At 36.2% G+C, this 71,073-nt stretch overlaps 6 protein-coding genes across 8 annotated transcripts; 2 read left to right on the top strand and 4 right to left on the bottom strand.

Annotated features, from left to right (window-relative positions):
• Positions 1-18,916: 18,916 nt before the first annotated feature.
• LOC130950665 (glycine-rich RNA-binding protein RZ1B-like) lies at positions 18,917-23,995 on the bottom strand. 2 transcript variants are annotated; one of them, XM_057879222.1, is made up of 4 exons: positions 23,816-23,995; positions 23,559-23,721; positions 19,773-20,260; positions 18,917-19,531 (listed from the first exon to the last, which is right to left on the bottom strand). In XM_057879222.1, exons 2-4 carry the CDS (start codon positions 23,667-23,669, stop codon positions 19,294-19,296), a joined length of 837 nt encoding a protein of 278 aa, XP_057735205.1. In that variant the 5' UTR covers positions 23,670-23,721; positions 23,816-23,995; the 3' UTR covers positions 18,917-19,293. The 2 variants fall into 2 exon arrangements, with proteins under 2 accessions (XP_057735205.1, XP_057735206.1); XM_057879223.1 differs by lacking the exon at positions 23,816-23,995 and adding an exon at positions 21,115-22,262.
• Positions 23,996-25,541: 1,546 nt separating this feature from the next.
• Positions 25,542-30,053, bottom strand: LOC130950427 (protein SEEDLING PLASTID DEVELOPMENT 1). Its single transcript, XM_057878913.1, has 9 exons — positions 29,363-30,053; positions 28,608-28,822; positions 28,112-28,262; positions 27,828-28,019; positions 27,525-27,687; positions 27,052-27,386; positions 26,737-26,913; positions 26,424-26,582; positions 25,542-26,118 (listed from the first exon to the last, which is right to left on the bottom strand). Exons 1-9 carry the CDS (start codon positions 29,858-29,860, stop codon positions 25,816-25,818), a joined length of 2,193 nt encoding a protein of 730 aa, XP_057734896.1. The 5' UTR covers positions 29,861-30,053; the 3' UTR covers positions 25,542-25,815.
• Positions 30,054-31,239: 1,186 nt separating this feature from the next.
• LOC130950266 (uncharacterized) lies at positions 31,240-35,309 on the bottom strand. Its single transcript, XM_057878783.1, has 6 exons — positions 33,561-35,309; positions 32,869-33,463; positions 32,341-32,786; positions 32,172-32,234; positions 31,961-32,075; positions 31,240-31,867 (listed from the first exon to the last, which is right to left on the bottom strand). Exons 1-5 carry the CDS (start codon positions 35,307-35,309, stop codon positions 32,040-32,042), a joined length of 2,889 nt encoding a protein of 962 aa, XP_057734766.1. The 3' UTR covers positions 31,240-31,867; positions 31,961-32,039.
• Positions 35,310-37,386: 2,077 nt separating this feature from the next.
• On the top strand, positions 37,387-39,233 carry LOC130950726 (ATP-dependent Clp protease adapter protein CLPS1, chloroplastic). The gene is made up of 3 exons (XM_057879288.1): positions 37,387-37,554; positions 38,178-38,328; positions 38,742-39,233. The coding sequence occupies exons 1-3, from the start codon at positions 37,491-37,493 to the stop codon at positions 39,001-39,003; spliced, it is 477 nt and encodes a 158-aa protein (XP_057735271.1). The 5' UTR covers positions 37,387-37,490; the 3' UTR covers positions 39,004-39,233.
• Positions 39,234-39,473: 240 nt separating this feature from the next.
• Positions 39,474-43,693, bottom strand: LOC130950725 (GDT1-like protein 4). Of its 2 annotated transcripts, XM_057879287.1 has the most exons (13): positions 43,444-43,693; positions 43,252-43,320; positions 42,020-42,079; positions 41,883-41,930; positions 41,573-41,661; positions 41,422-41,458; positions 41,288-41,335; positions 41,026-41,094; positions 40,892-40,936; positions 40,737-40,798; positions 40,432-40,504; positions 40,208-40,292; positions 39,474-39,767 (listed from the first exon to the last, which is right to left on the bottom strand). In XM_057879287.1, the coding sequence occupies exons 1-12, from the start codon at positions 43,459-43,461 to the stop codon at positions 40,224-40,226; spliced, it is 687 nt and encodes a 228-aa protein (XP_057735270.1). In that variant the 5' UTR covers positions 43,462-43,693; the 3' UTR covers positions 39,474-39,767; positions 40,208-40,223. The 2 variants fall into 2 exon arrangements, with proteins under 2 accessions (XP_057735270.1, XP_057735269.1); XM_057879286.1 differs by lacking the exon at positions 39,474-39,767 and having other exon boundaries at positions 39,980-40,292.
• Positions 43,694-62,346: 18,653 nt separating this feature from the next.
• LOC130950265 (protein ASPARTIC PROTEASE IN GUARD CELL 1-like) lies at positions 62,347-63,750 on the top strand. The gene has a single exon (XM_057878782.1). It carries the CDS (start codon positions 62,347-62,349, stop codon positions 63,748-63,750), a length of 1,404 nt encoding a protein of 467 aa, XP_057734765.1.
• The last annotated feature ends 7,323 nt before the right edge of the window (positions 63,751-71,073 follow it).

The following is a 71,073-nucleotide window of genomic DNA, read 5'->3' as shown; positions in this document are numbered from 1 at the left end:
GACGTTATAATAACCAGTAAACAATAATAGATATAGTTCTACTTATTGATTCACTCTTTTATTTATTAAATATATATAAAAACAATAAAATTTGAATTAGATGAATGATAAATAGTTGATATTTTAATTAAAAGATATTGGATTGAAATCATAAAATAACAATTTTTTATAAATTATATATAATAAATAATATTTTTAAAAAAAAATTGGACATTAACCCTTAGCTTTCAATATTTTCATTATAAATAATATAATATAGAAGTATATATAAAAAGGTGAAAATGATATATTATTACGTTACATTTAACTTATAATGGAATCATTTTTGCGAAAACTTTAATTTAATTAATTGACATGATTATTATGCTTTGACAATATAATAAAATGAAAAATACATTTAATTTGACACCCAACTTTCAAATTTTTTAAACGAGGTAACACTATGAAAATTGGTATATTTATAAATTATTGTTCCATGACAACGATTTAATAATAACAAATTGGCATATTATTGTGACTTCAGAGTTGACGAGCGATTAATATTTTATGTGTTTGTATTTTAGGGTTGTTGACTTCTTTCCTTTGGAGGGGAAGAGGTTAATCGGAAAAAGATCTTCTCCAGTTTTTTTAACAATTGATAGAATTCAGTGTAATCTACCACCTTTAATTCTATGAATGGGACCAGAAATAAATAAAAGAAAGAGCACAATGAATAATTAGATTGAACACTGGATACCATCCAATTTTTTTTCTGCCTTTTCTCATTGAAACATACTATAATTAATTATTTATTTAAAAATTTCCGTAGTGAAATTGAGATGGATGCATACATATTATTAAAAAAAGGAACATGATTGATATAAATTTCAGAGAGAGATAAGAATAGAGCAACGATGGTAATTAAAGATTTCTGGTTAACACGTAGGTTACAGATTAGATACTTGAGCATTGAGCTTAGCATTGAGCTTAGTAGTTATTTAAAGTTCATATACAATAAGCAACCTAAAAAAAATAAAAATTCTAGCCGTATATTAAAATTAATTACTAAAATAAATTAGTATATATAAATATATATGTTATTTAAATTATTTTTAATATATATTTTATATTAATAATTAATTTAATATACATAGTTAAAAAGAATATGTTATTAAAATATAAAAATATTATTTGTATATAAAAAATTTAATTATTAAATTAATTATTATATATTTATATATTAATAATTAATTTTGATGACTAATATTAATATATATCTGGTCACCAAAAAAAATATTAATATATATCTAATATATTTAATTAAAATATATAATAAATTTAATTTTTGTTTTTATTTTAAACTCTTGTGCAACGCAATATGTTAGCACCTAGCAATCAAGACTTCAGTGACACAGTTGAAATTAATTAACAAATGCAACGAGGTAAGGCAAGACTATGCTGATTAAAAAATTCTAAAGATTGATATTATGATCTCACTCCTCTAGAAATTTGACTTGCCTATTATATGTGCAATAATACTCTTTAGTAAATACATAGTCTAGTAAGAAGAATGGCGTCATCGATGCACTTTATTAACATTAGCAATTCAATTATTGTGTAGAACGGAAGATTAAATATATTTATCCTGTTTAAATATAGTAAGACTTATTAGAACACACGAATGAATATCTAAATTTATCTTGTTTAATTTAATATTCATAATTTTATATATGTAATAGTATCTATAATTGTATACTTATTAATCTAAAATTATATATTTATTTTAGTAATAATTAAAAATATAAAATTCGAAAATATTAAATTATTTTATACTGATTTTTATTGTCTCAAATATTTTTGTAAAGATAATGCTTGCTCCTGCCCTGTTATATATAAAAAAATTGGTTAATGTTGCCTGATAGTCTGTTCAAACTTAGCTCATCATCAGCAGAAATTTATGAATATCTGAAGCTGACTAATAAATGTGAACACAGTATTATTTTATTGAATATTTTTTTAAGAAAAAAATAATTAGTGTCTATCTGATTTGCGACTGATACATTTTTCTCCCGCACATGAATAGTTTCTTATTATTTTAACGATTAAGTACTATTTTAATTTTTAAATTATAAGTCGAATTTTTTTTTTATTTTTTTATATATAAAATTATCTGTAAATGTCAGTTTAATTTTAAAATTGTCATTTAAACTAAAATATTCTTTTTTAAAATATTCAATTTTATTTCCTTTTTTTTTATCACAACAACAATAGAATTAAAAATAAAAATAATGTAATAAACAAAAGAAACAGAAACAGAAAAATTAACAATATAATTAACAAATCAACAAATATAAAAAAAATTAAAAATAGAAGAATTAATAATGTAATAGAAGTAGAAACTAATATTAAAAAATCAACAAATTTACATTTTAAATATACAAAAATCAACAAAATTTAAAAAAAAAAAATTGCAATTAAAACCCTATGGAACAACAACGAATACGCGAGGAGCAACGGCCAATGGTGCGAATCAGCGGCGAGCGGCGTGAAACAACAGCGAGCGAGAAAAAAGAGCAGAAACGGCAATGCGACGCGTAATACCCTATCTTTCGTCGATCTGCTGGCATCGACATCGAACACTACCGTAGGAGAAAAAACGGCGTCACAGCGCACGTGCGTCTTTCTTCGCTAATATCGGCGTGTCTTCCTTTTTTTTTCTTTTTTTTTTCTTTTTCTCTTTTAACTTCAAACACTTTTTTTTATAATTTTTTTATTAAAAATAATTCAATTTAAAATTTTAAAATTTAAATAAAAAATAATTTTAAAATCAAAGTTAAATTTTATAGATAACCTTTGAACCCAAAAAAAAAGGTTATAAACCTCATGGAGTAAAATCGTCTTTAATTTTTATTTTAATATTAATTTTTCAGATGAGACAAAAAAATGTTGCTAATATAACTAACTTTTTCAATGACGTGGCACATAACTGACTATAACTTCTTATCATATAAAAGGACATACGAAAATTATGCAGAAATTATATACATACGAAATATAGGGAGAAGGTACTTGAATTTTCATTCCATTTCTTCAAACAATAAAATAAAACTGCGAGAACACGTATTATATCCAAATGGAGTCAATTTCCACGCAAATGATGTATTAGACCATTATCTTATTGGATTCTCTTAAAACTCACGAAATTAAACGTGGAATGATACGTGAAAATAAAAAGTTTACACAATTATCTTTGTATAAAGTTAATAATAAAAAATTATTAAAAAATAATTTAATTAAATTTATTAATAATTTTTGAAAATTAACTTCACCTATATGCACGGATCTTTTGCAGCTCCTATCAAAGCTGATTTAAGTTGTTGACTATTCCTGTCAAAGCCTTTGATTTGCGAAATTTCAAAGTTATTACTAGCAATAATGGAAATTTGAAATTTATTAGTCAATCTGTTTAAGTTTTAAGTACCATATCTGCACGAAAATTATGCGTGCAAACTGCAAACAACTTAGAAATTTTTTTTTAATTATTATTAGGAACCGACTCTTCTAAAATTATTAAATGTATTAAACAAATGTCTTAAATAAGATATTTAATATAAGTAATCTTTTAGTAATAATAGAACATACAATCAAATTCTTAAAAAAATTTAATATGAATTTATACATTAAAAAAAATACTAAATAAGTTTTAGAATGATTGAGATATTGGATTTAATATAGGTCTTTAAAAAATTGATATATTAGACACAATTCATTATTTTGTCAGAAATTTATAAATTAACAGTTACAATTTTTTCTGACTCATTCGGTAAATTTTCCCCCAGATATCTATAAATTGCAAATTTTTTTTAAAGACTTATTTGGTGCTTTGATTTTCGCAAGCGCTTATTTTTTTTAATTTATTTCAAAAAATCTTTTTATTATTCTAGTTTTTTTTATTAAATTGCTGAAATGTTTAAATTTATAATGCATTGCCAATATATTTATTTAAAAAATGTTTCAAGCATTCCCGCTATTGGTAAGTTTAGCAAGTATGATTAGGATACATTTTGTTAGCTAAACTTTGTTTAATTTTTATTGAAAAATGTTAGAGAAGAGTCATATTTTTTTTTAACATTAGTCAATATTTTTATATTATTAGAATTTTAAATTTTAAATATTTTGAATTTAAAATTTAATACTTACAATTTAGAATTTAAATTTTAACTAATACTGTAGTTTTTTAATATTGTATATAAAAAATTAAAAATACATCTGTTAACTAAATATTAACTTAAAATAAAAAAGTTTGTTAGTATTATTTTTGTTTAAGGCCCAACCGTCCAATTTGCTAAGAAATGCACGTGAATCTTAGGCTTGGGAAATATGTCAATGTATTTTTTGTTACAAAGCTTTGTTGTCGTTTTATATATCTAGTTGACTAGTTGATTTAATATATATATATATATATATATATATATATATATATATATATATATATATATATATATATAATACTGTCCTTAATTTGTTGATTAATCAATGTGTGTGTGAATAGGTGTATGAAGAATTGATGACCACTTGCGCAGCCGTGGGTGCATGCGTCCCATGAATAGTCTGAGTTACTACGATATGTGTTGTGTCAGACTTGTATTCGAATTTTCTGAGAAAAATCGTAGCCCTAGTCGATGGAGTTTTCTTTATTTTATAAAAGTTGGATGTTTCTGCTCATATCATATCATTATCCAAGTTCGTTAATTACTTGATTGATGAACTAATAAATTCTTAAATTAGTTGCCATTATGACGTAATGTTATATGAAGTTGTTTGTAGGCAAGTAGAATAAGATTTAGCTATGTATGTTGTGATTCAATCTAATTGTAAATTTTAATAGTATAATAATAAAAAATTAAAATTTTTTTGTATTTGTTTTATATACCGTACAGTATCTTCCAATCTGATAGGTTAAAAATTAATTAGTTCTGTCTAGAGGCGTCAAGGGGGTTGAATTTCTAAAATAGACGACAACATTTTACTGATGTCTTGAATTAAGTTTTTGTTGCGATATGCTATGTTTTCTCTCCCCCTCCATTGCTAGTAGATTGATGGGTCGCACGCCCGACACATATTTTTATCTTGTCGTATGTATCCATAACTAAAAATAGCTCATTGATCGAGAACTCTTGCATCGAAGATGAACGGGACTAAGCAATTCGTCGAAGTTGTGGGATGTCAAAATGAATTGGCAGGAGAGTGTTCGGCATGACTTTCTTGAATGAAGTCTATCCAAATCGAATTAGCACTTTTCAAATTAAGTTAGGTCTCTCTTTACTTATTAAGGATCTGTCGCTAGTCAATAACTTGTTGCATGCACAAAACATGATTCAAATTCTGATACTTATTCAAGCATGGATGAGCTAATTATCCAACTAACTCAAGTTGAATTTTTATTTATTTATTAATTATTAATATACAAAAAATGTATGTAAACAGAATTATCTTTTTAATAATTTGTCGCAATTTTTTTTAGATTTAGCTAATATGTGCCTTAGAAATACATGATAAGCTTATCATTAATAAAAATTAAAAATATTTTTATTTAATAAATATAAAATAAATATATTAAAAACTTAAATCTTTTATATTTTTAATAATTTTTTATTTATATTTTAGCATATATTTTTAAAACACAAAATAAATAAACTCAATTTATTTGATGATATTTTTAAAATGTGGTATATATATATATATATATATATATATAAAGTTTCAATAAAATAATATATTAAATTGACTTCAAACCAATCACCACATGCTGCTTAATAAGATATGTAATAATGCAGTTAGCTTATCTTCCTGAACAGCTATATATTTGCTATTTAATCTTATTAATTATATAAGGTGTTATGCATATAATAATTCATTAGTTAACGATAAATTTTTAAATAAAATTCAAATTCGTGACAGATTAGTTTTTAATTTGTTCAGCCGAATGATATCGCGAATAATAAAAAAAATTATATAATTATAACTGAAACGAATAAAAGAAAGGTAAGCAAACTATAAACGTAAAACAACAAATCCTAATACTTAATTAACAATTATATATAAATGAAGGAAGAATCAACTGATGAAGCCCCATTATTGTTGACAATCATTCGATTTTTGTTGTGAAATAAAATAATAATATAATTTTTAGTTGTTGGTTTAAAATTGAAAATGGCTAGCTGGTAGTGTATGTGCGAATGGGTGGCATCAACTTGCTGGTAGCTCCTCCCACATTTGTGGCCGCAAAATTTGCTCAAACATATATATGAATATTATAATAAAATAAAGTTTTATTTGATAAATTATAGGGCAAAAAAAGGTAGTGTATGTTTAAAAGTTGAATTATTAGGACTGCACATTCACGGCAACACTATATTGATAAATGAGAATTGAGAGGGACTATAATCCTCATATATATGCACCACATACATTTTTTTTAATTTATCACGATATCTTTTAATATGATAAATTAAAGATTAATCTAATATAAATTTAAATTTTATTTAAAAATTTGTCAATAATCAATAATTAAGTTGTTATATATATAAAATATAATTTAAAATTTTAATATTTATTTAAATTCTATCACATGAAGCGTAAGAATTTGATTAGCATGTCAAAGATTTAGGTATATGAACAATACATGCACGCATGCTATAACTTCATTGTCATTTCTCCATCCATCCATGTCATTTCCTCATTCAGACCCGGATCTCTATTGGTCAATGGCGCCATTTCCACGGCATAAGAATAAAAGAAAATAATTGTATTGTATATGGTGTATATGGATATATATATTAATTCATTAAATTCACCTAAATCTTACTACTTTCTCCAATCTCTATGCATGGAAATATTTTGTGGAATATATATAACAATTATTAGAATATATAATATTCAAAAGGGTTGAAAAATCATATTAAGGACGGGTGGGCATGACTTTTGAAGCTAAATTGCGCATATATATCTTGCATTCACATTGATAGCTGAGCTGCCTGTATATATCTGCTATTACTTATATAAAATTCAAAATCATTTAATTTTCTGCCAATGTCATACAAAAGGTCGCTTGGAAATCTTGTAATTAGACTAGAGTTTCTAGATGTGGTCGGTCCTTTTTAAATTACTTTAGTAGTTAGCAAGTTGAACATGGATATTCTCTAATAATTTATGGGAATGAATATTTAAAAATGAATGAATATTTTATGGGAATGAATATTCTCTAATTATTTTATTTTTGTTCTTGTAAAAATACTCCTTTCGAGCTATGTGTTGGCTTTGCGTTAATCTTGGTGCGTTCAGCAGATTCTCGTAAACTCGGATTCAAACGTGGTATCTGTAAAAGAGACTCCGATGCTCAAATTAGTAAAAAGTTACTTGATAAAACGAGTATATAATCTGTGAGTTGCTTGATTGATGATCCTTTTGCTCTGGTCCTATATGCTCGTTTTATAACCTAGTTGGTATTAAATGGGTCATCGACTTTAGTCGAGATCTTTGTGACCGATCTCGTGACGAGATTGTGGGTGGTATTCTGTTAGGATTGAGTTGTTTTTATTATTTAGGAAATGAGTCGTGTCGAGGTATAAGTCATTTTTTTCGAGATTTTAGGGGTACAGTACACAGTCCTTAAGCTTGACTTGAAAAACGTAGTTTAGCAAGTTGAGCTTTAGGTTATGTCGTTTAGGTTGCCCAATGGCTACAAAGAGGTGGAATTTAATGCCTTACTTTGTTAACTGGACCATAATTTATTGCTTAGGTAAATTGAATTTTGAACCGTTTTTGTTGGGTATGTGGACAGTTTTTATCTTCCCACTAACTTAGTGGGTTGCAACAAAAATAAAAATTTATTACCATTTTTCGTATTGGGAAGAAACGTCGCACACAGGAAACCATTCTGCTGCTTAAGTGGGAAGGATATGTCTTCACAAGGTTTGTCTTCTTTCCTTGCTGTTTTGTTTGTTATCTTTTAGTTCTCTTCGAGAAAAAATGGTTAGAGAAAGGAACAAGTAAAGGTTGTTGAGGTTAATAAAGAGAATCTTTACTATTGGGTTCATGGTGACGTTAGAACTCGTGCGTCATCGTTTAGTGACACGGCGTCATTTCGCGAGCTTCAAGCTTTGAAACTTGCTAAGAACGGCTTAGGTGTTCGTGTCGAACTCCTCCCCTGTTCTAGAGAGGAGGGAGTCTGCGAAAGGAGGGGGGATTGGGGATATTTCTACATGTATACCCCTTGTTTTACTGAGTTGCATGTCACTTTCTTTTTTTCTGATTTTGAATGTCAAGTCCTAACTCAACTTAACTGTGCATCTTCGCAATTGCATCCTAATTCTTGAGCGTTCTTGCGTGCTTATGAATGTTTGATGGGATTTTTGGAATATCCCCCTTCTTTGGGTATCTTCTTTTCTTTGTTTCAGTCTAAGGGAGTGCGAAAAGGCCTTTGGATTTTCTTTAGTAGTTATCCTTTATGCTCCCCTTTTCTCATGTATAAATCTTCTTTTAAGAATTTTAAATATTTGTTTGTGAAAGTTCATTCTTTGGAAACCGAATACCCTTCCTATTTGGATGATGAGTTGATAGAGAAATTTCCCTTGTATTGGTGTTCAGAGCCGATGCAAATTCTCGAGACCAATGAGAGAAGTGAGGAAGAAGACCTTGTTCTAGATGTTCTTATAGAGAGTTTTTCTGCTGGTGAATGCTTGTCTATATCTGAATTGTTGCATTTTGATAAGAAAAATGATAAAGAAGGGCTAAGATCGTATATAGGTAATCCTTGGATTCGCTGTTCTAAGTCTTATATTATTTCTGACTTTTGATGTTTTGTGGTTTGTATTTTGTAGGTGGTCGAGTACCTAATTTGAGCACTTTCCAGCTTCAATCCTTCTTAAGTCGGAAGAAGGAGAAGGTTGGCAGTGGCTCTGGAATAGTGAAAGAAGCTAGTGGTGATGTTGCTCAGTCTGTTGCTCAGCAATCTGTATCTCTGAAGAGAAAAAGGGATGGCTCGGACAAATCTCTGGAGGTCATTTTCGAAGAAGGCAAGAAAGTTGTGATTGGTGAAAAGTCAGTTTTTGAAAAGCAGAAAAAACTATATGGTTTTATTGAAGGAGTTAACCCCCAATCCCTTTGGAGCGAGGAATTTTCCATTGGTGAGCTTGCTGACCGAGTTTCTCAGTATCCTGGGGATATGCGACTTACTCGTCGGACTGGTATGGAAGGAATTGGAAAATTTATTCAGGTCAGTGGGTTTTTGTTTTCGTATGTTTATCCTTTGATTTTTACCTATTACTGATAAGTTTTTTTTTTGTGTAAATTGTTGCTTCGTGAAAGAGTATTACCGTCGGTTAAGAATTTTTTCTTAGTAAAAGAGGAAATAACTTCGTTGCAAGTATAGTTCCAAATCGACAAGTAATACTCAAATCAAAGTTTAATTTTAGTTGTCACAAGTCCAACCCAATAAAGATAACTGAGAGTATTAGTCCTGGGTCGTTCTCCCTAGAAATTACAATCGAGTGCTCAATTATTGGTTATGAGATTCAAGGGAGGTTGGGTTGATAAAACAAGAAACTAAAAAGGGCAACAAAAGTAAAGCAAGCAACTAAAGAAAGAAATTACTAAAGAGAGGCATTCATGGCAAGGATTGAGAGTATAGGCTTTCTATCCTAGTCATTAATTATCATACAATAATTAACAAGAGCTAATCCTATTTAGTCATCTCCAACATTGGAAGAAGATGCAATGTTATCTTCACATGAGAGAAAGTCAAATAAAGCTAGTTAATCTCAATCCAAAAGTCCTGATCAACTCACTAATTGAATTAGTAAGAGATTAGAGTCAATGAAAACAATATTAACTAACAACTCTAGATCATCAACATGAGTTGGGTATCAATGACTCAAGATTGTCTAATTTCTCTTTCCAAGCCAAGAATGCTCAAAAAGTTACTCTAACATCAAACCAAGCATTTTGTCAAACACTTGGTAGACATAAAATGAAAGCATCATAAAATTGCAAGAATAATAAATCTACAACTACCCAAAGAAAGAAAATGACAATAAAAGCTCAATTAAACAACAATGACATGAAAATATAAAATTGCATTAACGAAAATCCAAAACCAACAAGAGTTCATCCATGTAAAAAGAGGCATAAAAGGGAAAATTAACAAGAGAACTAAGGAGAACAAAGATGTAAGAATAAGAAATTGTAAAGAAAACAAGATGAAAACAAGAATTAAACCGTAGATCTAAGAGAAATTAACCTAATTCTAACATAATTCTAGAGAGAAGAGGGAGCTTCTCTCTCTAGAAACTACCTAAAGCATGGTCCTAAGCTAATTTAATTGCTCCCCCTTGATCCATCTTGAGTTCTGCATCAAATGATCTCAGAAATGAGTTGGATTTGGGCCTGAAAAGCTCAGAAATTGCCCCCTAGCAAATTCACTTTAATGAGGTCACGTGATCAGTGTCACGCGTGTGACTGGACGACGCGTGCGCGTCGCTGGAAAATTTTCTCCTCACCCGAACGCGTGGGTAACGCGTGCGCGTGGCTTGAATATCCTCTTCACGCATACGCGTGACCTTCAATTTTCCAAATGCTCATTTCTTCATGAATTCTCCACTTTTCATGCTCTCCTCTTCACCTCTTCCATCCAATACTTGCCTTATGAATCTAAAATCACTCAACAAACATATCAAGGCATCGAATGAAATTAAAGTGAATTAAAATTGGCAAATTAAAGGCTTAAAAAGTATGTTTTCACTCTTAAGCACAAATTTAGGGAGAATTACAAAACCATGCTATTTCATTGAATAAATGTGAGATAAGTTGATAAAATTCCCTAAATAACATGTTGAGTTAAGAAATTAACTAAATAAATTAAATGATGACAAACATTATTTTTGGACAAAATAAATAATTAGTGTTGATTAATTATAATTACATGTTACTAATTATTTATAAATTATTGCAGGCCAAAATTTGAATTACAGCCCAAATGGAATGAAAAATAAAATAACCAAGCTGGTGGACTGAAAAGCAAAAACAGAAGCCCAAAAGAAACAAAGTCAAAGAAATCAAAACGGGCCAAGCAAATCATATTCATACCCAAGCCCGAATTGAGTTCAGCAAGTTTTTTTTTCCCTCTCACTTGCTTTCACAAACTCAATGTTACTTTTTCTCTGACCATGTCAAATCACAGAAGCAAGAGAAAGTGCTTAGCTACTAAGCTATTCAAAGAAGATGAAAGAAAGAGAAGGTCAGGCAAGAAAGGCTGAGGTTAAATCAACAAGTTCAAGCCAAATCCGGTTTTAGGTAAAAGTAATCCATTTCTGTTTGCGTGCTTCATATCTTCTTTTCTACCTCCCAACACTCTGCAAGTCCAAAAATGGCACACAAGGAAAAGTTGTTTTCTGCCCTAATCTGCTATGTATCCACGGTCTCAAACATGTCTTGGAGACTAAGTTGGTTTTCAATGGCTAAGATCAAGTTGACCATGAAGAAGTTTTCTATGGTTACTGCTTTGTGGCTCTCGGTCAAGTTGAGGAAGTCAGAGGTAAAGTTTCTACTTTGGGGATTAAGGTGAAAAAGTAAATCTGTGGGTTGGTGAAGCTCAAGGCTCAAGGAGTTGACCTAGGAAGAAGAACCAAGCAACATGCAAGGAGATAAGAAGAAGCTTGCTGATTACTCAGAAAAGAAGGAGAGAAAACCAGAGTTTGTGTGTTGAGTTCTGTAAAGTTCCTCTACTTGGATAATGCTCTCTTTCAAAGAAGCATTCGGCCAACACTGAAGAACTGTATCTGAGGTTTGCAAATCTGGTTTTGCACATAGCAAAGAGGCTGCTGATGAAGTCAATCTCCTTCATGTTTTACTGTTTGTAATGTACTTTTCCAAGTTTATCTCTCTGTAATTTCTTGAGAGAAAAGGCATTGTGAGAAAGTTCAAGTAAAAGCCATGAGTGGAAAAAGGCAGAGTGATACACTTGAGAGAAAAGCCTAGAGTTACTTTCTGATTTCTTTAGGTTGATTAAGTGTCTTGTATCTTGTACCTTTCGGTATCCCTACCTTAGTTGGGTTAGCACTAAAATGAATAGTTAGGTGTTAGCATAGCCAATGTCAAGTTAGGTTAGAATTTGAGAGTGAAATTGGTGTATGTAATACTGTTAACTATAGTGAAATTCTTCCATAGTTGTGGAGGAGACTGGATGTAGGTTGCATAGCACAAGGCAACCGAACCAGAATACATGCTGGTGTTCACTTTTCTCTTCTTTGCTGAGTTATGTTTTCTGATTTTCATGAGACAAAAATAAATTGTCTCATAAATTTCCGCTGCTGAGTTCAAACAGAATCAGAATTGTATTTTTGTTTAAAAGGGTTATAACAGCAACTTAAAAGGAAGGCATAGATTCAACCCCCCTTCTCTAAGCCTACCACAACCTTCATAACATAAGATAAACCACAAAATTGGAGTTTATCACCTCGTGTCTTCTGTGTGTCGGTCATGCGACCGAGCTGCTAGGTGCGGAGCAGCAGGTTGCTATGGATAGGGCATTTTTCTTAGAGCGTTCTCTGAAGGAGAGGGATGACATTATTGTTGACGTAATCGCAAAAATGAAAAATGGAGAGGAAGAAATTCTGAAGTTGCAGGATCAGATTCGCCTTTTGCAAGCCCAGATAAAAGAAAATGATAAGACGAAAGGATAAATGACGTCTCGGATTCATGAACTAGAGGAGGAAGGGCTTGAAATGTTTGCCGCAGGGTTCGACCGTGCTGTCAGCCAGGTGCAACTATTTTCTCCTAATTTTGATGTGGGGAAGCTTGATGTTACGACAATAGTTATCAATGGAGAGCTCGTCGAAGTTGAACCTGGCGAGGAGCATGCTGAGAGCGTTCCTCCTCCTTTCTAAGATATTTGGTTTTTTTTGTATTTGTAATTGTTCAGAACTATTTTGTGCTCTCCAATTTGTTCAGAGTACATTGGACTTGTTTGATCCAACTTTTTCATGTCGATTTTAACTTATGAACTGCTCATGGATGGATGTTTTGATTCCAACTTCTATTTTGCTGGTTAGATAGTGATAGTTGATAGATATATCTGTGTGGATAATCTGATAGGGATCTAAAAGTAGGGTTATGTGTATTTGAAAAAGAGACCTTTTTTGTTTGGGATGCCAAGTATTGTCGATGTTCACAGGTCGAGATATGTGACTTCTTTTTTGTTTGACTTTTGTTGGATACCAATTTTTAAATCAGTCCTTCAGAGCTTTTTGTCCGAAGTATAGAGTCGGTTTCATTATTGTTAATATTTCGAATATTCGTTGCCTATATATGAATGCAATTTCCAACTTCGTTTTGTTGGTTTGTTGTTATCTATTTGATAACTATGAAGTATGGATAATTGGGTGGAGAGTGATAAATTTATTTCTTTACGAAAACGATCCTTTTGGAAAGGTGTGAACTGGTTGGCCTCGTTAAAACTTGTCCAAGTAAAATTCTCCTTACAGATAAAAATCTCGTGATCAGGAAATAGAGTACCTGGCCATTTCATGTTTACAATAGAGATTCAACTATAATAGATCTTTAAAGATAAAATGTTCCAAGTGTTGGGGAGAGATGTTCCTTCTATTGTTTCAATAGAGTATGCCCTTTTTTCACTTTGGAGATGCGAAATGGGCCTTCCCAATTAGCAGCTAGTTTCTCGTGTTCTGGCAGCTTCTAAACTTCTTCAATTTGTCGTAGCACTAAGTCTCCTTCCTTAAGGGTCCTTGGTTGTACTTTCTTGTTGTATTATTTTTGCATAGTTGCTTGCATGGCTCGTTGTCTGAGCTCCGTTAAGCAACGATCTTCTTCTATTAGATCTAGCCCAGCTGATCTGGCTTCTGTGTTGGACTGTTCATCAAAGTACTTGGTCCGGGTGGACCCTTGGCTGAGTTCAATTGGGATCATGCATTCTGTGCCATAGACTAGTTAGAATGGGCTTTCTTTTGTTGAGGACTATGGTGTGGTGTTATAGCTCTACAGTACTTCTGGTATTGGTATGTTCCTATTTTGTTCGGTGGCTTTATTAACTTGCTATGTAGTATCTCTTTAATGATGTCCCTTTTGGTGTTGAACCTGGTATACGAATCAAATTTTGGAGTTAGTTTAAAAGGTTTTTTAGAGTCCTTATTTTGGGACCTGTAAGACTTGTCTTCTTCCTTCCGAGATGGTGGTTTCTCTGTCCTCCGAGCTTCTCGTAACTCCTTTATTTCGATTTGTCCAGTCGCTTTGTCTCGGAACTCCTTCAAGGTCTTTGGTTTCGCGACAGCTATAGCTTCCTGAAACTTTCCAAGTCGGAGGCCACTCTTGATGGTGTGCAACTGCACTTCTGGATTGAGGTCAGGGATCCCCATGGCTGCTGCTGTGAAGTGCGTCATGTAATCCTTCAGGTTCTCGTGCTATCCTTTCATTATCGTCCTGAGGTAGTCTGAATCTCGCACGTAGATTTTGGATGTTGCAAAGTGATTTATGAACATCTTGGCAAATTCATCGAAGCTGGATATAGAACCTGCAGGTAAGTTAGAAAACTATAATAAAGCAGCTCCATCTAAAAAGGTCGGAAAAGATCGGCACAAGATGGGATCGGAGTCACTGTTAAGAAATATCATAGATTCGAATTTTGTAACGTGAACTTTAGAATCTCGGATCCCTTTGTACGGTGTTAGGGTCATTGGGAGTGTAAAATTTTTAGACATTTTAAAATTTATTATTTCTTTTGACAAAGGGCCATTTCGCCATCTTTCAGTATTGAGAGGTATATCTCCTGTCTTCGCATTTGACTCCGACTGTTGTTCTTCATGGGGATCGGTGTTGACTTTCTTATGGTCATTCTTCCCCTCGTCTTTGTTCTAAATACTTGCTAACATGTCGGCCATTCGCTGATTGTCCGATCCGCTAGTAAAACAGCATTAGCGGCCAAGAGCTCAGCGTTCGTTGGGTTTGCTTGAGGAGTGACAAAGTGGTCCATCATGTCTTGATTTCTGCAAAGAAAAAGAAAAGAACAGCCTAAGATAATGGCATTAGGTTTGAAAAGACCGTGGAAGAGGCGTGGACCCAGGGTAGGCACCAAATGTTCTTGCAAGGATACTCCTTTCGAGCTATGTGTCGGCTTCGTGTTAATCTTGGTGCGTTCGGCAGCTCGAACTGAACCAGGAATACCCTCGTGAACTCGGATCCGAGCATGGTACCTTTAAAAGAGACTCTGACGCTCAAGTCAGTAAAAAGTCACCTGATAAAACGAGTATATAATCTGTGAGTTGCTTGATTGATGATCCCTTTTGCTCTGGTCCTATGCTCGGTTTTGTAGCCTAGTTGGTATTGAATAGGTCATCGGCTTTAGCCGAGATTTCGTGACCGATCTTGTGGCGAGATTGTGGGTGGTATTCCGTTAGGATTGAGTCATTTTTGTTATTTAGAAAATGAGTCGTGTCAAGGTATAAGTCAGTTTTTCCGAGGTTCTAGAGGTACAGTACAATTTTAATTTTAAAAATTTTTAAATATCTTATTTTAGTTTTATAAAATTTTAAACGAATTTAATACTATTCTGTAATTAAATTTGATATGAACAATTAACGTATTAATTAATAATAACATTATATTTCAACATGTCAATAAAATCGATTCACCAATAATAATAAATATAAAAAATTTTCTTTTAATATAAAACATTTACGATTGATTGATAGTATTTAGAGTTTATTTATAATTAATGTTAAAAAAAAGAATTAAAAATATCCAACTTACTACATTAACTATTCGTGTCAAATTTAATAGTAGAACAATATTAAATTTATTTAAAATTTTTTAAAATAAAAATAAGTGTTTGCAATGTCAAAGATTAAATTAAAATTTAATCTAAATATTAACGATTAAAATAATATTTTATTTTTTAAATATTTTTTATAATAATATTGTTAAGCGTAATTTTTTATTATATGTTATTTTTATATATATATTTTTTTGTTTCTATAATATATGATAAGAGATTATATTTTATAATATTAATTTAAAAAATTGAAAAAAATTATTCTATTAATTTACCAACTCAATTATATATATCACCTATCGTAAGAAAACGAGCTTTAGTCAAAGTCCACCAAAATAGTCACGATGATGTTTTTCCGAAGAATGAGAGACCACAGTCACTTCTCATTTGGTCACAGTTTTAATTTATTAACACAATTTTGAGAATTATCGGTATTACTCTCTTCTTCTTTGTGAAAATTGAGTGAGTAACATCGCACATCACATAGGTAACTAATAATAACTTTTGGAGATATAAAATAAAATATAGTTAAACCTATAAGTTAAGGATCGTTTTCTGTACATTTTATTAATATTGATCTTGCATTTTGCTTCCACTCACTCTTCTTCACTCTGCTTCCCTTAGTTATTATCTTGGTTAAAATATATAAAAGAGAAGAGGCATAAGAATAAGTCAATAAGATAGTGGAGAGAATCCAGTGAAGCAAATTAGTCAACGATACTGCAGATCATCTTTTCCATTCATTATTCAACAAAGGCTGGCTGCAAGTCGCAGATCAAACTTCAAAGTCATACTAATAAATTCAGGTATAGTTAATTTTGTGAAAAATTAATAATTGAGAATAGTTATATAAAAATTTAGTTAAATGAATTAAATTATTTAATATCTTTTAATTATTGTAAAATTGATTAAATCTAAGTTTTTATTTACTAATAATTTGTCACGTCATCATAGACTTTTGTAACTACTTGATCTTATTTAGCATGTGTAGATTAGTAGTGTTCATAGGTCGGGTAAAATCGAGTTTGATGTGATTTAGATTTGACCCGAAATATATACCAGACCTATTTGTTAGACCTGGATTCGGTCCTAAATCCGATAAAACCTACACACTTTCGGGTCGCGATTATATCGGGTAAAAACCGAGCCGTTAACATTACCTTCTTGTAAATTAGCATGTGAAAAATATCCAAATTTCTAAAACTCTAACAATTATTTAACACGGTAAAATTCACTTAAAAAAATATAATAAGAACCAACCATTCTCTAAAATTAAAGCACAACCATAATTAATACTAATATTGTTTAATAACACCAAATATTTAAATCAATACAAATAACACAATATTATGCATTAGTCTAAAATCTTATGCATTTTAAACATAAAACATTAACTTATAGTCTTATAATGACTGATAACACAAAATATTAAGGTTTACAATACTTAAATTTCACATAAGAATAGCTATCATCCATCACTAATAATATAAAATATTAATTGTGTATGATAAGCGGGTCACCGGACCGAGTTTTGACGACCCGAGCAATTTTTCGAACCCAATCCAAAATAATTAGGTCTATTTTTGAGATTCTTACTCAGTTTTAGACCCAATAAAATCACACTAAATTAGCTCATAAAAAAATCTGATATCGGGTCGAATCTTTAGGCCGGGCCGGACCATGAACGTGTGGACTATACCGACAAACCATAGGCTTTTTTATTTTCCTTCATATCTCTATATTATTTGTTCTACAATGTGTAACGAGATTTTTGCTTTTGTCTTTAGTAGTAAGAGAAAAAAAAAATTGCATGATGAGTTTGAAATATTTTCGTAGGATGTACAACCGTTAATCTTAAGATAACGTTCGCTTTCTATCTTAAAAAAAAAATGCATGATGAGTTTTTCAATTGTATCAACATTGTTATCTCCTATACCGCGAAGGCTAACCTGTTTTAAAAAAATAAAAAAGCGTTTCAAAAATTAATTTGTTATTAAAAAAATAATAAATAAAATATTTTAAAATTTAAATTTAAATAATTAATATAAAATATAATAAATTAAAATTAAAATTTATTTAATTAACGAAAAATATAACACTCCTCATCGAATAATGGATAGTAAAACGGGTCTTTCTTGTCATATTCATTCTTTTTTGAAAGTATGAGGATTGACATAAAAGTAGTCCTAACCGCATATTTCTCTTCATTCACATTTTCTAGAAGCATGCAATTAATTATTTTAGAATGATTTCAAGACCATTGTGTATGTAAAAGAGGAGTAAAATTTTAATAATTCTCTTAAACATGATCTTAATACTAATCAATTCTTTATCTATTTAGTAATTAAAACAATATGTTGGAAGAATTATTTATTAAAAGAATGTTATATATATTTTAAAAGGAAAACTATCAAAAATGTACTCAAATAATTTAAAAATATGACAAAAATATCCAATATTAAATATGTATTTTTTAAAAAATACTTTTAAAATTGAATTTTGATACAGTTTTTTGCAGAGTAAAATTAAAAAAATAAGATATTTTTATTCTTTAAATTTAGTAATTTTTTGTTAACTATATTTTTTTTTGTAATTTAAAAAAAAAATCACAAAAAATATATACTTAACAAAAAACACTAAATTTTAAGAATAAAAATATTTCATTTTTTAAAATCATATTTACAAAAAACAGCATCAAAATTCAATCTCTAAAATATTTTTTGAGAATACATATTTAATATTGAATATTTGTATCGCATTTTAAAATTATTTGAGAATATTTTTGTTAATAACAAAATTTGAGTGTATTTTGTTAATGACAATTATTGGAATGTATTTTTGGTAGTTTACTCTATTTTAAAAATAACAGCCAGTCTTTTATCCAGCTTTGATCAATTTAAAGTTTAAACAGAATGAAGAACTGTTTTACAAAATAAACACGATACTAATTTATAAATTTTCGTTGGCTTTCACTATGTCTATTAAAAAAAGAGAAAAAATAATAAGTGATGGCGTATTAATAGCAACCATGTTCCAGCTTAATGAGACGTACATTTTAGTTTGAGTGGTACAAACATACATTTATAAACACAAGTGTTAAATTTCAATGAAACAAGATGATAAGGTTGGCCTTCTTGATTAGCAGTTAACAAGTCTACTTCATAAGCAATACCACAATAATTTAGCAGCCACAACGCACCAACACCAATAATTTGGAAAGATGTAAAACCACCGTTCATGCTTGGTTGCATTTGAAAAGAAACCGAAGAGTCAGGCACATGAGGGGAATATCTGAATAGGGATCTGCAGGTTCTTAATGAATAAACAAACTATCACATACCATCATAATCTATTGATTGATTAAGCTAAAATCTAGGCCTTCCTTGAAACTTCAATGTCATCTAACAACGACAACTAATTCCCTAATCATGCTCCAGCATTTGCGTTTCTCACAAGAACCCCAAAGGGCGCGATCAGTAGCGGTCAAATGACGACGGACGAGCACCCCTGCTTGGTCGATCATACGGACCAGGCCTGCCCCTATAATTCCTTCCTTCGTCACGAGCTGCTATTCCACTTCCATACCTGTCACCAACACCTCGTGGACCACCATACCGGTCATAACCTCTTTCTTTGCCATAACCATTTTGCGCGTAATCTGAGCTTCCTCCATATCGATCACTTGCAAATCGATCTCCACTAGTGGGATACCTACAGTTTTAAAGGAAAGAAATCAAGATAGAATGCACATATATACCACAACTCAAAGCTATTGCCAATGATCTAACCAAATCTCAGATTCTCGATGCAATGAAAGCCTTCGTAGTAAATGCCACATTATCAATTCAAAGACAAGGAATGCGAAATGAAATGGCAACTATTCAGTTGGTTTTACAAACTAGATCAAAAGAACCAAAGAAGTAATTTGATAATAACCATTAGCCTTATATACCTGTCACTAGTATAACGATCACGACTTCCATATTTGTAATCTCGGGAATCAAAGCGATCCCTATCCCCATAACGTCCACCATCATAGCGATCATCAAGGTATCGATCACGTTCACCGCTAAGGCGATCACCACCAGCACCTCCAAACCTTGGGCGTGAGGGAAATGAACTACCACCCCGGCCGCGGCCACCTCCTGCCAAAGGACAATCTCGGGCCCAGTGCCCTGGACGCCCACATTTGAAGCAATCATCTTGTCCAACCCTGTCCCCAACTCCATAGCTTCCTCTACCTCCTGATGAGTAGCCACTTCTGTAACCTTGGTCTACGTCATCACCTCCCATCTTGGGCTGGGCCTTGTTTACTGAGATGATGCGGTCACCAATTTCTCGTCCGTGCATTTCCTTGATTGCATCCTCCATTCCCCTACGGTCTCCAAATGTAATGAACCCAAATCCACGTGGACGGCCTGTATCTCTTTCCATCATAATCTACAGGAAGAACCACTTGGAAACCTCATGCCAAGCAATAGCAATATGTACAGGTAATACTAACAGTATTTAATGAAAGCGACTTGCAAAATGATAAAATTTAGCATATCCAGAACATGTCTAGTAGGAATGTAAGTTTATCCAGGCTTGTGCAAGTAAAATAAACACCTAGTTGATATAGACATTAGTATACAGTCCAGAATATAAAAGGCAACTCATTCAAACAGAATTCTTTAGAAAACCAGTAAAATATACCCACGACATACAAACATGAAAAGGGCACAAAAGATGGAAAACAGTAAGTAAACAAGGAAAGGTATGTTAAAGTATACTATCAACTAATCTTCATTGGTATGGTACATTCTACCACCACCAATAATTAGCAAAAATATATAGGCACATTTTCCCAAATTAATTAGCAAAATTGCCTGAAAGATGATATAAACTATTGTACTTAATGATTGCAATTCAACAAACATGATTGAACAGTTATGCAACATTTATATTGAAACGTGTAGCCTTGTTGATATACATTGTTCAAGGGTGCCATCCACTAATGGCTGGTATATGCTCACAACCCATAACAAAAGTGTCATCGACAAGGTTGATCTCAATTCAAGGCTTAAATTAGTCAATAAATGCCAAACAATCCCTCACCAACAACCAAACTCAGATGCCAAAACAATGAATAGTCATGCAAGAAAGACAAGTTGCTTCATATTTTAAGTTTTATGCATCATACATGAAAGGATAACATACAATTGCAGAAATAAAATTTCAATATTTTATTCATGCAATGCATTCAAACAGCATTTATTTAAAGAAAAAGAACAGGTTATAACCAGACAACTTACTTTCTCTGTCAAATTGTTAAAGCATCAGAATGTTTTTCAATAGAGCTAAGCAATTCAGAGAGATCCCAAGCCCATTTTATTACCACAAATATCTCTTACAACAACTACTTCCACAATGTGAGCTAGAATTTCAGCATATTCCATACTGGTCATGACTTCATCGACAGACATTTAAACAATCTAATTCCCCACCTCTGAATATAGCATCGGAGTTACTTGATAAAATTGCTGTATTATATTAACACTATTATTTCTCGCTCAGAACTAGAAGAACTAACAATACAACATGCAGCCACAAACGAACAGTATATCATAAAATGAAGGTGCTATTATCTCTTCAGCAATCACCAGATCATTCTGCCACAAATCCAGTTACAGTGAGTATTCATATCTCTTCCAGCACAAATCTCTCACCAAAAAAGAATTCCAAATTTCTGAAAGACGAGACACGCAAGAAGGCTTAGCATTGACAATTTGACAGCATTCCTTATGGAGATCATGATTTCATGTTTTACTTCTTAATTGATTCAGCTAACTTCAATGATCTATCCATCTCAACAGATGCAAGAAATAATCCATCTTATGCAGAATTAATGCCAGGCAACATGTAAGACAGATTCATCATATTCGGTATACCACGATTATATGCCTAGCATTCTCCCTAATTCTGCTCTTCTGCCTCTTTGTTGACTGATACAACAAAACCAGCGTTCTAAAAGAAAAACCTTTCTTATGCAGATTCGGATTCTTCAACTAAAAGTATACTGACAAAAGAAGGACCATTCAAAATCAAATAAAATTTGTCCAACCCACAGACCCTATACCAATGGAGAAAGTAAGAAAACTGAAATTCATTCATTCAACCTTCAACATTGTTAACTATAACAAGCAGATTAGCTGGTGAAATACAAAATCTTATCATGAGAGAAGCCCACTATCTGAGCAGCAATTGTCAATGATACCAATGCTCCAAATTTGAAACATTTGAGCTCTACGACACTTTAAGTTCCCACAGAACCTGTAATGATGCAGAACCTTTTGGTGGCATAAGATGATATCCACATACAGCATGTGTCACATGAGTGATACCACCAACTCGATCCAACAATTTCCAAAGAACTGAGCATCATGTCGGCTGAGAAAGTACCCTAAACCGCCAAAGATGCAACAATATTGGATTGTGGCTGAAGCAAATGTATAAGACTTCTTGAACTAACTAAACAATCACTTTAACCGATCTACTGAGCATCGTACAATCAAAATCCAACTAATGGTCCTATATACTCTGAAATGTAAAATATATTGGTTATTGCCTACTGGAGAAGGCATGATGCATTTCAAGGCAGGAAAGCAGTTCTCTTTAATGTATTACTACTGGCCAAATGCCATACTTCTCTCAGTTCAATAGGCATTTATCTATAAGCCATGCATAAACAAATATAACAAAGCAGACCCCAAAAAAGCATACTGAAGTATTAACTTCCTCTAGCTGTCATTCCAACCTTACCACCAAATATCTCTTGCAAATCATAACAGGTTTTACTAAGGAATACTAAGACAGCACAAACAACATCTCTTTGCCATATAGTAGACAGGTGTAACATAAATTTTGATTGGCTGCCTTCCTTGTACTGAAACCCACATATCCCAAAGAAATATCAATCTCCAGCTTGGGCTCTATATTTACCACAATTTATTATTTTATCGGAAAATGAAAATGTGCTTCAGCCATGCCAAAATCAGTCTGGGAAAAAATATCTTTTTTAAAGTGTCACCTATAGCATCTCAAAGATCACAAGATTCACAACCCAAGCTCAAAGAAGACAAGGAAAAGAAGCAAAGAATCATCCTCTGAAAAAAAGGAGAGAAAACACAAACATAGAAAGATTGAAAATTTAGTTTGCTGAGCCAAAAAATTCAATCCATAAAATACAGAACCCCCAGTCCCCATCATCAACTACTTGTGGACCTCATCAGCACAGGGCTAAACCTATCCGTGATGCTTTTATGACTTAATAGAAATCAGTACAACCAATGAAGCTTATACCATACTATGAGCTGCGATGAAATGGAATCAAACTGCAAAGGTTTTTCCCTTATATATATGTGCTTTTTTATCTTCAAAAAAGTTACTTGATGCAACGAAAAAGTCAAACAGGAAATTTTCGTTTGCACCTTTAATTCTGATAGCAATAGTAATAATAATTTGAAAAAAAAAAAGGAAGGGGTGGAGAAAAATGCAAATCTGACATTTCCCCAACCAGGGAAAAAAATAATTTTCACAATTGCTAATTACTACAGTTATAACACCACTTACTTAAGAAGATACATGCATCGAGCTCTTTTTTTCATGTATATAAATCCAAAAAAAAAAAAAAGCTGCACATTTTTACAGGTGAAGAAAACAAGAGATGGAAAATTGGTGAGAATAGACGAGAAGGTACCTGGCATTCGAGAATTTTGCCGTAACGGCCAAAGGCATGCTCGAGCTGACGCTCCGTTACGTCCCATGACAATCCTCCGACGAATATTCGATTCTCTTCTTTGCCCGCCATCACTGAATAACTCACTCAGTTTTCTTGAGTCTCAAACAAGCTCCCTTAATCCCTGAAGCACCGAAATCGAAAATGTCGAGAATTTAGAAATGAATGAATTGAAAAGAGGGCGAAAGGAAAAACCTTGTGAAGATGAAAGGGCTTACAGGCACAGAGAACAGTGATTGGGGAAAATATTTTAGGGTTTTGGATGAAACCCTTGAAGAAGGTTCCCGAAACTTGAAAGTGTCACGCCTTCCCTAACTACCGTTTCTGCTTCTAACTTGTACCTGCTTATTCTTAGGTCTTAGCCAACATACCAAACATTTCTTATTCTTAAATTCGTTTTATTTATTAAAAAAAATAATTCGAAAAAAAATTGTCTTATTATTTCCCTAAAACGGAAAAAGAAAATTAGGCATAGTTTTTTGAGTAACCTAACAAAATAATTCTGTTATAAGTATGCTAAAAATAATCATTAATTAATTATTTATATATAATATATATTAAAATAAAAAATACATATTAAAAATATATAAATAATATATAAATAAATATATAATAATTAATTTAGTGGTTAATTTTTTTAATATTTATATAATATTTATGCAAAACAAAATATACCGCTTATTATTTTTTGTGTTGGAGAGAGCTGAGTGCATCTCACAATGATAGGAGAAGAGATGAGTTTTTCATTGCTATGGTGTGAACAAATCAGTCCTTCCGATTTGTTTCATTTTTTAAATCAACAACCACAAATCGGATGGTCCGATTTATGTTTTTGAAAATAAAAAATTTTTTACTGTTGAAATCAAACCGTCCGATTTCTATTTCAAAAAATAAAAAAAATTAAAAATACAAAACGGACCATGCGATTTGTAGTTTTTTTTTATCAAACAAATCAGACCTTCCGATTTGTACTTTACTTTTTTTTCAAACAAATCGGACCGTTCGATTTGAATAAAACACAATATAAAAAAAAAACACCTAATCTTCCTATAACAATGTATTACACATATATTTATACAATATAAAAAAAAATTAGCCCAAAATATACTTCTATGTTTTTTTTCCCCTAAGGGTACACGTCACATTAACTTAGTCTTACAAAACTTTTGAGCACAATGGATTCTTGACAGACAGTATGTAACATGACAATGACTCATTAAACTTGTTTAACATCAACTATGTAATTTTGAGTTCGGTCAACTTATTAGAAATAGTCAATTTAGTCCATTCCATACTATTTAAGTTAAATTAACAACAGCCATGACATGTAAGAGCAAAATATCTAGTTAAAAAATAAAAAATATCAAGCCTATAAGATGTGCGAGTAGATTGATGTTAATATGATAAATTGACAATTGTAGCTTTGAATTTTTTATTTAATATTTTTTAAATATTTTGCAATTTTCTGTTTAATTATGAATGCTAAGTGCTAAGGCTAATAACGATTTTGTAAACAGTCGGCATAATCATGATTTTTTTTCACATTGTTTCTATCATACAATGACATATAAGCTTTTGCCCAAAAAGAAAAGGCTTTATATTTATTGGTCATGGGTCATGAGACATTAAGACAAGAAAATCAAATTTAAACAAAGAAATATCTCTCTGACCAAAAACAAAGTATATCAGCCTTAGGCAAATATGACCTAAACCTTCATACGCATCTCATAAGTTTCTTATTCCATTTATTTTGAGTGAACACCGTAACTACAAAAGTTAGGTAAAAGCTCACTTCTTGTTGTCTTAATATAAAATTAATAGTAAAAAATTATTAGATGATAATTTAGTCAAATTTATCAAATCATCTCACGGTTTTCAAATATCAACTTCACATAAAGACAATTGCATGTGAGTTTTTGCCTAAAAGTTAATATCTAATATGTATGAAAGCAATTACAAATGAATTATATTGCAGGTGAAAAATACTTACAATGTTGAATTTTTTTATGAATACAAATGGGAAGAGGGGTAACATGGTGTAGGATCAAGCCTATGAAATCACCATCACACACCAAATTTATGAGCAACAACAAGCTCTTTGGCTGTATAAATAACTTATTTACATAATTACATGGCCACTGTACATTTTACATGTACAAACCAGGGGAGTGAAACATGTTAGAATTGGAGCAATTTAATATATTTTTTTTTCTCTGAACTATTCGGGCAAAAGGGGAAGCCTAGTGACACTGGTACCCTTGCCACCACCACCACCAGTAGACACTGAATTAGGACTTGTTTTCTTGCGGGAAGCAGAACTGGATTTAGATATTTTTTTTGCATTTAGCCTCATGGGAAGTATCTGCAACCTTGGGTTTTGTTCTGTACCTGACTTTTCAGCAGCCAACTGATAGCTTTCTACAAGTTCGAGCTGCCGTGCTATTATTTCCGAACGTCTAGGAAGGAGCTCCACAGGTTCCCCACCGGGTATCACAATGTATTCTATTGCAAGTCTAACCTCCTGCCATATACATATAAGTAAACGAAAATTCAAAACTAAGTCAAAAAAATATACATGAAAGTATGAAGCACTAAGCCAATATTTGTTTTTTCAAGTGAAACAGAAAGATTGTTTGATATGATATTTGGTAAATCAGAAAGATGTCCTTTAATGCAGAGAAAAGCTAAAACTACTGATGGGAAGCATGAATGAGAATAAGTATGTACAGAGGAGCACTGGAATTTCTCACTAAAAGGAACTAATTTAACTGCCAAGACTGTAGTGAAGAAATCAGATGCTAATAAGAGAAAAGGAAAGGCTTGTACCTCCAAGGCATCAATCTCTTCCAGAGATGGTTTTCGTTTTGGTTCATCATCCTCGATTTCAATATCAAGAGCATCATTGTAAGGTTTTTTTGCAGGGCCAAATGATTCTAGCCCAAGGATCATACGTACTGCTTTGACCATTTGTGCCATGGTATTGGACTGCAAGAAACAAAAACTCAGTATAAGAAGATAATGACAAACAACAACCACCAAGCCATTATAACATGATAGTGTTCTATTGTAACCAGAAGTTCATTATAATATATAAAGAGAATACATCGAAGTAACAACTAAAGAGGCAACTAAAAATCACCTTAATAACAAAAATTGGTAACTTGTGGAATTTCGCTACACTACGGATCCATGGGTTCTGTCGTATCTCAGAACTGGATGCTAGAATTGCATCAGCAGCTCCAATATCATCTGTTACATCTACCAAATCTTCAAGTCCCATCACCTTTGCTACTTGCAGTAGATCAGCTTCAAGAATCTAAATGCATCCAACATGAAACAAGTGCCAGGTTAATAAGAAAGGGAGGCATCAAGAAAGAGTTTGGGCAATGCATGTTTTCAAGAATGAAATCCATTCAACATGGAAAACGAGACAGGTATAAAAGCCCTTGAATACCTTGTAAGTATACACTTGAACTGGTGACCTCCTCGTAGTCACAGATCCATTAGTACTCCATTTCTTAGATCGAGAAGTAGGGCTGTCTGCTTCATCCTCATCAGACTTAAAGTCAGAACTCACAGTATTATTTACAGATCCACTAGTGCTCCATTTCACGGACCATGTAGGAGAAAGGTCTTTATCATCCTTATCAGAATCTATTTCAGAACTTATGATACTATTCTTAGTTATATCAAGGGTTTCTCCAAGACTTTTTTCAGGCATTGGAGCATACTGCAATAAATCTTTTGCAGAGTCATCCCATTGACGGACTTCAAATAATGGAGATTTTCCTGTTAAGGCAGGAAATTTCCTAATCAAACTTCAGTTTAAGCAACTATGAGATTACCACATCAGTTAGATATTAAGATATTCCTTTTTTGTTTTTGGTTTTTTTTTTTTGGGGGGGGGGGGGGGGGGTTGAAAAATACCTGCCAAAATGGCATCCACAGTTGCATCTAATCTATGATGAACGCGACATTCAGTTTTAGATATCAACTCAACAGCACAAGTAAATGTAGGAGGTCCTTTCCTTTCTAGAATTGTCTTCTGCACTTTTCTTTTCTTAGCTTCCTCATCTCCAAGGGTTACACTCTGTTGATATAAATACTCAACAAACATTACTAATGTGTGTAAGTATTACACATATTCTATTTCTATATGCTTCTGAATTTTTCTTGATTCACTCTTTGGAAAAGGGAACTGATGAGAAAAAGGAAAGAGCGACTTTTCACCTCTATGCCACCAACAAGATTCTGAAGAGAAGGATTTTTTATTATGTTTTCAATTGTCATTCCATGTGCTGTTCCAACCAATTGGACTCCTCTTTGAGCAATGGTACTAGCTGCTAATGCTTCAAGCTCTGTTCCAATTTCATCAATTATAATGGTTTCAGGCATATGATTTTCAACTGCTTCAATCATAACCTGCATAGAGAAGCGTGAACAGTGTCACAGAAGTTCATTTATCAGAACTTGTTCTACAAAAATGAAACTGAGCCAATGAGATTTGTACGGACATTATGCTGCATATGTACATTTGGAACTTGCATCCTCCTTGCCCTGCCTATGCCTGCATGAGGAACATCTCCATCACCTCCAATTTCATTGGATGTATCCACTATTACAACACGCTTCTTTAACTCATCTGCCAGCATCCTAGCAATCTCTCTGCACAAGCAAGCTTCTTCAGATATGCATATTAAATAACTGATTTTGACCAATATTAACATACATAAAACTTTAAAATGATATTGTTTGGCGTGACTAAAGAAATTATTGCATAAAATTTACACTGATGAGGAAACATGAACAATCACAGTCACAGACCATTTTGGGTAAGAGTGCTTTGCTGTTGAGGCATTTACAGAGAAACATGAAGGGAAAAAATCAACATGAGAAACTTGAAAACAAAAACTTCACTTTTTCAGGAGCTAATAAACCACGTCCACAATCAAAACTTCAAATAAAGACACAGAAATCCTATTCAGAATATCAAACATTGGCAAGGTTTACCTGATTAACGTAGTTTTACCCACTCCGGGAGGTCCTATGACCAATATAGAACCCCCATCCTCAACCAAATCACGTATGATTTCCGCACTACCACTCACTGCTCGACCCACCCGGCAAGTAAGGCCAATGATTTGCATTTTACGATTCCGAATCGCACTTATACGGTGTAAAGAGCTATTAATACCAGATCGGTTGTCATCAGAAAACTCACCTACCTAAACATAATGAAACATTATATCAGAAGCCATTATTCATTAACACTAAGGGAGACAAATGCTATTTCGGCAACTAGAAGTCTAGAAACTATAACTATAAAAACCTCAGTAATCACAAGGCACAATCCTTACATGCAACTTCAAAAGTTCTTGACCATGCATTATGTATAATTGTGTTAGAAATAAAGTTCCAACTTCAATTACAAAGAATAATCTTTACACTCTCCTCACGAGTGACTATATTCTTCTATCTAGATCTTTGGACCCCACCTTACCAATCTTTTAACTTTTTTTTCTCCCTGGTCAAATTATTTATCACAATAACTCTTCCAAGCAACAGCAATTCGCCAATAAATAAATCACTTAGCACTGAGTGATAGCAGATAATTGGTTCGCATATTCCAGTTGAAACAATAATAAATTCAAAGTGGATCAATTAAAGCTTATATTTTGCAAAGGCCCCTCATGAAAATACATATAATACAAGAAATGTTCCATCGAAAATGCTCAACCAAACAAAGAACAAGCTAACTCACCCACCTTGGAAATGGCATGGCGTAAATCTTCAAGCTTTATGGGTTGTTCAGAGATAACCCAATCTCCGGAAGGAAACCTGGCGAGAGGCTTGCGACCCAGATCCATCACAACCTCTATAAGCGTCCCAATCTCCTGGTGCCGATAAAGCTCCCTCCTCATCTTCAGAGGCAACAGCTCCAAGAACATCTCAAGCTCCGTGGAGGCCTCGGGCCGCGACGTCGACGGAACGTTCTGGGAGCTGAACGGATAGCCGTTACCGGAGGAGAAACGATCGGAGGGGCGGCGAATTTCCGGGGAGGGAATCCATGAGGAGGAGGAGGACCTGGCGGAGCGAATCGCGGAACCCGAACGACGTGTTCGACGAAATGACGAAGAGACGGTGGAGATGAGGTTTGAGCTGATGTTGAGGTAGGCAAGTGCTGAGGTTGGAAGGTGGTGACTTGTGGAGTGCCATGAGCAGTGAAGATCGATCACCACATAATGCGAATTCAGTGCTCTCATTCTGTTATGTTAGTTTTTTTTTCTGTGTTCTTTGGTTTGAGATGTGTGTTGATGAGTTAAAGAAGAAAGAAGAAGAAGAAGAAGAGAAAAAGAAGATTCCGAGGTATCTTCTATTACTATTGGGATTGGAGGGAAGGAAGGGACAAGTAAGTGTTGGAGACCGTTAAAAGGTTTGGTGATTGATTTGTGAGACCAGAGAAATAAGAATCAACGTAGTTGGTTGCTTACGAACCACACGTTGTTTTTTGGTGAGAGAGTTTACGTTCACGCCTTCTTCCAAATTAATCAAAGGCTTGTTCCATTCAACTTTTCTTTCTTTTTTTTTTTTCTTTCCTTATTTTAGGGGAGTTTCATCATGTGCTTTGTGTAAATTCATGGCAATTTTTGTTCAGAGATCCCACGTGCTAAATAATCCTTTTTTTTTTGAGTAAATACCATTTCCGGCCCCTGTCCATTTTGAAATTTGACTACCCGCCCCCTATCCTTTATAAATTATCAAATCGGCCCTTATCCATTTACGCCGTGATACCAATGAGCCCTTGAGTTAGTTTCTCCGATCAAAGTCGACGGAAAACGCTGAGGTGTAACGTGCTATCCGTGACGTGGCTTTGGATCATCAAACGTGGATTGCTCTGTAAGCATGTGGACAAATAAGCCCCTGCAGACTCAGCAAAGTGACGTCGTTTTAAAAAGAAGTCTCTTTGGTCGTTTAGGGCGAAATCTCAGTCTCCCCATTCCTGAACCCTAACACTAGTGACTGAAGCATGAGCGATTGTGAGCAGTCTTCAACCTGTAACACACGCCGTGTCTGGAGGAAGAATTTGATGGGTTCGAGTAGCAATGCAAGTGAGGGCAAGAAGGCTAAGTTCCAGCACCCTAAATGCAAGTGTGGCACCTATGCAGTGATGCAACAGTCTGGGACAGCGAAGAACCCAGACAGAATTTTCCTGGGTTGTTCCAACTATGGCGTAAGTGTGCACCCATCTTCAGTTTATGTAATCAACTTCCCACTTGTTTAACAAGTTGTATTCACTATAATGGCAATTGCAGATGGAGCAACGTCACTGCAACTTTTTTGTTTGGCTGGACGAGGTGATTGCTAAACGTTTTGGCAATGAAGATGACAATGACATTCAAGGAAGACTGATGTTGATGGAGAAAAGGTTGGAGCAATTGGAATTCAAGATTGAAGATGAATATGAAGCAAAATCAAAAAAATGTAGTAATAGCCATATTGTGTTTGTTATGCTGGCAATGTTAATTGTGATAACAGCAGTTGTGTTTGTAGTGTTTTAGGGTATATTGTGTTGCTTCAAGTGATGCATAGATATCTGTTGAGATTTGTGTTAATCTGCTCTGTAATTGTAGATTCCGAATGAAATGAATGTGAATTTTTCTTTGTTATAATGTAAAGACTGAACCCAAGATAGCTGTGCACAATTCTGTATAAGGTAAAAGCATAATGTTCATATTCATACTGCTAAGCACAAAGGCATTTACATAGTGAGCCAAATTCATCATCAAAGGTCTGTCTTCACAAAACAGAGAACATGTTCCACATTGTTCAGTGTATTACTTCTAATAACTTGACAACCAAAAAAGTTTACACCAAAAAACTTGACAACCAAAAAACTATACACCAAAATATTCATAACTAACACTAGGATTATGTCATTTCTGAATCCTTGGTGGCCTAAACCCATATGTTGGCTTGAATTTGTGGGGTGCATTTAGGCCTAGTGTGGGGATAAACATGAAGGGAGTTGTGGCAGTCCCTGAGTCAGTTGCTCCTTCACATGGAAGTTGTTGCTGAGTTGATGGTTGTGAGTTTGTGGTTGTTGCTTGCTGTAGAGGTGGCTGAACTGTTGGGGCTGTGGCCTGCTGTTGAGAGTGGTGCACTGTAGGTCTTGGAGGTCGAGTTATAGCTTGCTTGGGCCTAAAATTTGGCCCCTGGGGGAGTGTAGTTGGGGTAGCAGGGTTTGAGGGCTCAGTATTGGAGTCCACACCCTAAAAAATAGAAAAACAACTCAGTTTATTGTAAATGCTGTTGGGCCAATTAATTTTATAGTTAAAGAGCATGAATATGTAAAGTAACATTACCTCTAGTGGTGGTTGGGCAGGGTGTGAAGATTGAGTGTCAACCCTTGTCTCTTGTTGGACTGAATGAGTGTTAGAGGTCTTAGGGGCTTTTTTTCTTTTGCCTTTTTGCTTTACCCTGTGAAAGACATATGAGAAACAAAGAAAGCACAGCCATGATAGAACAAAAAAATGCTTAAGCTAAGGGAAACATTAAGTTCAGACAAAAAATTACCACTGGATCAATAGATGGGGCAGTAACATTTTGGGGAACATTGCTTCCAACTCCTTCCCCGGCCTATGCAAATCAAAAAATAACAGTCTCATCTATTGTACTTTTCATTTGAATAGAGGAAATAACTACTACTACAATGGGAAAGAAAAATATGAAGAAGGCCTCTTACCTGTGCTTCCTGCTGATCTGGAGGTGGCTGTGATGATTGGTTTCCAGTTTGTTGTTGCTTTGCCTTCTTTCGTTTTGGCTGCCAATTCGGATTTGCAGGAGCTCCTTTGCAAGTCATGTGGTAGTGTCCCTTTTGCCCACATTTGCTGCACGTGACTTGGAATGACTTCCTCACCTTGTGACCTTGCTGCTGCATTTGTGACTCAGCCACGACATCAACAGCCCTTCTTTTGGTTGGTCTCCCTGGGGGTCTCCTAATGATTGGTGCCTCTGGACGCAGCCTGTTTGTTTCTTCCCAAAACTCCTCAGAATTCACTGGTTTAATGGAGTCCCCATAAGTAGCCCGAACAGCATCCATTGTAAGCCATTTATGTGTAAAATCCTCTGGTTTCAGCCCTTGTTTCCTTAACCTAGAGATAGCAGCTACTGCATGCTTGCAAGGCAACCCTAGTAGGATAGATACAGAAATGACCTTTACTCACTCAAAGTTTACTTAAATAATTGCCAAGAAATGAGTTGATGATTATACCTGTCAGTTGCCAAACGTTGCAGGCACATGTATGTCTTTGTAAATTGACAGCCACTCTGGTCTGGTACCTCTGAACTTCAAACAATACCCTTGCCTCATCTCCAGCCCACTCTGCTGTCCACTTATTGCTCTCAGGAATGATGTACTCATCCAGCCTTAGTTGTTGAACTGGAGCCAATTTACCCTTGCATTTGCTGATTCTGTGCTTGTGCCCTGCCATCTTTCGCATTATGTAACTTCGAAGCTCCTCGCACATAGTTAAAATCGGTTTCTCTCTATACTCCACGATCTTGGCATTCCAAACTTCGCACATGTTATTGGTGATGTTGTCACACTTCGGGCCATGGCTAAAGTAAGCCTTTGTCCATGAACCAGGATCAAACTTCTGTAGATACTCCCAAGCAGTTGTGTTCACCTTCTTCACAAGTTCTATTGAGTCTTTGAATTCCCTCATTGTTGTGCTCTTGGCAGCCTTCCAAACCAGCCCTTTTGTGTGCTTATCCTTAAAGTGCTTGATGAAATTTTTCCATATATGTAAGACACAATTCCTATGATGGGCTTGTGGCATTACCTCATGCAATGCCTTAGCCAAACCCTACAATAACAGTTCATAAGAACAATTGAATTAATTTATAAACACAGAACACAAACTATATAACAAAAAGGAAATACAAAGAAAGAAGGAATATAACCTTCTGCTGGTCAGACATGAAGTTCCACCCATTGGCAGCCACAGAACCAAGATCATCATGCAGGATTGAAAGAAACCATTTCCAAGAATCAGTGTTCTCAGCTTCAACTACAGCAAAAGCTATAACAAAGAAACTATTATTGGCATCCTGCCCCACAGCTGACAACAGATGCCCTCCGAAGTACCCTTTTAAGAAGCATCCGTCCAATCCAATCAGAGGGCGACAGCCCGCCTTGAAGCCTTTCTTGCATGCATCCAGTGAAATGTACAACCTATTGAAGAGTGGACGACCCTCCGGTTGAGGAATGACATCAACCATACCAGTGGATCCAGGATTGCTTTTGTGAATTTCATTTAAGTAGTCATGCAGCTTTCCATATTGTTCTCGCTCCTTTCCAATTACTTGCTCTCTAGCAGCTTTCAAGGCTCTGTATATCATCCTATAATTTATATGGACATTATAGTCCTGCTTCATGTGCTCTAGTGCCTCTTTCGGAGTCATCAGAGGTTGAGTTACCAACCTTTTTACCAGCTTACTTGTCACCCAAGATCTATCAGCCATATTGCTGCTCAAATTCCTACCACAGTTATGCTCTCCAATGAATGTCTTTATTTGAAAACTGAGACTCTGACTATTATGAGAGCAAAACACCAGCCATGGACAACCCTCCTCAGCACACCTTGCTCTAATCCTCTTTGGCTCATTCTTCAAATACATAAGCTCTTTTCCCTCATATACAAAGTAATCCTTAAGTGCTTGCTTGAACATTGCCATGGTCTCAAAGTGTTGTCCAACCTGAAACTGAACTTCACCATACTCTGCATCCTCATTAAAATCAGGATATCTTGCCTTATGCTCCTCATCTGAGTCAGAAATTGGGGAGTTAAATGCCTCAGACTCATATTCATATGGCTTTTCCAGGTCTGAGTCCAACTCCTCAGCCACTGGATCTGAATTGGGCTTATCCCTTGCCTCACCATTTGGGTCAACATCACCTGGCCCATTACCTTGATCTCCACTAGGCCCACTGTTTGGCTCATTGTCTGTTTCTTGTTGGGATAGAACATGTTTTCTTTTTCTTCCAACATACCTCTTAGCCTTCTTCTTCTTAGTCCTAGGAGACATTTTCTTATCACCAAAAATACCAGCTGGCACATTCTTCTTCTTCTTAGGTGTCTGTTGTCTAACACAACTCTTCTTCCTAGCACCCTTTTGTCCAGCATCCATTGCCTCTTTCATCCTCACACTAGGCTGCTTCTTCCTCATACTCTTCCTCTGTACATTTACTTCCTCATCACTACTACTAATATCAGATTCTAATCCAGTTGGAGGGGGTTTGTAGGGTTCATCTTCGGTTGTTTCATATCCGTCATTGGAAGAAGGTGAATCTACCTCAACAACATCAGGGCCATATTCTGGTTGACTAACATCATGCTCAAAGTAAATAACCAACAAATCCGACTCCACATTCTCCATCTTTTTATCACACATTTCATTGATTTCCTTATTCCCTTTCAGAACATGCAACCCAGACTCTAAATCAAGGGAACTGCCATCATACCAATACATTTGTTTGTAACTTGTATACCCCAAACCCTTGAACATTTCCTCCAAATCCTTGAAATTAACATAATCTATGTCTAACGGAGGAAATGTCTCAACACTTCCATCACGGTAGAACAATGCACCATCTTCATCCCTTTCAAACGAACCCCCATGATGAAAAACAGGGACTATTTCATATGACATCTATTAGAACAACAATGTGCAATAATTAAAAACTAATTAACAACTTCCATCACGCCTCATTTTAACATTCTAGAACATGCATGGGGTGATCACTAATCTAAATCATCATTAACAGTAACCAAGTTCAGAAAAAAAATGGAGCAACACAAGCTAACGAAGCTTCAAGACTCAGATAGCGACACTAACCTTAGTAGCGCCGTCAGTTCCTTCGTCTGCAGCACCGTCAACCCCTCCCTGTTGGAAGTCTCTGTCAGCTTGCTTGGAGGGAGACGTTTCGGTCTCTTAGGATTTCTTCGTAATTTTCAGGATGGAACGAGGGTGATGTATGGTGATTGGGGTGTGCACAAGGAGGAGAATGAGATTTCACCCCAAACGAGCAAAATGATGCCACGCAAAACGACGTCGTTTTGCTGAGTCTGCAGGGGCTTATTTGTCCACATGCTTACAGAGCAATCCACGTTTGATGATCCAAAGCCACGTCACGGATAGCACGTTACACCTCAGCGTTTTCCGTCGACTTTGAACGGAGAAACCAACTCAAGGGCTCATTGGTATCACGGCGTAAATGGATAAGGGCCGATTTGATAATTTATAAAGGATAGGGGGCGGGTAGTCAAATTTCAAAATGGACAGGGGCCGGAAAGGGTATTTACTCTTTTTTTTTTACTTAGGTAATAGAAGATACCAGGGAAGGAAAATGAGTTTTTTTTTTTAAGTTTTTTATGTAACAAAATGATGAACAAAATAAATATCAAATATGTTATTAGGTTAGCCACCAAGTCGTGGTTTATGTATTTTTTGTGAAATAGTTGTAACTTGTATTTATATCTTTATACATTAAATGTGAATGAAAATAGAGCAACTCATTTTGGACAGTTAGACGCTCGATTTTCATATGAATAGATTGCTTTTGTGATTGCATGTCCCTTTCCACCATTAATAAGCTCAATATGATGTTATGATTGGTTACACGATTCCAAGTGAGCAGCCGAAGTGGATTCAACCTCTTGAATAGTTGTACTTGTACAATTGTGGTTTCTTACTTCCATAGTTCCATTTCATTAATCAAAGATCTCGTACCAAAGACACAACACACAAGTTAAGTAATACGACAATATATATTATTGACCCAACTTATGAACCAAATATGCTTCTAGACACTCTACTGTCTTAAACGAATATTCAAAATCAGATAATTCCCAAATCCCTATTTAGCAAATCTTATGATAAGGGTTTCTAACTTTCTATTCAATATTTGGTCTTTGTCAAGTTTTGAATTCGGGTACAACTAGGGATAGAAACAGGTTAGGTCAGGTCAAAACAGACTTTGCTCTTAATAGATTTAGTTTGTAGTCTGTTATAGACTTTTTTTAAAGTACTAAATCTGACATATTATTTAGCCTAATCTGACTTAAAGCCTGTTAAAAAGTTTGCTAGTTTTTTTTACAAAAATAAAAATATTATTTAAAAAAAATATTTCATAATAAACATATTTATATGTAAAATATCATATTTAATATTTATAAGAATTTTTAAACTTTAAAGTATTTAAAATATACAAAACTATTTATAATTAAAGATAATAAATTTAAAATATCTCATAATTTTTTTAATAATAAAAAAATTATTTATATATGTAATTATGTATTAACAGACCCTGACAGGTCAATAAGATTAATTAGTGAACTTGAACCTGACCTATTAATATAATAAGATTTTTATAAGAGTTTGAGCCTGTGTCTATTTCATAACAGATCAGACCAGACTAGATCAAACTAAACACAAATTAAACTGCAGACCCTGACTTTTTTCCACCCCTAGCTACACAGCATACTAAAGCCTCAGCTAGGTAGATTTTTCTTATATGCTCCCATTTTTTGTCCGGTCTATGTTCAGTAATATAGATAATAATAGAATATAGTGAGATGAAGCCCATTTAGCCCATTATGATGTTTTTGGACAGTATTTAGCCCATTTCTCTAAAGGACTAGTGTGGGCTCAACCCAAAGGGACCAACCCACAAAGGCTGTAATCAAAATATGCAAAACGAATTTCGTAATTTCATTCATAAATACACGTCATTTGCATCAGGCTTCTTCCTTCACTCGCATTACAGTGTTTCTGTGTAAGAAGAAAAAAAGTGTTTCTTGAAAGAGCAGAGCAGAGCAGAGAGAGAGAGAAATGGAGAGTGCGATACGTGGGAGATTCGCTCTTTCTCCCAGCGCTATCTCCAACCTTAAACCAGGTACTTACCTAATTCACTTTTCATAATATTTCGATTCCAAGATTCTCCATATTCAATTAATTAATTCCCACCTAAACCTACTCTTCTCTTCACCTGATTTCAAGCCCCAATTTTCATTTCTTGTTGAATTTGATGCATATACCTTTGAGTTTTGACGTTATTAGGTTATTATCACGTGATATTTTAATTCTCGTCTTCTGCAATGTTATAGTTATATACTTATATACCTGCATTCTCTTCTTTCGTTCGTTCTTTCTTTTTTATAATAATTTTCTTTTGTTGAATCAATTGCCTGGTCCGAATTGTTCTCTTCTTAGAAGAATTTCACCAGCTGTAATTCATCATCTATCTTTGGAATTTTATCCTTTTTTCTTGAAAAAGAAAGAAAAAAAAATTGATAATCTAGACACGGGTTTATGGCGAAGCCTGTAATATTCATCATCCAGTGGTTCTTGCAATGTCTATTATTTGTATCTGAAAACTATGTTTTGAGATGCTTGATGTGTTGCCATGTGGTAGAGTTCCGGTGAAAGCAAAGATCCTTGGTTAATCTTCATGCAATGTGTATCTATATGGTTGAGTGCTTCAAATTGTAGTTGTTTTTAATGATTTGCTTTTTGCAGGAGATAGATATTCACTTTGTAGAGGACCATGCTCCAATCTTTGCATCCCCACAGCTGCAATAACTACAAGACCGGGCAAAGGTGCAGGGCTGCTGGAAAAGCCAGTAATTGAAAAAGTTACCCCTGGCCGTGAATCTGAATTTGATTTGAGGTTAGAACTAGTCTTGATTCTCGATCTTCAAGCTGAACTTTTCCAATTGGGTATTGTAATTGTGTGGCTAGATTCAATTTTATGGAGATTCCCTGAATAAAAGATACCGGTGAGAATCTTGTCAATGGTGTCCATATTATTGATATTGCTGGTATAAGTATCTTGTGGGAAAATGGAGATGGTATTGCATTGAATAAAAATGATTTGTTTTTACTTCAAAGTCTTTGCATTGTAATTCTGAAGTAATCAAGTAAATAAATGGATGTTTATGCCTTAACCTCCTTAATGAAAGGGAACTAGGAGATCCATTAGAGTTTGTATTTTTTATGCACTGTTGTTCAGTTCCTTTTTTTTCAGAATAAAATGTGACATGGGTTGAAAAGGTTTCATTCTGGACTTTCTAAAATGTGCAGGAAATCGCGAAAATCAGTGCCACCATATCGCGTAATATTGCACAATGACAACTTCAATAAACGGGAATATGTGGTCCAAGTACTGATGAAGGTTATTCCTGGGATGACCATTGACAATGCTGTTAATATCATGCAAGAAGCGCACTACAACGGGTTGTCAGTGGTTATCATCTGTTCCCAAGCTGATGCTGAAGTATACTGCATGCAACTGAGAGGAAATGGGCTACTGAGTTCAATTGAGCCTGCAGGCGGAGGGTGCTGAACAGCTGATGCAGCATTCAATACGAAGCAATATTGGAGTTGATGCTATTGAAAGGCGAAATTGGAAACGTTTGTTTGTGTACATAGGATAACGTCATGAAGCTTTTGAGTAACGCAAGAAAAAGGCAAATGTATAATAGTTGTTGGTCTTACGATTTTGACGAGATAGTTGTGATTTTGAATAAATAAATAATAGCACTACTTTTGTATCAACTCTGGTGTTTCTGATCTTGTTTGATTTGCTTTTGATATCAGCTTGACCGCCTTAACGAATTGAATCTCTACCAGTCATTATTATTAATTTTGGGTCTGGACCAGTCATTAATTATTAAAGCCAAAAAAATAAAAAAGACAACCATCAGGAAAACAATGACCATTGATGCCACTATTCCATGTGAACTATATATATAACGAAACAGAACGAATTGAAAAAATTACATTCTGAAAAAATGAAATAAACATTAAATATTGATTTTTGTCCACTTTTTTAAGTCATTAAAAACATGTGGATTTTAAGCTTGTCATGGTTGAAAATTTGAAATTTTGGAGGTTCAACCAACACTTATTACAAAAGAGGTTGCCTTGAAATCAACGACTAATTTTCAGTCAAGTTACATCACTAAGACGACTTCCACCCTACTGCACTCGTAAGTAAATCTCCCCTTGCAAGAAGGAATTCTTGTCAAACCTTGTCACACACGTTGAGTTGATGACAGTACCAATCTCAACTTCTTTTAGCTACAACGAAGGAAAGCCTTTTCATCCCTATAATCCGACGCAAACATGGACAAAAAAAGTCACCACCGAAGATTACAAGCAAGCTTGTCTTTAACCCTCCTTCTCTATGTTTTATTACTTCCTCCAAACCAGGAGGAAGCTTCACGGCTTATGGTATATTTTTTCCAAAAACATTGAAAATTTACATATGCATGAAACATGACAAAGATAGATATATGAATTGTTTCTAGATGTAAAAATTGAACAATCCACTTAATTTGACTTTATATGATGAATTTGTTGTTGGTACTAAAATGATCTGTTTATTGAGTCATGAAATCTTTGAAAGGGTGAAACTGGAAATAATGAAAGCATTCACCCCAGTTGGATGAGGCATGAACTCAGCTATTTGGCAGCCAACCCATCGTGCTAAAGAAGCTAGTTTGCTAAAATCCCACATACAATAAGAACAATCAACAATCACTAACCAATGGGAAGCTTTCATTATTCCACTGGAGAGAGGAATGATTGAATACCAAAAACAATGAAAAGCAATCCACCTGATAGTGCAACCTGAAAAGTATTGAAGTACAACATTTAGATAACATGCACACACAACTTAATGCTACACCAGCAGTGTGGTAAATCAGAATTACACATTACAACCTAATCTCTACAAGCTAAGTAGATAAAAAGGAACAGAAACTAATACCATTTTTTCTGATATTTGAGATGCTAAACTCTTTCCTCCGATGACAGCAGCAGTAGTGCATAGTGCTTGTCCCCTGAGGGAAAAATTGAAAATTTTCAATTATCCTAAGAAATTTTAGGTTCACAGGTATGGAACACATTACTTAAATAAATAAAATTGCACAAATCATGTCTATGCAGAATTCCAGCATAATATTCAGAAAACATATCCCATCATGGGAGACCGAAGGAAAAATTAATCAAAATCTTCAAAGAAATAGGTTGATACTAAATTACAGACAGAAAAAATTAAGAGTACAAACTTACAGAATCCCTCCAAGAACGACACCAAATGGGTTCTCATCCGCAGCCAAACCAATTGTAGCCAGCTGAAACAGAACAAAGTTATGGCTAGTGAAGAATAAAGCAGTGTCTATAATGGAGCATATGCAAGGGAAAAAATGTTCTATAACTACACTCACCTGGCTCTTGTCACCCCACTCCCCAAAGAAATTGATAGAAAATGCCTACAAAATGGAGTTGATAAAGTGGATCTGATTAACCATAGCTTAATTTTTTTAGTAAATACTGTACAGTTATAATACAAATATGTTACCTTTAGAAAAATAGGGGACAAAAACTGAGATAAAAAATGGCGTTGCTGCTTTTTCAAGTCATCATCAACCTAGGAGTTAGAATCACACAATGTATATACAGTTTTAGAACATCAAATACACAGCACCAGAGAATTCTATTTTGAATATATTCTTACAATCAATTATTTCCTGGAATTAAGGAGGAAAATTCTTAATCCATTCAAAATCATATCCATGCATCCAAGCAAGAAAAAATATATCAGATAGACATTTTATTTTTACCTTACTGCTATCTTTCTTAACTCCATTGTTAGCCTTCCAATCTTTGTCCTGATAATAAAGGGAGCTCAATCAACTGTCAAGAAGGAAAAATAATTAACTTGAAAGAAGAAACCAAACAGAAGCGAAAAACAAACCAATTCTGCTTCTACTTCAGCCAATTCTTCAGCATCCCTGCTCGGTGAAATCATGATCCACGAGTGAAAAAAAAAAGAACTTCTATTCAGTTACAAGTTGATGTTCATTACAAAATAATCAGTAATTTACTGGCAAAGAATGAACAATCACCCGTCTCCAAATATAGCATCTTTCAAGGACCAAATTCCAAACCCAAAGAATAAAAATGTTGTAATGTGATGACTCCATTTACGTGAAATCTGCAAAATTACAGGAAGATCAGCACCCCAGAAAACTAAAAATAAATAAAATGAGTGTGTAATTTAATCAAACAATTGCTGGATCTCAAATACAGTTGGCCATAATATCTCAATATATGCAACATATTGACTAATAGAAGGATAGCACCTACTAATGATTCTAAGAAGAAACAGATAATGATGAGAATTGTGAAGTTCCACAACTAGCAAACAATGCTTACCAGATTTGGAGCAGCCCAACCAACTAGGGCAGAGAGAATAGTCATGACCTAGAATTTTCAAGGAACTATGAGACTTAAAATAAAAATAGATCAAAATAACAATAAAGCTGTTAAAAGGAAGAAGACTAGATTCTTACAATCAAAGCCGATAGGCAACCCAATAAGACAAGGCGCCGGGGGTGTCGCATAGCCAGGATCTTGAAACAAACATCATGAAATCAAACATCAGGCTTTTGCTTTCTACTCAAAGTAACAAAGAAAGACAAATATTAAAGCCCTCTATTCTTGCCATAAACTATTCAATGAAGTAACAAGTAATGTTGCTCATTCAAATACTTCTATCAAACATATTTGGTGTTAGTAGAGCAATGGGAAATTTTTTTATGTAAAAGCAACTAAATAATGATGACCAAATTGAAAAACAAATTCATTCAAAAACACACAAACTTGAACACTCAATACTGTTCACTGATAAAATAGTTTCAAACCATGACACATCACACAACAAAAATTTCCCCAAAGAGACAAACAAATTGTATCTGAGGTAGTTCCAATCCAGAACACTACTCTGATAGGTCAGACAAGTGGCCCACAGAATGCAAGGCTTTGATTTGGAGTGCCTACCTAGCTCTAGTGAGTAAATCCTTAAATTAGTCTCTTAGATTTGGCACCAGACACTGAAGCAGGGACACAAAATTATGTGTGACAGATAAAATATGGACAGAAATATTGTGTCTAGCGACACTGAATTAGTATATTTTGTGTCCTTCCTGATAGGAAAGACACAGCTTATTTTTCATTATTTTTATCAAATTTTCATAATTATATTTTTATCATTATATTTTTCTTCTTAAACATTTTTTATGAAAATAAATTAAATGTTCATAATTTATTATAGTTTATCACCAAACAAAATATAAGAACACTAATTTTTGTATCTCTATCATTTGTGTCTTGTTCTCAAAACTGAAGGCAGAATTAAATCTTTTGTTTCCGTCAAATCCCCCCTCCCCCCAACCAACCAACCAACCAATTAACTAAAATGCATCTTTTTAGTCCTAACTAATTTTTTATCTTAAAATTTCAGAAACCAATTTGAGTATTTGCTACTCTAAATATCCACACATAAGAATGAATATATTAATTGGAGTAAGTCAAGTGCCGATACTGTGAATATATGATTTAGGAAATGCAAAAAGGAAAGACACGAAAGAAGGAGGTGAATCCAGTAGCTAAAGATTCAAAACTTTTTTTAACTAAAGTCTAAAACTTTTAGATTGCAGCTTAGAAGTAAACGAAAACAAACATAGAGGATCACTAATGAAGAATAAAAATGGCGAAGAATAAGTAACCATGAAGAGAAACATACCGCAGCTGCAAAGAAGGTTTTATCACCGATCTCAGAGAGCACGGTCATGGCCAGCGACTTGGTAAAACCCTGATTGATGAAAATGAATAACAGGATTGGCATCAGTTGACAAACAATGAGCAAATCCAAAAAAAGAAAATTAAAATTGAGGAAATAATGAAAATAAATAAATGAAATTGAAATCTGTAGTACCTGAGCGATTGAAGTCATATTGGGGGAAGAATGAAGAAGAAGTGGGAAAAGAGAAGATAAAGCAGATGTGAGTGTGGGATTCGGAAAAATAGGTGCTTGGTTTCTCTTGTTATGTTACGTTATGTTAGTTGTTACCTAAAACAAGTGAGAGGCGAAGGTTGAAAGAGGAGAGAAGAGACAACGCGCGTGTAAAGTGCGTGCGAATTATTTTACTATTTTCTTATTCGCAGCTTTGGCATTCAATTCTCTTCCTTTCCCGGGAATCGGAATCTCTCCTCTCTATTATTTTGATTATTTGATTCGTGAAAACAAGAAAGCGTTCAAATATTTCTTTGTGTGCTATATTGTTATGGGTAAAAATTTAGAGTAAACATTCAATTATCTATTTTTACGACGGACAAAGTGAATTTTACAAAAAAATATATATTTCGATTTTCAAATTTTTTTGAGAAAATATTATTTTTTATTAAAAAATTCGTTAAATAATAACAAAATTTAGTTTTGTGAGAGTTTTATTTTGTATTTTATGTAATTTTTAAATCTCTATAAACTTTCACAAACTATTAATAAATTTATTTTAAAAAATTCTTTTACTATTGGTGGTTAAGTAAAAAAAAATATTGATAAAAATGATATCGCAAAAAAAATAATTGTAGTACAAATATTTTTTAAAGGAAAGAAAAAATATCGAATAAAAAATAAAAGAAGAGAACTTTAATATTGATAATATTGGTATTGGTGATTGTTCATACCCTGGCCCAATAATAAAGGCCCAGGATCAAGTAAAAGAACTAATCCAAAAGGTTGGGCCTCACCAGTACCAATCTTCATCCTATGAAGTCGGTACTCACTACGACTTGTTCTAAAGAAGTCGGACACGAGGGTTAGCTGGCAGATAAACACTCATTCAAATGAGTAACTGCCCCTAGAATCTCTCTAACTACTTCCACGAGCCATATCTTAACCTCCCTAAGATAATGGGATGGTTAACACCCTAAAAATATGGCACTACTCCAACGGTGGTTATTGGTTCACCACTATAAATACACTGACACCCCTCAGGTATCTCTAAGTCCAATACTCTCTAGACCTGCTCACACTCTTGCTAACTTAGGCATCGGAGTGTCTTTGCAGGTACCACCCCCATCTCCTCACAGAAACAAGTCGGACGAAGGCCCCCCGAGTTGCAAACCCATTCGGAATCTTCCTCCTTCACACATTTGGGCCAACCAACGCCATTTAGCCCATCAATCTCCGGTTACCCACCGTAACATTGGCGCCGTTGCCGAGGACCCGAGAGATCGACCACTAATGGCGGACAGATTCCCCGAAGAGGGTCATGTGGAAACTGATTCTGAACAAGAGAATCTGGACACAGGCAATAATGATGCAGACTTCACCCTCCACCAGGGAACTAATGATCAACACAGGGAAGGTACCTCCGGAGTAAAAAACCCGAAGGTAAACTCTTCAGAAGGGCGCGAATCAGAGAAAGAGGGACCACCCCATGTAACTGAACTCATGGGATTAGTCCACAGTCGCCTGGAACAGTTAGAACAAGAACGGGAGCGACAAAAGGAAACTGAAAAGAACCTAAAAGAGGAGATGGAACGACGAAAAGAGTTAGAGAGAAAACTCTTAAAGTTAGAAAGGTTGCAATCCCCGTGACGAACGAGAAGAACCGCCCTTAGGAGGGGAGGATCCTTTCAGCGAGGACATAATGAGGGCAAAAGTTCCGAGGAACTTCAAAAGCCCCGATATGGACCTCTATGACGGAACCACGGATCCAAAGCATCACCTGAGCAATTTCAAAAGTCGGATGTACCTAGCTGATGCCTCCGACGCTACGCGATGCAAAGCTTTCCCGACCACTCTATCGAAAGCAGTGATGAAGTGGTTCGACAGCCTCCCTCCGAGGTCGGTTACCAGTTTTGAAGACCTCTCAAGGAAGTTTTTGATGAGGTTCTCTATCCAGAAAGATAAAGTGAAACATGCACCGAGCCTTCTGGGAATAAAACAGGAGGTCGGAGAATCCTTACGAGCCTATATGGAAAGGTTCAACAAAGCATGTTTAGAGATTCAAGACCTGCCCACAGAGGCAGTCATAATGGGGTTAGTCAATGGACTCAGAGAAGGTCCCTTCTCACAGTCCATATCTAAAAGACACCCCGTTTCTCTAAGTGATGTACAAGAAAGAGCTGAAAAGTACATCAATATGGAGGAAAACACTAAGCTGAGAGACCTGAGTTGGCGACCTGGGCTCCTTCCCTCAACGAAAGAGAGGGAAAGGGAAACCAAGAAAAAGGAGGAACTCGGTCTCAAGAGACCAAGAAAATACCACTCTTATACTCCTCTGAAAGTTTCTATAGTGGACGTATACAGAGAGATTTGTAACACTGAAAGACTGCCACCCCCTAGACCCATTAAAAATAAAAAAGGGGGGAGCCGCAGCAACTACTGTGAGTACCATAAAATATATGGTCACTCCACAAACGACTGTTACGACCTTAAAAATGTGATAGAAAAGCTGGCTAGAGAAGGTCGGCTTGATAGATATCTCATAGAAAGGTCGGACGGTCATGGAAAGAGAAAGCGAGACGATATGGATAGAAGAGACCCACCGCCGCAGACTCCAGAGAGACATATCCATATGATCTCAGGAGGGTTCGCGGGAGGGGGACTCACCAAATCCTCTCGCAAAAGACATCTCAAAAAAGTCTACCAGGTCAGAGAAGAGTCATCCGACCTCCCTACCATTTCATTCACAAAAGAAGATGGGCAAAGAATAATCCCTGGACACGATGATCCAGTAGTAATAACTATGATCCTGGCAAATGCCCATCTCCACAGAACCCTAGTAGACCAAGGAAGCTCAGCGGACATCTTTTTTAAGCCCGCTTTTGACAAACTAGGGTTGGATGAGAAAGAATTAAGAACCTACCCCGACACCTTGTATGGATTAGGTGACACGCCAATAAAACCACTGGGATTTTTGCCCTTCCACACCACCTTTGGAAAAGGGGAAAAATCAAAGACTCTGAGTATAGACTTCATAGTCATTGATGTGGGGTCATCATATAACGCTTTAATCGGCAGAGCTACCCTTAATCGACTCGGAGCAGTGGTATCCACTCCCCACCTTTGCATGAAATTCCCGACTTCAGCGGGGATAGCAACGGTAAGGGGAGACCAAAAGTTGGCAAGGAAATGCTACAATGAAAGCCTAAATCTGAGAGGAAAGGGCAGAGAAGTTCACACAATAGAGCTCGGCGGTGCAAGGGCCAGAAAAGAGCTACGACCACAACCGGGAGGAAAAACCGAGGAGATACAGGTCGGCAAAGAGGAAGGGAAAAATACTCATATAGGAGCCAACCTAGGGGAAACCCTAAAACAAGAATTGACTAAGCTCCTAAGAGATAACTCCGACCTCTTCGCCTGGAAGGCCTCCGACATGCCTGGGATAGACCCCGAGCTTATGTCCCACAAGCTCTCGGTTTATCCGGGATCCCGACCTGTACAACAAAGAAGATGCAAGCTCGGCCCAGAACGAGCCCTAATAGTAGAAGAACAAGTGCAGGCGCTGCTGAAAGCTGGCTTCATCAGAGAAGTCAAGTACCCAACATGGCTAGCCAATGTAGTGCTAGTCAAAAAACAGAATGGCAAATGGAGAATGTGTGTCGACTATACCGACTTAAATAAGGCATGTCCCAAGGACCCTTATCCGCTGCCAAGTATTGATACCCTAGTGGACTCCAGCTCGGGGTATCAATACTTATCATTCATGGACGCCTACTCGGGATATAATCAAATCCCAATGTATGAGCAAGACCAGGAGAAGACATCATTCATCACACCCAGAGCTAATTTCTGCTACGTGGTCATGCTATTTGGATTGAAAAATGCAGGGGCCACATATCAAAGGTTGATGAATAAGGTGTTCGCCTCTCACCTTGGGAGCCTAATGGAAGTATACGTCGACGACATGTTGGTAAAGACCAAGAAGGAAATCGACCTCTTGTCAGACCTTTCACAAGTCTTTGACACCATAAGGCTGCACGGGATGAGATTAAATCCCGCAAAGTGCGCCTTCGCGGTGGAAGCAGGGAAATTTCTAGGGTTTATGCTTAAACAAAGAGGGATCGAAGCAAATCCCGATAAGTGTAGAGCTATCCTGGAAATGAAAAGCCCGACTTGTTTGAGAGAGGTCCAGCAGCTGAATGGCCGACTTGCAGCCCTCTCCAGATTTTTGGCAGGATCAGCACTAAAATCCCTTCCATTGTTCTCCTTATTGAGAAAGGGATGTCAGTTTGAATGGACCCCTGAATGCGAGGAGGCGTTCCAGGAGTTCAAAAAGTTCTTAAGCCAACCTCCTATTCTGACCCGACCCGTAGCTGGAAAAGACCTCGTCCTATACTTATCTGTAGCAGACAAGGCTGTCTCATCAGCCCTGATAAGAGAAGACGAGGTCGGCCAACATCCAGTATATTTCATCAGTAAAGTTCTACAAGGCCCTGAGCTAAGGTACCACAAACTAAAAAAGTTTGCCTACTCCTTAGTAGTAGCCTCACGAAGGCTACGGCCTTACTTTCAAGCTCACACAATAAGAGTCCGTACGAACCAACCCATGAAGCAAATCCTCCAAAGGACGGATGTTGCAAGGAGAATGGTTCAATGGGCAATAGAGCTTTCTGAGTTCGACTTAAGATACGAAACTCGGACGGCGATTAAAGCCCAATGCCTCACCGATTTCATTGCAGAATACGCAGGGGATCAGGAGGAAAAACCAACTACATGGGAACTCTATGTAGATGGATCCTCCAACAAAACAGGAAGCGGTGCAGGCATAATATTGGTAGATGAAAGAGGAACCCAGATAGAGGTTTCCCTAAAATTTGAATTCCCAGCTTCAAATAATCAGGCAGAGTATGAAGCCTTGATTGCTGGATTGAAGCTGGCAGAAGAAGTTGGTGCTACAAAGGTGATGATATACAGCGACTCACAAGTGGTGACCTCCCAAATAAGTGGAGAATATCAGGCAAAGGACCCAAATATGAAGAGGTACTTGGAAAAAACTCTGGAACACCTTGGGCGCTTCGCAGAAACCGAGGTCAAGCACATAACTCGGGATCTGAATAGCAGAGCGGACGCCCTATCCAAGTTGGCAAGTACCAAACCAGGAGGGAACAATAGAAGCCTAATCCAAGAAACCCTTCAGGAACCCTCAGTGGTAAAAATAGAAGACAAATAAGAAGTCCTTGAGGTAGTCGGTTTAAACCTCGGATGGATGAACCCCTTGGTCGAATACATAAAATTTGACATCCTTCCAAAAGAGGAAAAAGAGGCCAGGAAAATCCGGAGGGAAGCACAACATTACACTTTGGTGATAAATACTCTATATAGAAGAGGGATATCAACACCATTGTTAAAGTGCGTACCGACCTCAAGAACCACCGAGGTGTTAGAGGAAATCCACAGTGGAATCTGCGGAAATCATCTTGGAGCAAGGTCACTAGCCAGGAAAGTAATCCGAGCTGGATTCTACTGGCCGACCTTGCAGAAAGATGCCACAGAATTTGTGAAAAAGTGCCAACCATGTCAGATGCATGCAAATTTCCACGTGGCTCCCCCAGAGGAACTCATCAGTATCACTTCTCCATGGCCCTTTGCAAAATGGGGAATGGATTTGTTAGGTCCTTTTTCCCAAGCACCAGGACAAGTCAAATACCTGATCGTGGGAATAGATTACTTCACAAAATGGATAGAAGCAGAACCATTGGCCACCATCACTGCTCAAAGAAGTCGGAGGTTCCTCTACAAAAATATCATCACAAGATATGGGATACCTTATTCCATTACTACAGACAATGGAACCCAATTCACCGATTCTACCTTCAGAAGCCTAGTAGCCAGTATGAAAATAAAACACCAGTTCACCTCGGTGGAACACCCACAAGCTAATGGGCAGGCCGAGGCAGCCAACAAAATTATACTGGCAGGGCTAAAGAGAAGATTACAATAGGCAAAAGGAGCCTGGGCCGAAGAGCTCCCCCAAGTGCTATGGGCTTACAGGACAACGCCCCAATTCGCCACTAGAGAAACGCCCTTCCGACTAGTCTATGGCGTAGAAGCAATGATACCAATAGAAATCAATGAACAAAGCCCAAGGGTAATTCTCCATGACGAGATCGGAAACATACAGGGGCACAAAGAGGAGCTCGACTTGCTCCCCGAAGTCCGAGAAGATGCCCAGATAAGAGAAGCAGCATTGAAGCAAAGGATGACTACAAGGTACAACAAAAAAGTCATTCGAAGAACATTTGCCCCGAATGACTTGGTCTTAATCAGAAACGACATTGGAGTCAACAAATCAGGGGAAGGAAAACTCGCTGCTAATTGGAAGGGACCATACAAAGTCAATGAAGTTTTAGGAAAAGGTTATTATAAAGTGACCGACCTGAACGGCACTGAGTTCCCAAGGTCGTGGCATGCTTGTAATATGAAAAGGTACTACAGTTAAAAAGCGAACTCTACTCCCTAATGTACTCTTTTCCCAACTTCATGATTTTTTCCCAAAATCAAAGGGTTTTTTCTGGAGAAGGGTTTTTAACGAGGCATCATAGTAGAGGCTAAGGGAAAATAGGCTATTAAAAACCCTTAGTAGCATGAAGGTACCTCCCCAAACAATAAAGATCTTTTTTCATTTACAATATCTCTTATAAACTCCTTTCTATTTTCTAAGTCTTTCTACGAAACGCACCAACTTAAGCTCAACAAAACGTGAAAATCTCATGAACCGATCTAGATGGTCGTCAGGATAAAACGACGAGGTACAAGTCGGTGTAAAGAGGTTATATAAGTCGATAGTAAAAACTCGGAAATACTTCGACCCGAAAATCGAAGTGAAGAACCGAGTAGAAGAAAAACGTATCGCAAAAATAACCTAAGTCATAAGAACTCAATAAAGCAAAGTTGAGTATAAGGAATAACAAAAAAGAGATTGAAAAAACCTAGGAAAAAGTTTAAAGGCTGTCCTAAAGCCCTTAAACAAAAAGGCTCAGAAAAACAGACAAGCCAAAGGAAAAGGTTTTCAGAAAAAGATCAAGGGGACTTCGAAAAATCAAAATCAGAAAAGCATACACGCATAAGGTAACTTAAACCCTTATCCAAAAAAGGGTATTTATTTTGTTAATTTAAAACCCTTATTAAAAAGGGTACTTTTTAAATATTTTGTTTACGGCCTTAAAAGGCCAAAAGAAAATTGTCCAAACACCACCAACAAACAACATATAAAGAGTTTAAAAAAGGGGGGACTCACAGGCCGAGCCCCCATATAGCCATAAAAAAGTTATTTCTGCAGAGGAGTAGACGGATCACCACCACCAGAGTCAGGAAGAGCGCCACCAGGACCGGGAAGAGAGGCAACCACGGGAGATGAAGAGGAAGTCGGAGGAACAACAGAAGAACTCGAAGCGTCCTTGGAACGAGGAGGGGACTCAATAATCCTCTGCCCCCGAGTCTTCAATTCTGACTCGGAAACGATTACGGGGGCAGGAGGATCCACAATAGCACCATCAATAACGACTTTGTCTGGATCTAAAGGAGAAAGATCCGAGTCAGGAGCAATAACTCCGACCTGCTCCTTGAAAATCCTCCAAGCCTCCTCGGCACCATCAGCAATAGAGTCCTCCAACTCGGCATACGCATTTCGAGAGTTTAGCAAATCCTTTTTTACAGACACAAGATCTTGAAATAAACTCTGATAACTCTCCTGTGCTGTCTTCCTCAAACTCGCCTCCATGTTGCATTGGGCTTGCAACTTACTCTCCTTCTCCCGAAGGCTATCTCTCTCCGCCCTCAGCTTGGCGACCTCTTCCTTTAACTCCCTCTCATGCTCCTGATAAGAAAGAAGCCTTCCCTCCAGCTCCTCAACCTTCGAGGTTAACCCCAAAGAGTTGAGAGGAGTCTTCTCAAAAATATCCAAAAGCTTGCCACAAACACCTGCCGCCCTAAAACCCTCCTCAGCCAGAGTGGTAAGGTGGTTTCGAACAGAAACATCATCCATACTTATATGAGGATAGATGTTCTTTCGGACGAATGCAAGAGCATCCACCTTAACCCCACCGTCAAAAGAAGAGCCAGACTCTAAAGTCTTGCGCTTCTTCTTCTCTGGCTCAGAAAGAAGTCGGGCGGAGGGGAGCGGCCGAGACAAAGCTGAAGAAGAAATCACAATGGGCTGAGAGGGATTCCCCACGTTCCGAGGAGGAGGAGGAGGAGGAGGAGAGATGATTGCCCTGGTGCCACCAGTCCTGGCCCGGGACTTTGCTTTAGCCTCCTGAACTCTCTGGTAAGATTCTTGAGCATTCTTCCTTGCCATATCTGCAAAAGAAACAAATAGCAAAAACAACAAGTCGTCATTACCTCAAAAACGGCAGATATAAGTCGGAAGTAAGGAATATATATATACATATATATAAGCTACCTAGTTGCGACCGAACAAAAGTCGGCGATCCCTGGAGGAATTTTCTAGTATCCAAGTATGGGGCCCTCCCCCACACTTCTCGGAAAAACCCCACAATGGCCGCCTCCACCTCATCTAGGTCATCCAGACCGTACTTCTCACAAGGGGAGGCCTCCAACCAATAGAGGAAAAAGTGAGGGGAAGAATCCTCATCCAAGAAAAAGGGGTGGTGACCCTCTACAGCTTGCACTTTGAAAAAATAATTTTTGAAGTCGTGGAAGGATTCGTCAAAAAGGGTGAAAATTCTCCGACCTTGTATGGCTCGGAAAGACACCCACTGCTGCTTGTTATTTAGCCCACTGAAGGGCTTAGTCATGTGGAAAAGATAGAAGAAAATCCTCAAAGAGGTCGGAAAGTCCAAAGCGTGACTAATAAATTGGTAAATTTTCAGAAAACCCCAAGAATTGGGGTGAAGTTGGGTAGGGGCAACTCGACAGTGGTGCAAAACAGACATCTCAAAATTCGAAAAAGGAAGAAAAACACCCAAACGGGTGATCATACATTCATACATAAAGAAAAAATGAGGGCCCGCCTCATTGGCCCTCCCAAAACAAACCCGGTCTTCTGGACCCGGGACTACCAACTCATACTTTGGCTCGTCCTCCTCAGAAATACAAATTTTGTGGTGAGTACGAAGGTGGGTAATGAACTCAGCATCGACCAAGGGTTCCACCCTTAGGACCGTGACATCAACCCATTGAGAAATAACATCTATGGAAGCCATTTCTTTTCTTATAAAGGGTGATAAAAACCTACAAAAGAAAAAGAAAAGGAAAATCAAAAACACGGTCTCTAAAGGGAGGGAATACGGAACCAAAGTCTACAAACCAACCTATCTATCTACAAAATAAAAGCATGCAAACATAAGGCATGTTACGAAAGAAGAAAAGCTAACCTTTATCCAAAAATGAAGGTTGGAAAGAAGCAGAAGTCTCCGAAACACAAAAGCGCAGCACGAACGAAGGAAGAGGAAATTTGAAAAATCGCAGAAACAAAAAAATAAAAGAGAGGGAAAGTATTTATAAACATGCTAAGGGGCATAATGGTAAAAGCGGGGCAGTCATTAATGAGAATGCACCGTTACCAAGACCTACGCACATCCCTAACGGATACGATGCTTGATTAGACGTAACTGTCAGAACCAAAAGGACACGGAAAGTCATGTCGGTTTCAAACCATCACATCGGTCCGCCAACAAGTCGGCTACGACCCCGAGCAGAATACTCGAACCCAAATCTTGAAAAAATTGGGCTCGAGTAGGGGCACTGTTCATACCCTGGCCCAATAATAAAGGCCCAGGATCAAGCAAAAGACCTAATCCAAAAGGTTGGGCCTCACCAGTACCAATCTTCATCCTATGAAGTCGGTACTCACTACGACTTGTTCTAAAGAAGTCGGACACGAGGGTTAGCTGGCAGATAAACACTCATTCAAATGAGTAACTGCCCCTAGAATCTCTCTAACTACTTCCACGAGCCATATCTTAACCTCCCTAAGATAATGGGACGGTTAACACCCTAAAAATATGGCACTACTCCAACGGTGGTTATTGGTTCACCACTATAATACACTGACACCCCTCAGGTATCTCTAAGTCCAATACTCTCTAGACCTGCTCACACTCTTGCTAACTTAGGCATCGGAGTGTCTTTGCAGGTACCACCCCCATCTCCTCACAGAAACAAGTTGGACGGAGGCCCCCGAGTTGCAGACCCATTCGGAATCCTTCTCCTTCACACATTTGGGCCAACCAACGCCATTTAGCCCATCAATCTCCGGTTACCCACCGTAACAGTGATGATGACGGTAGAGGAGATAATGATGATGATAAAACAATAAAAATAATAGAGGTAAGAGTCATAGTAATGAAGATGAAGAAGGTAGTAGTAGTAGTGGTAGTAATTGGTTATGTTGTTAAAAAGAATTTTGGGGAGGTTTAAAACCTCTACAAAATACAAATAAAACTCTCACAAAATTAATTTTTGTTATTATTTAACGGATTTTTTAATTGAGGGATCGTATTGTCCCAAAATAAAAAGGTTAAAGGTCGAAGTGTCATTTTTTTACAGGAATCGCTTTACCCTTCGTAAAAATGGATAAGGATCAGGTTGGGTGTTTACTAAAAAAATTATGTGTTATATATAAAAATTTGTATTTTATACTAATAAATATATACAATATATAAATTTTAGTGTTGTTTATATATGGCCAAAATATAAGTCAGGTCCTGAAACACATAAAAGTCTAAAGGACATCTACCACCTAATCGACCTCTTAAGAGGTCAGATAGAACACTACAAAGTAATTAACTAATCCCAAATATCTCTCACCTACTTCTAGAAGAGGAATCTTAGCAACCCTTAGAACAAGGGACGATTATTTACCATCAGAAGTGAAAGTATGGTTATTGTCTCATCACCTATAAATACATTGACGCCCTCAGATATATTTAAATTTCAATACACTTTTTTTTGAAAGTGAAGCTCAACACGTGAAGTGGAGCAATACAAGACGGAAGATAAAAGACAAGCATCAACAAATCAGGAACTTATATCCCCATGTTATCTCCGGCATTGCCATCAACAACCAAAGGGATTTGCACCTAGCCACTCCTTGTAGTTCAGAGAGTACATGTCAACAATCTCCTCCACTCCTTTACTCTTGTTCTGAAATAGTCTTCGATTTCTTTCCAACCACAAATTCCAGGTAATCGCGCAAAAGCTCACCATCCATGCCTTACGATCCGCCTTTCTAGCTGTGACCTCAGTCCAACTTAGAAAATGTTCCTTCAATGAACCCGGACAAGACCATAATCTACCAGCATATGTTAGCCATGCGCACCAAACCTGCCAAGAAAAGCTACATCCTAGAAGCAAGTGGTGACCAGACTCAACACAATTATTGCATAATACACATAAGATATCTTGTTGGTTAATGACTCCAAGTCGACTCAGTCTCTCCTTCGTACTGATTCTGCCAGTCAATGCAAACCAAACAAACACCTCCACTATTGGTGGCACAAGTCCTTTCCAGATAGTACTTGTAAAGCTATAGCTTGTGATCTCTTCCGGAACCATGTCTGCCTGCATTACCTGCACAAATGAGTTAGTTGTAAAAATACCTTGTTTATCATATTTCCACACAATTTTGTCCTGTCTGTCATATGCAAGTCTAACCAGCCTCAACTCATCAAGTAGCTGGTTCACAAGATCCAATTCCCATTGGAACAATTGTCGTCGCCATTGGAAGTTCCATATCCACTCTAACCCATCCCAAAACCCACAATCCCCTATCACTGATCCTACTTAGTTTGAAACAGAGTAAAGTCTAGGAAATCGATCTTTCAACAACTCTCCAAGTAGCCAGATGTCCTCCCAGAAGCGAGTATCTCTTCCGTCTCCAACCTCCATAGACAACCCATCAATCATCTTCTGCCTCAGTTCTTGACTCGTGAACTTTAACTAACAAATATCCCTCCACCCCCCCCCCCGCACGGGTAATTCTTGGGTGGACAACGGCACAGTTGGATTCAGATTATTATAGGAACAGACCACCTTCTTCCATAACGGACATTCCTCCTTAGAAAAGCGCCACCACCACTTAAACAGAAGAGCTGTGTTCCGGATCATAGCATCTCTAATTCCTAGGCCTCCTAACCTTTTAGGAGCCTGCACCACCTCCCACTTGACCATAGCCATACCATTCCTCCCATCTTCCTTACTCCATAGGAATATTCTCTGTAAGGAGATCAATTTCTCCGCTACCGCCTTAGGCATCTTATATAAGCTCAGATAATACACCGGGAGGCTATTCAGCACAGATTTGATAAGCACCAACTTACCAGCTTTGTTGAGGACCTTGGCTTTTCAGAGGCTAAGCTTTTCCTCCACTTTGTCTATAATTGGCTTCCAAGTCATAACCAACTTTGGATTTGCTCCAAGCGAGATCCCCAGGTATTTTACTGGAAGAGTTGCTTCCTTACGCCCCAACACCCTACACATACGCCGTACCCACACCTCATTACAGTTAATAGGAATCAAGCTAGATTTATCAAAATTGATACTTAAGCCCGACATCAACTCAAAGCACCGTAGTAACCTCTTGTAGTTTTTAATGGTTTCTTGTTCAGGTGGGCAAAACAAAACCGTATCATCTGCAAATTGAAGATGTGACAACTCGATATGATCTCTCCCAACCAACAACGGCGATATACGACCATTCCTAACAGCCTCTCCAATCATCCTGTGCAGGACATCCACAACAAGAACAAATAAAAAGGGGGACAGAGGATCACCTTGTCTCAAACCCCTTTCCATCTTGAACGGCTTAGAAGGCGATCCGTTTACCAATACTGACATAGAACACGTGCTGATGCATTCCATAACCCAGCCCCTCCACCTTCCTCCAAACCCCATCTTTTGCAGAACAAGATCCACAAAGCTCCACTTGACCATATCATATGCTTTCTAAAAATCTAACTTAACAATTGCCGCTTCCTTTTTCCTTAGTTTGAACCACTGCACAGTTTCACAAGCTATTAGGGCCCATCATGGATCTTCCGGCCTTTGACAAAAGCAGTCTGTGTCTCGCCCACTAGACCTGGCATAACTCCCCGCATTCTCCTAACCAACAGCTTTGAGATCACTTTATACACACACCCCACTATGCTGATTGGCCGCAAATCTTTGATTTCTTTAGCTCCAGTAAACTTGGGGGTCAGTGCCACCCAGGTAACATTAGCATCTGCCGGTAACTTGGAGGATTGGAAAAAGTCCAATACCGTTGCCGTGAATTCAGCACCAATTTCATCCCAGCACTTCTTTATGAAGTTCATGTTGTATCCATCACATCCTGGAGCCTTGGACGAGTCACAATCCCACACTGCCTCCCTAATCTCCTGAGGTGTCGGTTGTAGCTCTAATGCCAAAGCATCTTCCTCACAGATCACATTTACCAGACCATCTCTGAATCCTATCCTGGGCGACCTCTCTTGATGATATAAGTTTTTGTAAAAATCGTTAATGGAAACCTTAATCCTAGCTTGATTCCTTATCAATCGTCCATTAATAACCAGCTCATCAATCCTGTTATTCATCCTTCTCGCAGAAGCTAAGTTGTGGAAATATCTGGTATTTTTATCCATGTCCTTAGCGTGCTTCGACCTTGATAATTGCTTCCAATATAGTTCTTTCCTCACATACCATTTCTCGCAGCACACAACTAAGGCTCTTCTTCTAGCCTCCACCGTTCCATCATAAACCCCGTTACTCACCATATCATCTAGCTTCTTGATCTCGTCCTCAAACTTCGCAATTTTCTTATCCATATCACTAAAATTCGCCCTATGCCACCTTCCCAGAGGACCCGTCAAAGCCTTTAATTTATCAGTGAATTGTATGTCGCCTAGCCCTCTCCATTCTTCTTGAACCAATCTCATAAAGCCTTCATGAGTGAACCACGAATCTAGACTTCTGAACGGTCTCGGGCCATCCCTTTGCTTGTTGACCTCCACTATAATAGGGCAGTGATCTGACAATCCCCGTGGCCCACCTCTCAAGCGAGTTTCTGGGAACACCTCAAGCCATTCCAAACTGACCAAGGCTCTATCGATGCGGCTACAAGATCGTCCTCTGAACCATGTAAATTTACAGTCAGTGATCGACAAGTCCTCCAATCCCATGTCAGATATCCAATTCTTGAGATCTTCCGCCGATGGAGTTAACGTATCTGTGCCTTGTCTTTCCTCCACCTGTACAATCTCATTAAAGTCCCCAAAAAAGCAGCAGGGCCCTTGGCACAAACCAGTTATGTAACTCAATTCCTCCCACACAATAAGTTTTTCATTTCTAGAATGCGCACCATAAACTAAGAAAAAAGCACAATCAACATTATTATTCAACAAGCTCCCTTCAACACACAACCACCTCTCTCCTTTATGGCAATTACGCAATTTGAAAAAAAATCATCCCACACTAACAGTAGCCCACCAGACGCACCATCAAACCCCACATACTCCCACCCTGCACAGCCATTCCCCCAAATTTTCAAAACATCAAATCTTGTTATAATCTGTCTTTTAGTCTCTACCGGGTCTAACATGTTCAATTTATATTTTCTCTTTAGGTCCTTCACCATCCTCATCTTCCCATCCCCCCTTAACCCCCTAACATTTCATGATCCTATAGTCATTTTACAATATAATTACACACCTTTTTGTGAGATTTCGGCCTGCTCCGCCTTGCTTTAGCTTTCTGTTTTGCCAACCTCTTTTTTCGAGCGATATCTTCATTCTGTTCTTGGAGAATAGCTATAACTTCCTGGCGCGATGAACTGCCCTCGCCCCTCCACACACGGGAAAACCTTGGCGTCACAGAAGCATAGCCAGAACCGCCCCGTTCTCCTTGGAGCCCACTGACCCGACTCAGCATGCGTGGATCCAGCCCAGGAGGTCCACCAGCGCTCTTCTTGCGTTAAATATTGAATTAAAGACCATTGCTAACTAAAATCTTTAATTCAATACACTTAAATCTGTTAAGACCATTGCTGACTTAAGTATTGAAGTGTTTTGCAGATACCACCCCCATCTTCTCACAAACAACTCAGAAGATGACAACTTGATGCAGGCTAAGTCGAAAACCACCCTTTGAGAACTTGGACCTTACGTTCAGACCCATATATAATCCCGTTTCAAGTAACCATCGAAACAAGTGTATAGTATAAAAATTTTAGTATATAATATAAAATTTTTTAGAAAATTATATATTTAAAATATTAACTCACTAAATTAACAAAATATATTTTTAGCAAAAATTTATGTGTTATATACAAAAATTTGTATATTATATGTAAAAATTTATATGTTATATAAATAAATTTATATTATGTGTAAAATTTTTTGTATTATGTTTTAAAAACTTATGTGCTATATACTTATATTAATACATTTTATGCTCACCAATAAAAATTTATGTGCTGCGTAAAAATGAGAAATAATGACGTATGCAGGTGTTTTTTTTTGCTGATCTTTACGCTAATTTAATTAAATTTAATAACAAAAACTTTTATATATATAGCATCATTCACCAAAAAATAAAAAGTATATATTTATATCGCCTTTTTACTTTTGGATTATTGTCTTCTTATGAATAACAATAACGGTCTAAAAGGTGAGTGAAGTTTTTTCTGCTAAGATTTTTGTTAATGAATATTTTAAAAACTTTTTAAGGATGAAAAAATAAAAAAGTTTTTAAAGTTTTTATGAATTTAATATTATGCAACATTAAAAGGCTACTATCATATGTTAAGACACGCATGCAGAATATTTCTTATATTATAATCACAGAGGATAACAACATTGATTCTTGATTCGTACTTCGTAGTGGGTGGAGGGGCAGGAGCACTAGTTTTCAAGCTACCAAATTGAATTGATTACAAAAAAAAAATACAAAATTTAAATTTTTAATGTATTCACGATCATCGTAACATATATTTTAAACACATATATTAACTAAACTCATAAATGAATAAATAAAACTATTACTATTTATTTGCAAGTTATCGTATTTGTAATTTTGTACCGTTAAAACTGTTTAACTTTTCCCTTAATAATAGAGCAAACCATATTATATTTCACTTTAAAACAATAAAAATGCAACAACCATGTACGACCATTTGTAACCTTTCTATGGAAATAAGTGACGCATTGGTATAAAACTTTTAAAGTTTAAATACGATTTTGTTTTGGCTCGTTGTGGATGTCAGAGAAGGGTAACATTGTAACAATCAAAAGTATGAATATAGAATTGCAAATATTAGTTAGACACCGCTACAAGCAATTGTTCATAAACAATCATCGAATTACTTAAAAACTGGGACTGCACTTTTGGGATAACACACCTACTTTGTTAGCTAATCATTTTAACGCAACAAATTGTGCTTGATCTTTGATGCCAATAATAGCGACAAATATTATTACTATAAAAGTTAGTTTTTAAAGAAGTAAAACGTTGATCACGGAATAAAATATGCTACATTTTTATATGTGAGAATTCACCTCCAATCACATGGTTAGACACAAGTTTCTTTTGTTGTATAGATAAACTATTAAAATAAATTTTAAAAGACTTTCGTGTTTACAAACAAATCTTAAAATATTAAAATACAAAAGATAATTAAAATTAACAAAATCATCTGGAGGACAATTTGAAATTTAAAATTTAGAGATGAGTGCAATCTCTGTTTGTCATCTCATTACTTATGCTAGCTTTCTTAGGATTTGGATCCTCTAAAATTTGAATTTCACTTTAGAGAGTAAAGTGTAATCTTTCACCATTGATTTCATAGGTGGGACCAATAATAAATATGAAAGAGAAACTATTCAAGGGTAGAAGATCACACTTTATTTTCTAAAGTGAAATTCAAACTTTAGAGGATCTAAATCTACTTTCCTAAGTAGAGACGATAACGGTGTAGGTCAGGAGCGGAAGATGCTTTTCTATTTTCTGTCCCCGCCTCCAGATGTGTTCTCTATTTCCGTCTCCAATTTATGTTGCAAGGAAATATTACTCCATTCTCATTTTTTCGTAGGACCTCACTCCTCATCTCTCCAATAGTTCTGTCTGATAATTATTTTTCATAGGAATAGAGTTGTAAATATTCATTCTATACAAAACAACAAGATTTTATACATAAATAATAAACAACAGACAATGACTTCTTTCGAATTAACACAGTAAGGGAACGTGATGGCAAGACAGAGTACAAAACAGTGAACGAAGTTGAAGATATGGCAGCAAAAAGGAGAATGGATACAACGGTGGAGTTGCGAAGAGGAAAATACCCTCAAAAAGGAGAAAGAATGTCATGAACAAAGAAAACGGCGTGGTGAGGGATGACGGAACAATGAGAAGGAAGAGTCATGAAGGAGTGGTTGCAAAGAGGTTGGATGAAATATGGATAACACTAGAGATCTATAAATTAAAAAAGAATTATACAAATAATAATTAAAAATTAAGAATTTTTCTAAATAGATATAGTATGTGAAATGAATAAAAAATATGTATAAAAAATAAATTATTAAAAATAATTAAGTAAATTTATAAATTTTGAAAATTAGCAAAAATTCTTCATAGGATCCCGTGCCTAACTCAAAAGAATTTTACTTTCCATCTCTGTCTTCACCAAAAAATTTTCCCAAAATCAGATCCCATTCGAGAAGATTTTCGCGAGAATCCCCACACTATGAGAGTTTTGTCATCCTTACCTCTCTCTAAGGCTATGTTTGGTTGGAAGGAAAGAAATAGAGAGGAAAGAAATAGAAAGGAAAGAAATTGAGTAGATTTTTATTTTTTTTAGATGTGTTTGGATGAAATGAAAATAAGAAGAAAAGAAATGGTATAAAAAGACAATTTTATCCTTATATTATAAAATATATTAAAAAAAGTAAAGGGGTAATATTGAAAGTAGAGAGAGATAAATAGTTTTCTCTCCATTGTTGGAGGGAAAGAAAATTGGTGGGTCCCACCAATATTTTTCCATTCATTTTCCTTCCTCTCCCATTTCTCTCCTCAACCAAACAAAGGAAAATAACTATTTTCCTTCCAATTTCTTTCCATTCCTTTTCTTTCCTCCCATTTTCACCTCAAACAAACACACCATAAGCAATTCCTGCTAACGAAAAGATGTGAGTTATTGTGTTTGGCAATTTTTTTTGTCATTTCAATCCTTTTAAATATGTTGGGTTGGGCCAGCAGTTGTTCTTATTGGGCCATGCCTTTGGAACAACTGAAATTGGAAACACAAGAAATTCTAACATGGGCCCAAGAAGTACAAGGACCAAAGGACGTGACCCGCCCTCAGGAGTCAGGTGCCCAACGCCAGAGCCAATCCACATCATTATGTCAACAAAGAAAGATTAGATCCAAAAATGGCCGCAAAATGTAATGATAACACCCACATGAGTTCAAACTTCAGACACAATCCCACTTTCGTGGCATGCCTAACTGGGTCACAGACCAGATAATCATACCTCTAACTCTTCTTTAACAAGTCTAAGTTGGTCAACCAAAACCAAAAACAAGTACTAGAGGCTCTCACTGGTCACTACCCAGCTCCTTTCTGCTTTCCCAAAGAAGAAAAAGATTACTATTTACTACAACCAACCTAATGAAAAAGAAAGCAAGATAAAAATGCAAAGTTCATGAATCATGAGATTAGTAGTAAATTAATTACAGAAGCAAAGAGAGCTAAGCAGCAATAATGATAAACTATGGCAATGGCCAAGCTTGCCATATACAGCAATAATAATACCATTTTCTTACGTGAAATCATGCCTCTGCTGCTGCCCTATACATACTCTTCACCATGCACTCTCGTTTCAAGTTCCAATGGCTCCTCTGTTTTCCGTCATCCTCCTCTTCATCATCATCATCTGTGATTCCCCGTTGGCACACTCTCGCACCACACCCCATCACATACCCAAAACCACGTTCCTCGATGTCACTGCCTCCATTCAAAAAACCCTTCAAGTTCTCGACTTCAACCACCACAAACAACAAGAGCAACTCAGTTCTACGCCATCATCAAAGCTCTCTCTGCAACTTCATTCTCGAGCATCACTTCAGAAGCCAACACACCGCGACTACAAGTCCCTCACTTTATCCCGACTCGAGCGCGACTCAGCCCGAGTCACGACCCTCCTAACTCGTTCACAATCCTTCAGCGTCTCGGAACTTGAGGGACCCATCGTCTCCGGAACGAGTCAGGGAAGCGGCGAGTACTTCTCCCGAGTCGGAATCGGCGAGCCACCGAATCCTGTCTACATGGTCCTCGACACTGGCAGCGACATCAGCTGGGTGCAATGTTCACCCTGCTCCGGTTGCTACCGCCAATCCGACCCGATATTCGACCCGAACTCATCCTCTTCCTTTCACCCACTCTCCTGCGACTCAACTCACTGCCAATTGCTCGACGAATCTCAGTGTCTCAACGGCAACTGCCTCTACGAAGTCTCCTATGGCGATGGTTCCTATACCGTCGGTGAATTCGTCACCGAAACCATCAGCATTGGCCAAAGCTCCGTCACAAACATCGCCATCGGCTGCGGCCACAACAACCAAGGCTTGTTCATCGGCGCAGCAGGGTTGCTTGGACTCGGTGGTGGAACCCTATCTTTTCCGGCTCAGCTGAATTCGACGTCGTTTTCATACTGCCTCGTGGATCGCGACTCTGACAAGGTCTCTACTCTCGAGTTTGACACACCGTTCCCTAGGAATGCCGTCACCGCGCCGTTACGCCGCAACTCTGAGTTCGAGACATTCTACTACGTAGGGCTCCAAGGGATCGGTGTGGGAGGCGAGCTGCTTCCGATTCCAGAATCGTTATTTGCGGCGGATCCGGCGGGGGGTATCGGAGGGGTGATCATTGATTCGGGGACGGCGGTGACGCGGTTACGGAGGGAGGTGTATGAGTGGCTGAGAAGGGCGTTTTTAAGTGGGACTCAGGGGTTGGCGATGGCTAGAGGGGTGTCGTTGTTTGACACGTGCTACGACATGTCGTCGATGGGCAGTGTGGAGGTTCCGACGGTGTCGTTTCATTTTGAAGGTGGGATGGTCTTGACCTTGGATGCTAACAGTTACCTGATACCGGTTGACTCCGTTGGCACCTTCTGCTTTGCGTTCGCTCCAACGAACTCGCCGCTGTCCATCATTGGGAATGTTCAGCAGCAGGGGACTCGTGTCAGTTTCGATCTCGCTAATTCCCTCGTTGGCTTCTCTGCTAACAGTTGCTGATGACTGATGAGTGATGAGTCATTAACCGATTATTTTTTTAAATTTTACATTATTATTTTTTTATATGAATTTAACTATTATATGCTATTAGAGCCTATGATAAGATTATTATTAATGAATGATTTTAATTTTTTTAATAAATAAAAAATAAATGTATTAAAAATTTATTTTTTTATTTTAAAAAAATTTAACTTTATAATTTTAATATGTGTCCTTATGATTGTAGCAGTTAGAATATTAATTTAATTAAGTAAAATAGACAAAGAAAAATCGGATAGAATAAGGAGGATAATTGAGTAAAAATGCCTAATTTAATGTCTCTAATTATTAACTTTCACATTAATTTTTAAACAGAAACAGTATCAAACATTATGTTACAGACAATTGAATCAGACATTAATGTTAGAGATATTTAACCTAGAACAAGTAGCAGTAATAATCCAAAAAATAATAACACCGAAAAAAGATGAGATTATCTAGTTAAACACCAAGACTGAATCATACATTGTTGTTACAGATTATAAAATAGTACCTACTCAAATGAAGATGTCAAAATCATCTTTTTATAAAAATATTTTATTTAAAAATATAATTTATTTATTTAACTACATTTTAAATAAAGATAATATTTTTATAATATCAAAATCTAATCTTATAATTTATTATCCAATAATTAAAAAAAATTATTTTAATATAAAAATAATTATAAAATCTTCGTCGCAGTATTCACCTTACAAAATTGCTTTAAACTTTTTTCACCCACCTATTGAATTCTTGTGAGAGAGAAACAAAAGGAAAGAGTTATGGTCTATGATCTCGGGATTAAAGTATTAGCTAAAGATTAAATTTTTTTTATAGAAGTTCATGCACGAAGGCTTACTAGTGAAGAGGAGATTGCACAATAAAGATTCACTTGGTTAGTCCCACATGTTCTTGCTGTGACAGTCATGAGGAATTTGTCTTTCATTGTCTATGAAACTATTCGTTTGCCATCGATTGCTAGAAGCCTGAAAAATCGATGAATTGCCTTCGCCCCCATGCGAAAAAAGAACTTTAGAAATGGTAAAAAAAATTAAGAATTGCTCAAACAAAGCTTAGATGCGAAATAAAGATTAATTGAAGCAGTAAATCTTACCTGACTCGTCTGAAGGTGCAAAAAGAGGTCATTTTTTATGAAAATCGACAAACCCTAGCACAGATGATAGCAATATGTCACGGCTTTGGAGACACTTCAACGCTACTGTACCGGCATTCGAACTTACTCAACCTCTTGAGCTAAGACCAAGTCAGCCTAACTTTCAATACTTAGCAAAAAAGCTAAGAATACAAGAGAATACAAGAGAACACAAGAGAAAGGAAGCTTGTGGAAAGAACACTTTATTGTTCAAATATTTGTTACAAATGATTCACACACCTTATACTAACTCTCACCTCATATTTATAGTCATCCACCTCCTCAATGGATGGTTAAGATTAAATCTAATCAACGGTCCAAATTAATCATCAAGAACCTTCTTTACAAATATCTATCTTATCACAACTTTTCAAATATTTCTAGATTATTCCATACCACTCTTTATACTTCTATATACATCTACACTCTTTTAGAATACTCTATGATCGTCTAGAGTCTTCTAGAACCTTCTAGGATATTCCGGAACCTTCTAGGACATTCTAGAACGTTCCAGAACTATCTAGAATATTCTCAAACACTTTAAAAAACTATAAAAACGATGTTAAATCTAACTTTCTTAAATTTACCGTGACAAATAGCTCGTGCAAAGTCTTTTAAAGATATGTAAGTTTGACGCTGATTTTTTCTTTCTTTATCTTAATTTAGTTGTCTAATTTTACTTTCAATGTAATAAGGAGCCTTTTGCAATATCTCCAATTTAATGATGTGCTTTTAGTTCACCTATAGATTTTATATTTTATTTTTATAGAAATAAAATCTATTTTTAAAAAAATATCAATTTAACTCTTAAAATTTTTTGATATTATTATTATTATTTTAAACAAATAAACTAATTTTGTAAAATTTTTACTATATTTAACATTTGTATAATTTAAATTTTATTATAATTTTATATTTTATATATTTAATTTATCTTTTTAATTTTATGTAAAATTTTGATTTTCTCTTCTTTGTTTACCACACAAGATAAAAAAATTCCTTTTATATTAATCTAGGCATAAAAAGTCCACACTTATTAAGTACTCATAAGTCATGACCAATAAAATATTGGGCTGTCCCAAATTCTCGGTGACGACCACCTTATCTCTCTCAAGAAGACTTTCCTCTCTTAAAAAGTGTCTTTTAGTTTTTCTATCTTTTTCTATGACAATTCTCGTTTCACTTACTCCTGTATCTCTAGATATGGCTCACGAAGGGGATCAGTCTATCGGGGGTGAAGTAGTTCGTCTCAACCCAAAATATGATGATAGTTTTTTTGAAGAAAATCTGAATATGGTGGGTAAGATTATCTCTGACAAAGAAGTTAATTTTAAGACTTGCAAAGCAGCACTTTTGAGAATCTAGGAGAATCCAGAAGGTATAGTCATATCAGATGTCAACAGAAACAAAGTTCTTATTAACTTCAGGGATACAAGCAAGGGTATTCAGATACGGAAAGGAGGGCCTTAGAGTATCAGAAAAAATCTTGTTAACTTGCAGATATGGAATGACAGACAGTTAGTATATGATGTCGACCACAACTATATGGAATTATGGGTACAAATTCATGAGCTTCCACTTCATTACATAACGATGAAAACAGCTGAGATTATTAGTAAGAGACTAGGTGTCGTGATAGAAACGAAAAACCTAAGATAGAACAACATCCTTCAGAGAACCTTTTTGAGGGTAAAGATAACTTTAAATGTCACTAAACCTCTACCTACTAGTTTCTAGCTAGCAAGAGATGATTTTCATGATATGTGGGTTGATTTCAAGTATGAAAGGATTCAGGACAGCTACTACCTAAATTGTGGAATCCTTTGTCATAATAAGAGGGAGTGTAAAAATTCAATGGCAACGGCATGTTGGGACCCTATGAAACCAAGGTATGCTTTGGGATTGGGCGTTAACAAAGCTAAGGCCATTTCAGCTAGGGATACAGAGCAGCGAGAAGATAAAAACAGGGAGCCGACGAATAATAAGCAAGCGTGTGAAATGGAGACTGTGAAGGAGAAATGGGCAGATAAAAGTTGTACGGGGAACAGAGCAGGGAGAGGGTTTCAAAAAACTATTGAGCCTAACCTGGAGCAACAAAAAAACCATGATAGGGAGAGCCAGGGATCATGGGAGCAAATCGACGAAGGATCATAAAGTCTATCATTCAGACATGCTATTTCTAAAAACAAACATTTAGGTTTTGGTGAGAGGCCAACTGTCTTTATAAATAGGATGACGAAAGGGAAGGATAAGATTCAGGTGGCAGAAGAGGATAATTAGGATGCAAGGCAACATGATGACGGGGATCAAGACCACGTACAAGCTAAGAAAAATAAGGAGGCTGAACCTTTTGGTATGGGAACAACAAAGAATGAGCTCGACTTAGCTGGGCTGATGGTAACTGAGATAGAAACAGGGAAATTTGCAGGTAAAAAAAGGAGGGAAGGACAATAACAGGTGTTTAACAAACAGAGAAGAGCTGAATAAGCTTTTTGGCAGGAAGGGGTCTCAGCAAAACCAACAGCTTAGTGATGAAATGCTGGAACAAACAGTGAGGGGGGCAGAATAAGTTAAAATGCAGATCAGCTGTGGAGTTATTGAAAAAAACCAAAAATAAAAAGAATTGCTACTACAGCTACCAGGACCATGATTCAGAGGATGGAAAATGGGAAAAAGTATTTCATTGAACTAGCAGAGGATAAGCAAGAAATGGAAGAGGATAGTATGGCAAAGCCTCACCAGAGAAATGACTACAAGTGGGCTTTGGAGCTGGCTTATAACTTAGGAATGCACCTAAACCTCAAAAGAAAAAGAGATTTAAGCGTCAATATAGTTAATAAGGAGGAAATGAAGGAAGCCAAGGAAATTAGTATGCAACAACCAGGTAAGAAGTACAAGTATGATACTGGAACAAACATGGCTAAGGAGGCGGGTCTTGACATGCCCCACCATCAGCCATGATTGCCGTCAGCTGGAACTGTCGAGGAATGGTGACCCCTTCGACAGTACATAAACTAAAAAGTATCTGTAAATCTCACAGGCGGTCCCTTTTGTTCCTTATGGAAACTAAAGCTACTAAACTAAGTTGCGATAGAATTAGAAAAAAGTTGTGTTTTGATAACATGTTTTGTGTAGAATCCTGAGAGCTTTTCGGGGGACTCTGTATTTTTTGGAAGAGTAATGTAAATATTTATGTTTATGCTTGGTGTGATAATTTTATTAAAACTAGAGTTAGCAGTGGCAATGACAAGGATTGGGAGGCTATTTTTGTTTATGGTCATCCTGATTACAAGAAAAGGAAGGAGTTATGGAAAGATTTAAGTTTTGTAAATAATAGTCTGGTACAACCAAGAGTGTTGATCGGGGACTTTAACGATGTCATTTCTCATAATGAGAAGGTAGGTTTGCACCCAAAACCGAGTAGTCAGATAAAGTCTTTCAGGAATTTTGTACATGACAATACTCTCTTGGATTTGGAACTACAAGGAATGAAATACACCTGGTTTAGTAATCCAAGAAATGGTTGTGTTACTAAGGAGAGGCTTGATAGGGTTCTTGTCAAATGGGAATGGAAAAGAGCTTTCCAACTTGCTGCGCTTTCAACCTTACCGCCTATTAGCTCGGATCATACTCCTTTAGTTCTCGATGTTAATCCTGGAGGTAAAAGGATTAAATTTTAAGTTTGAGGCTTTCTGGTTGGACCATGCCGACTATGACGCTATTATAAGGAGAGGATGGAGCAGTTATGGCTATACTGGTTTTGATCATTGGAAAAATCTAAATCGAATGATGCAGAACTGTAAGAAGGAATTAACTAAATGGAGTTGAATTAACTTTAAGAGGGCAGATGTGGAAATACAAAGTTTAAAGCTTCGCCTCAAACATTTGCAAGAAGCGAATTTTACATAGACTTGGCAAGAGGAGTTCAACAGGCTTAAATTGAAGATTACCAGATTATGGAGACAAGAGGAAAAATATTGAGGTCAGAGGTCGAGGGTGAAATGGTTGAATTTTGGGGACAAGAATACTTCCTTCTTCCATGCTTCTACCATTCAAAGAATAGATAGAAATAGGATAGAGAGATTAAAGGATTCTACAAGAAATTGAGTGTGTGGGAAAAGGGAGATTCTCAAGCTAGCAGTAGGTCACTTTCAGAATCTTTTTACGGCTATAGAGAATCTAGATATGACTGCTTGCATAAGCCATGTTCTTGTCAAAGTGATTAAGGATATGAATGGGGAGCTCATGCAGGAGGTTACTGATCAGGAAATTAAAGAAGCTACTTTCAGTCTGGGTAGTCTTAAGGCGCCAAGACCAGACGGTCTGAATGGTCTCTTCTTTCAAAAGTACTAGACAGTTGTCGGTAAAGAGGTTTGTGATGTTGTCAAGAGTTTTTTTCGTGATAGAAATATACCGAGGAACTTTGGAGAAACTTTTATAGTTTTGGTTCCTAAGACTAACCACCCAAAAACCCTTAATCAACTTAGGCTGATTAGTTGCTGCAACTTTATTTATAAGATTATTTCTACGGTGTTGGTTGTTAGGCTTAGGAGAATAATGGATAAGATAATTTCACCCATTCAGAGTGCTTTTGTGGGAGGACGCATGATTCAAGATAACTTGGTAATAGTGCAGGAAATATTCCATGATTTGAATAGGAAAGGGACTAATGCTTCCAGGAACCTAGCCATTAAGATTGATAGGAATAAAGCTTATGATAGGATGGAGTGGTCATTTCTAGAAGCAACTCTAAGGGCTTTTGGGTTTAACCCGCATTGGATAAAGATGTTGATGAAGTGTGTGAGTCAAGTAAGTTATAAGATTAAGATTAATGGACTTTTATCGACGATCATTGAGCCGCAGAGGGGACTTAGACAAGGAGATCCTTTTTCGCCGTACTTGTTTATCATAGCGGCTGAGGTTTTCACCTTCCTTATTGATAAGGCTAGAGAAGAAGGCAGAATTTTGAGAGTTAAAATCGCCCCTGCTGCACCAACTATTTCACACCTCCTTTTTGCGGATGATTGTATAATTTTCTCAAAAGATAATGAGGAGGAAATTTACCAGCTCGTTACTATTTTGAACATATACACTGAAGTCTCGACACAGAGAATCAACTTGGACAAGTCTGGGATCACATTCAGAAACCAGATTCCTATTAGGAATAGAATTGAAATAGAAGAGATTTTGGGTTTGTCAACTTGGGATAAACCGGGTAAGTATCTTGGGCTTCCGGCTCACTGGAGAAGATCAAAGAATAAAGCTCTCAATTAGATTGAGGACAAAGTGGTGTATAAGCTAGGAGATTGGAAACAAAAACTCCTTAATGAAGCTCGGAAGGATGTCCTCATCAAATCAATTGTTCAAGTGATACTTGCCTATACTATGAATGTGGTTCTTTTTCCTAAAGGGTTTTGTGATCGACTTAGTAAGAGAATAGCCAAATTTTGGTGGGCATCTTCCGGTAAGGAAAGAGGTATCCATTGGAAGAGTTGGGATAAGGTTTGTGCTAGTAAAAAGGATGGAGGTATTATGTTTAAGAATTTATATAGTCAGAATATAGCATATTTGGCAAAACAAGCATGGAGAATTTTGAAAAATCCTAAAGCAATTTGGGTTCAAGTACTTAAAGCTGTTTACTTTCCAAACGAGGATTTTAAGGATGCTAAAGTAGGAAGGGCGGCATCATGAATGTGGAAAAGTATTGTACATGGCAGAGATTTTCTTTTGAGAAATGAAATCCTGGAAGATAAGTGGATAATGAACATGGATAAGAATCTTGTGGTTAGAAATCTTGATATTAGGTTTGTCAAGGATCTACTTGTTGAGGGAGAGGGGTGGAATTTGAATAAATTAAAGATGTATTTTGATGGAATTTCGGTCGATAAAATCGTTAGAACCCGGTAAGTTTTTTTGGAATAGATGGCAATTATACTATCAAGATGGGATACCATGTTGATAGGAATGAAAGGAGCTTCGGTAGTACTAATAACCCATCTTCCAGTGAAGACTTAAAGTTTTTGTGGCAACAGATTTGGAAATTAAGAGTTCCTCAGAAAATCATAACCTTTATATGGCGAGCTTCGCATAACATTTTATCCGTTTTTGGAAATCTTTTTAATAAAAGAATAACTAACACCCCTATATAT

Source organism: Arachis stenosperma, chromosome 9 (genome assembly GCF_014773155.1).
Source record: "Arachis stenosperma cultivar V10309 chromosome 9, arast.V10309.gnm1.PFL2, whole genome shotgun sequence".
In the NCBI taxonomy this organism is placed as follows: domain Eukaryota; kingdom Viridiplantae; phylum Streptophyta; class Magnoliopsida; order Fabales; family Fabaceae; genus Arachis; species Arachis stenosperma.
This window is presented reverse-complemented; position numbering and strand designations above follow the sequence as displayed.

What these genes read in the sequence shown, in the direction of transcription:
- LOC130950726 (XM_057879288.1), top strand. Translation starts at nt 37,491, where the DNA reads ATGGAGAGTGCGATACGTGGGAGATTCGCTCTTTCTCCCAGCGCTATC. An exon ending in TATCTCCAACCTTAAACCAG is followed by an intron (nt 37,555 to 38,177) that starts GTACTTACCTAA and finishes TGCTTTTTGCAG; the next exon opens with GAGATAGATATTCACTTTGT. An exon ending in GAATCTGAATTTGATTTGAG is followed by an intron (nt 38,329 to 38,741) that starts GTTAGAACTAGT and finishes TAAAATGTGCAG; the next exon opens with GAAATCGCGAAAATCAGTGC.
- LOC130950665 (XM_057879222.1), bottom strand. Translation starts at nt 23,669, where the DNA reads ATGGCGGGCAAAGAAGAGAATCGAATATTCGTCGGAGGATTGTCATGG. An exon ending in GCAAAATTCTCGAATGCCAG is followed by an intron (nt 20,261 to 23,558) that starts GTACCTTCTCGT and finishes TTCTTCCTGTAG; the next exon opens with ATTATGATGGAAAGAGATAC. An exon ending in GATCGTTATACTAGTGACAG is followed by an intron (nt 19,532 to 19,772) that starts GTATATAAGGCT and finishes TTAAAACTGTAG; the next exon opens with GTATCCCACTAGTGGAGATC.
- LOC130950266 (XM_057878783.1), bottom strand. Translation starts at nt 35,309, where the DNA reads ATGTCATATGAAATAGTCCCTGTTTTTCATCATGGGGGTTCGTTTGAA. An exon ending in TCATGTCTGACCAGCAGAAG is followed by an intron (nt 33,464 to 33,560) that starts GTTATATTCCTT and finishes CTGTTATTGTAG; the next exon opens with GGTTTGGCTAAGGCATTGCA. An exon ending in CAGATCAGCAGGAAGCACAG is followed by an intron (nt 32,235 to 32,340) that starts GTAAGAGGCCTT and finishes TGATTTGCATAG; the next exon opens with GCCGGGGAAGGAGTTGGAAG.
- LOC130950265 (XM_057878782.1), top strand. Translation starts at nt 62,347, where the DNA reads ATGGCTCCTCTGTTTTCCGTCATCCTCCTCTTCATCATCATCATCTGT.
- LOC130950725 (XM_057879287.1), bottom strand. An exon ending in GTTGGGCTGCTCCAAATCTG is followed by an intron (nt 41,662 to 41,882) that starts GTAAGCATTGTT and finishes GTAATTTTGCAG; the next exon opens with ATTTCACGTAAATGGAGTCA. An exon ending in TGTCCCCTATTTTTCTAAAG is followed by an intron (nt 40,937 to 41,025) that starts GTAACATATTTG and finishes TCCATTTTGTAG; the next exon opens with GCATTTTCTATCAATTTCTT.
- LOC130950427 (XM_057878913.1), bottom strand. Translation starts at nt 29,860, where the DNA reads ATGAGAGCACTGAATTCGCATTATGTGGTGATCGATCTTCACTGCTCA. An exon ending in ATGTACATATGCAGCATAAT is followed by an intron (nt 28,020 to 28,111) that starts GTCCGTACAAAT and finishes TTCTCTATGCAG; the next exon opens with GTTATGATTGAAGCAGTTGA. An exon ending in ATCTTGTTGGTGGCATAGAG is followed by an intron (nt 27,688 to 27,827) that starts GTGAAAAGTCGC and finishes TTATATCAACAG; the next exon opens with AGTGTAACCCTTGGAGATGA.